This window comes from Aethalodelphis obliquidens, unplaced genomic scaffold, assembly GCF_003676395.1.
Source record: "Aethalodelphis obliquidens isolate GAN/ISIS:26980383/991018 unplaced genomic scaffold, ASM367639v1 scaffold53, whole genome shotgun sequence".
In the NCBI taxonomy this organism is placed as follows: domain Eukaryota; kingdom Metazoa; phylum Chordata; class Mammalia; order Artiodactyla; family Delphinidae; genus Aethalodelphis; species Aethalodelphis obliquidens.
Genome location: NW_020837997.1, coordinates 4,034,759 through 4,101,092, shown reverse-complemented (window position 1 = coordinate 4,101,092; position 66,334 = coordinate 4,034,759). Strand labels below are relative to the sequence as shown.

General features: G+C 39.7%; 2 protein-coding genes, 1 long non-coding RNA gene and 1 pseudogene across 4 annotated transcripts in view; 3 read left to right on the top strand and 1 right to left on the bottom strand.

The window, feature by feature from the left end:
- The first annotated feature begins 5,702 nt into the window (after positions 1-5,702).
- On the top strand, positions 5,703-33,321 carry ZNF14 (zinc finger protein 14). Its single transcript, XM_071066756.1, is given in 5 exon segments — positions 5,703-5,836; positions 29,611-29,737; positions 30,665-30,725; positions 31,105-32,578; positions 32,581-33,321. Coding segments are annotated over 5 exon segments (1,824 nt in total). The 5' UTR covers positions 5,703-5,797; the 3' UTR covers positions 32,704-33,321.
- Positions 28,751-29,305, top strand: LOC113608479 (60S ribosomal protein L23a pseudogene; annotated as a pseudogene). Its single transcript, XR_003428343.1, has one exon. The product of XR_003428343.1 is annotated as a 60S ribosomal protein L23a pseudogene (transcript).
- Positions 33,322-38,224: 4,903 nt separating the features above from the next.
- Positions 38,225-66,334, bottom strand: part of LOC113608475 (uncharacterized) — a 58,292-nt gene continuing 30,182 nt past the window's right edge. The window contains exons 2-3 of the long non-coding RNA XR_003428342.1: positions 42,741-42,873; positions 38,225-40,639 (exon numbers count right to left, since the gene is read on the bottom strand). This is a non-coding gene — a long non-coding RNA (uncharacterized LOC113608475). The remainder of the gene's footprint in view (positions 40,640-42,740; positions 42,874-66,334) is intronic.
- The window catches only part of LOC113608474 (intraflagellar transport protein 20 homolog), a 1,626-nt gene continuing 105 nt past the window's right edge, over positions 64,814-66,334 (top strand). Inside the window, exons 1-2 of the mRNA XM_027084844.1 lie at positions 64,814-65,312; positions 65,349-66,334. The exon at positions 65,349-66,334 is cut by the window's right edge and continues 105 nt beyond it. Coding sequence (XP_026940645.1) covers positions 65,065-65,312; positions 65,349-65,430 — 330 coding nt within the window. The 5' untranslated portion in view covers positions 64,814-65,064 and the 3' untranslated portion in view covers positions 65,431-66,334. The remainder of the gene's footprint in view (positions 65,313-65,348) is intronic.

The following is a 66,334-nucleotide window of genomic DNA, read 5'->3' as shown; positions in this document are numbered from 1 at the left end:
GATCTTCACGGACCGGGGCACGAACCCGTGTCCCCTGCATCGGCAGGTGGACTCTCAACCACTGCGCCACCAGGGAAGCCCCCTGACTTGTATCTTTTCAGATAAACTGATAATAATAAGTAAAGCATTTTTCTTAGTTCTAATAGTCATTCTATCAAATTAACAGATATGAGGGGTTATAGGGAACTTCCGAATTTGTCGTCAGCCATCCAGAAACGTGTGTGGCCTGGGCCTTGCATTTGCAGCTGGCATCTGACACGGGGGTCGTCTTGTGGTGTTGCAGGAAGGGGAACCCCTTCCAGGGCCTGAGAATGGGCTCTTGTCTAACACTCAGAAATGAATTGTCCAAGGAGACGCACATGCTGACAAAGCGAGAGATTTCACTGGGAAGGGGCGCCCGGGTGGAGAGCAGCAGGGTAGGGGAACCCAGAAGAACTGCTCTGCCACATGGCTCAAAGTCTCACGTGTTATAGTAATGGGGTTCGTTTCTGGGTTGTCTCTGGTCAATCATTCTGACTCAGGGTCCTTCCTGGTGGCACGACCATCGCTCAGCCAAGATGGATTCCAGTGAGACGGATTCTGGGAGGTTGGTAAGATACACGGACTGGCATCTCTTCTCTCCTTTTGACCTTTGCCGAATTCTTATGGTTGGTGGTAGCTGTTAGTTCATTCCTTACCAGAACCTCCTGTTGTAAGATAACTCATTGCAAGTGGCTACTATCGTGTCTGGCCAGGGTGGGCAGTTTCGGTCAGAGGTTCCCCCAACAACAGGACTGGGCCCTTCAACTGTGGAATTTGATGTTAACTTTGGTTAGTGGTAGAATTGAGTTGTAAGACACCCAGTTGGAATTGGAGAGCTGGTGAAGTGGTTTCAGAAAACACACCACGTGTTTGCTGTTGGGGTTTAAACAAAACAAAACTCTCAACCTCACAAGTCTTTCTGAGGTCCCTCTCTCCCTCAACTTAGGTCAGGCAGAAAGGCTAGAGGGGACTCAAGTTAGCAAATTTCCCCTGTTGCCAAAAAAACCTTGGCTCTCTGTGCACTGATATTGAACAGAAATATGGAGACAGAGTTTTTGGAGGAAAAGAAAGATAGCTTTTAATTCTTTGCCAGGCAAAGGGGAAAACACAGCAGGCTAGCACCTCAAGAACTGTGCCCTCACTTCCTGAGGAGTCAGAGGAGATCTTATAGGTGGGGCTCGAAGTCCGGGGGTATGATAAGGATCAAATCATGAAGGTCTTGCATTTTTCTTCTTCTTGCATTATTTCAAAACAGTCACAGCTGGAGTCAGGCAGCCCATCCCGGTAACTGGGCCTGTTTGTCTCTGGTTTATTGGCCTGTGACCTTCTTTCTGAAATGCAAAAAGCGACAAGGGGTGACTTGTAACAAGGGAGTGCAGGGAGCTTAAACACCAGGTGAAGGATGTAATTTACATCACACAGAGTTAGGGGGTGATAGGTGCAGGATGTAATTCACATAGTGTCAGGTAGTGATAGGTTAGCTTTGTGAAGGACTAATCTAGTTACAGACACTACAGATTAGTACCAGTTAAAATATAGCTAGGAGTGATTAACTCTTTCAGGCCTGTTGGTTTCTTCTCTAGCCTGATCACTGTTCCCTTAACTTTCCTTGTTCTCAGGAGAGGAAAAACTTCATTTCTATTTTTGCTGCAACAAACTCCCCACTGCTGGTTCATTCCCTCCGTATCAGTGGAGGAAGGGAAACGGGCATCATTCTTGTCTGGCTGAGGACAAAACTTCAGTTTTGCTCCACTTGACAAACACCAGCTGTCTGGCCCAGGGGCCCATCCATCTCCTACTTCACCCTCCCACCATGTCAGTTAGGCACTGGCAAAACAGACTCTTTTGAGGACAGGCATTGTTAAGAGCAGAATATTGTGGGCATATTTCAAATTTTCTATTTTACTGTCTCTCCAATTTTGGAGACAGCAGTCGGCCCTGTGATTAATGGTTTGATAGAGCCGAGTCGTTAATTTGAGGTTTGTTTGCTTTTTTCTGGTGAGGATTATAGGAATGTCCCCTTCTATGCTCTTTACATGACAGATGAGAATCTAGAAGTCTGACTCCATTTTTTTATGCTTGACTGCTGACAACTTTTAAAGCCTCATCCTTCCTTCTCCTGGTGCCCCACATCTGTACAAGATGACAAGAAGCCCTGAGTGCTTACTTCTTTGGTGCTGGTAGGAGATGAAATCCTTGGTAGCCTCTGCCTTTATGTGCAAAATCTCACACTAGTCCACCTTCTAACCTCAATTAAAACAAACAAACAAACAAACAAAAACCTCAGGCAAAAATTTGCAGCAACATGGATGGACCTAGAGATTCTCATACTGCGTGAAGTAAGTCAGACAGAGAAAGACAAATATCATATTATATCGCTTATATGTGGAATCTAAAAAAATGGCACAACTGAACTTATTTATAAAACAGAAATAGAGTCATAGATGTGAAAAGCAAACATGGTTACTGGGGGGAAAGGGGGGTGAGGAAGGTTAAATTGGGAGATTGGGATTGACATATACACACTAACATATATAAAATAGAGGGACTTCCCTGGTGTCCAGTGGTTAAGACTCTCCACTTCCAATGCAGGAGGCACAGGTTTAACCCCTGGGAACTAAGATCCCATGTGCTGCATGGTATGGCCAAAAAATTTTTTTTAATTAAAATAAATAAAATAGATAACTAATAGAGACCTAATGTATAGCACAGGGAACCCTACTCAGTCCTCTGTAATGACCTATATGGGAAAAGAATCTAAAAAAGAGTGGATATATGTTTATGTATAATTGATTCTCTCTGCTGTACTGCAGAAACTAACACAACATTGTAAATCAACTATACTCCAATACAAATTTTTAAAAAAACAAACGAAAAAAACTCAGGCCATGCTCCTTGCCTTGTTCTGTCAAGGCACTTCCCACCTGCTTAATAGGCCTTCCCTGCCCTCCCCAGGCACTTCCATTATGGAAGTAATAAACTCTTTCATACGTTCCTGGCAGTAATGTGTTGTCAGTCAAACCTAGGGTAGGGACCCCCCTAACACAGTAGGTTACCATAACAGTTATAGAAGGGGTAAGGTGTTGTCAACTGAAAAAAATATTCACAACCTGAAAGTTGAGAGTTGTGTTTTCTTCAGTGGACATACTGAGGAGTTCAAGTCTGGAGGCAGCATTTCAAGTAACCCTGAGAAAACTGCTCTGAGGAGGCGAGAGGGGAGCTAGGATATATAGGAGTTTTGCAACAAAGGGCAGGTAGTAGGAACAAAAGATTACTGTTAATAAAAGAAAACTAGTTACAGTAAGTCCCCTACATAAGAATGAGTTCTGGTTCTGAGAGCACGTTCATCAGTCCGATTTGTTTGTAAGTCCAACAAAGTTAGTCTAGGTACCCAGCTAACACCATCGGCTATATGGTACTGTACTGAAATAGGTTTATAATACTTTTCACACAAATAATACATTAAAAAAAAGAAAAAACATTTTTAATCTTACAGTACAGTCCCTTGAAAAGTACAGTAGTACAGTACAACAGCTGGCATACAGGGCTGGCATCGAGTGAACAGGCAAGAAGAGTGACTGACTGGAGGAGAGAGAGGAGGTGGGAGATGGTAGAGCTGAAGGATCTGCAGCAATAGGAGGTGGAGGGCAAGCTGCAGTTTCACTCACGCCTAACGTTGATGGAACGCTCATTTGCATCTTTGAAAGTCCGCAACTTGAAGGGTTGTTTGCAGGGACTTACTGTATCTCAAGTTAAGGAATTTAGCGCTTTTCTATGTTTGGGAAGATGCAAGAGTCTGGGCTCACTGAAATCATTCCTTTGATATGCACCTCAGCTATCTGGGGCCAGTATCCTGTGTTTTCACATCCTGAGCTTCCTCCGGGCTCACCGGCTCACCTTTTCAGCGCTGCAATCGCTGATGACTGTGACATCGTTTGCTTACTGATATGACAGGCAATATTTTATTTCTCAGTATCTTTATCAATACACTTTGCTTAATTGTTCTATTGATAAATACTCCAGATTTTTACGTATCAGTGCACGCCACCCTTTATTTTTAAAAGGTACAAATGATGATGAATTTATGTAATCCATTTTTTCTAAATATTGGGTTGGCCAAAATGTTCATTTGGGTTTTTCCATAAGGTGGAAAAACGCAAACGAACTTTTTGACCAACCCAATAGATACATGGCTTGTTACTGTGGATGAAAAATGCTGCCTGCCATATCGATAAACAAAGGATGTTGCAGCCATCAAGTCATCAGCCATCAAGCCATCCCCAACTGTGCACCCTGAGGGGATTCAGGGTGGAAAAAAGGATACTGGCCCTAGATAGTGAAAGTGCATATCAAAGGAATGTTTTCAGTGAGCCCAGACTCTCGCATCTTCCCACATGTAGAAAAGCGCTAATTCATTAACTTGAGATATCTGGTTTTCTTTAATTAACAATAATCTTTTGATGTTCCACTACCTTGTTTTTATTGCAAAACTCCTATATATCCTGGCTTCTCCCTTACCTTTTTGGAGCCCCTCAGAGCTACCTGAGAGACGGCCTCCCAGGCTTGAGTCCTCAGAAAGTCTGCCACATAAAACATAATTCTCAACTTTTATATTGTGCATTTTTTTCAGTCGATATTACTAATTTTTGCTGCCAAAACCATGAATGAAAACTCAGATTGCCACCTTACAGGGCAAAAAAACATATACAAATTATGTTATTTTCCAAACTGAATTTCTTCTTAAAATTTTTATCATAAAATATATTCAGGGAAAAAATGTACAAAATGTTTTGTGGTAAGATTTAGTAATAATATACACATCCTTGGAATCATCATGAAGATTCTTAAATGGCCTGTGGGCAGTGGTGAGGTGTACTGATGTTCCCATCCCTGACTTATCTCCATCCTGCCCCATTCATGACCACTGTCCTGATTTGTTTATCCACATATCCTTACCATCTAAATATTTTTCACTCAGCAGTGTTCTTTCAGTTTTACCTCCTTTGACCTTTCGACAAACGAATATTGATGGAATTCCATTGAAAAGGTGGTTTCTCTGCCTGTGTTTCACACATGCTAGTGTTTGAGGCTTCAGGGCTGGTCTAGGACTGTGGGGTTCATCCTTCCACCAGAGCCAAGTGCCCCTGAGGCCAGGGGACTTAAAGTATCAGATGAGTGAGGGTGGGGAGGGGGGACAGAATTCTCCTAAAGGAAATGGTTAAAGATGAAAGTGGAACAGAGTCTTTTTTTGGGGGGGGGGGGAAGGGTGGGAGCTGCTCTGTGGGGCTTGTGGGACCTTGGTTTCCAGACCAGGGATCCAACCCGTGCCCCCTGCAGTGGAAGCACGGAGCCCTAACCAGTGGACGGCCAGGGAATTCCTGGAATAGCCTCATTATTACCGAATAGTGAGGACACAGAAGTGTCCATGTTTGTGAAGGGTCACAGTTCTGTGCCAGGCCTTAGTGGCCTTACGGTTTGACGATGTGTCCTTGGAGAGAACATTTCCCACCCACTGCCAGGACAAGGTTGGCTCAAAGACGCGACCTCCACCCTCCTGTCACTCAGGCACGGGGGGGCGGGGCCCTGTGAACTGTCCAATCAGGGGAGTCGCCGATTATTTTACGTGGCGGTGCTGCTACGATGACGCCGGAGGCGTGGACTGCGTGCTAGTGCCACTTGTTCTGACAGTGGCCGTATCAGCTCCTGCTGCCCTTAAAGGCTCCAGGTGGTTATGCCGCATTCTGTGTCGCTGTGACCGGCACTTGCCGCGGCGGTCATGGGGTGGACAACCGAAAACTCCAGAAACCGAAAAACGGTGAGTGTGCGGGATCGGGTGTTGGGAGAGGGAGGCGGTGGGACTGATGGAACCGGGCCTCCCGTGCAGCCAACTCCAGAGTCTGCGGACCCGAGTCAGCCGGTGGCGCGCCACACAGCCTTAGGGGCTAGGTCGACAGCGGGGACCCCCGGGTGTCCTGTCCTGTCCCTGCGAACCCGAGTCTCCCCCACACGGCGCTGTGGCCATAGGGAGGGACTTGGGGCAATCGTGATTCGGTCTCTGGGGTACACGTGTGGGAGCAGCTGTGGTCTGGGGGTGTCTGGTTCCCCCTTTCTCTCCAGGGGAATCATTTTACTCTCACTTTTTAAAATGTTTGAGGAACAGGATCTCAAATCCACGACCCTGTCCCCCCAGCCTAGCTCTTCCTAGGGCTGGCAGTAAATCCCTAAATTTACAGATGTTTCCCCGCATTCCCAAATGCCATCTTCCCCTCTGCAGTTCATAGTATCACTAATAACAGTTTTTCTCCGTGGTGCGTTGCAAACGGATGCAGTATTTTAATTGTTTAATCATTTATCAACGGAACCATGGATGGCTCTTTTTAAAGATTTATTGTTACAGCTGTTTTACTTGAGAGGAAAGCAGAGAACCACTACCTGGAATATGTTATATGGAATGCTTGTGCCTCTCCTCTCAAAATCTTCCTTGGTCATGGACATCCTATGGGAAGACCTTTGGGTGGAGGGTCCTCTTGAGAAACTTTCCTGGGTGATCTTTTTTCAGCACTGCCTCCGTTCCTGAGTTTCTCTCTTTGAAAAGATTTATTCGCTTATTTGAGACTCCGTTTTTCAATAAGTGTAAATCTTATTTATTCAGTAGACCTGGGGAGACAGTATAAAGTTTTTCCAAAGAGGCAAGAAAGGTGAATTTCAGAAAAATATTTCATTATTACATTCTGTGTGTTAAAATTTTTGTTTCCTTTTTTTTTTTTCCCCACCCTGAGCGGATGTAGTAATATTCTGAGGTCCTTTGGGTGATTTCCAATGGCATATCAGGACTTAGACTTGCAAAATCTACAAGTGTTCCAATATGATTGTTTACAAATCAGTTTCTTTTTTTGGAATTAATTCATTGACATCTTCATTTTCCGACAGGAATAGGTGTTTTGGGATTTTCCTGTTGAAAAAATAAAATTGCCTTACAGTCTTCTCTCTTCCTTTACACATAAATACTGGGTTGAGTGATTTTTCTGGATTATTGAATCACTGGGTTTATGTCATTTAAATTATCATTGGTGATCCAAAGTATTGTGACTGGAGCAGAGGCCTGAGGCCAGTGACTCCAAACTAAAGTTCCCATCTGGAGCCGGCAGTGGGGGGGTTTTCTTTGGCCTAGATGTTTTATGTTTGAGTTCTGCATCCATGATATAGGTGCACTCAGAGTGTATTTTGTGTATTAAAAAAGTCTGTGGTCAGGAGTTCTGTCTCCTGGACAAAAAGTTTATGAATTTGGGAGTTTAAGTCGGATCTTAAACTGAATCTACCTGAGAATTTCCTCACTTGTGAGAATGTGAGGAGAGTTCTCTCCGGTGACTGTTCAGGTGTCCCTACCCTCCTTCACCAGGGACTGACCCACCTTAGGGGTTGTATCTCAACCTGGGTATCTAGACCCCAAGCTTGGGAATGTGTTTAACTTTCTGAATGTGGGTTTTCGTTCTTAACTGTGGGCAAGCAGACTTCTTACCTGAGCTGATTTGAATATTTGTGTTTCTTTTCTTTAGATGCTTTTATCTATTGGATATTTCAGTCCTTTAACTCTAGTTTCCCTTAGCAGTTTGCAATTTTATTTCCTTGGTGAGTGTATATGATTTTTGATTTCTTAGGCTTTGAAAAATATAAGTTGATTGAAAAATATGTGTTTAAGGCAAGAAAATCCTGGAACCAAACAGAATTTCTGTGCCTTTTAGGCAACAGAATCTTAAGCTGTGAGATGGGTATGTTTAGGTTCTCAGGCACATTTTTCATTTTTAGATCAGTTTTTGTATGTGCTTGTCCCTAAAGAACTTTGATATTTAAAAGGCTGTACAATTCTTAAGGCAAGTGAATTTCTACTTGTGTTGATGAGTGAAAAAAACTGTTGAATTTCTGTTTTAATTGATATGAGAAAAACTACTCAAACTTAGGAAAGTCTTTGAAAATCCTAGTAGGTTTCTTCATGGATTAAATGCAAACCCCTAATGCATTATAATATGCTACTCATTCCTGACCATATCCTGAATGTGAAATATAGTGGAGGGACAAACTATGATGTCGTTTGTCCTTTTAGTTAGAAAGACATTTGAAGTTTTTCACTTTCTACAGTTTGCAGTTTTATACCCAATAGTGTTTAAAGAATTAAATTTAGAATGATTTCCTATGTAGAAAAATTAAAATTAATTTAAAAATAAATTTAAAGTAGCAACAGTTAATTAAAAAGACTACTAGGTAGGAAAGTATGGTGTATATAAATTTCTCTTAATTTTAAATAATGTTTGTAAAGGATTTAAAAAATAGTAAGGTATGAAACAGTGAGATATCCGGTTTTTTAGAACATTTTAGGCTTACAGAAAAATTGATCAGAAAGTACAGAGTGTTTCCACTTGACCCCTCTGCATCCACACAGTTTGTACTATTTTTTTACATCTCATATTATTATGGTATATTTGTTACAATTGATGGATCAATATCGATGCTATAAAGTCCACTGTTTATATTAGCCTTGACTCTGTGTTATACAATGTAGGGATTTTGGCAAATGTATAATGACATGTGTCCATCATTTCTATAGAATAGTTTAACTTTGCTAAGGATACCCTGTGCTTCACCTGTCCATTCATCCCTCCCTCAAACCCCCAAATCCTTCCCAAGCAAAGATCTTTTTACTGGCTCATAGTTTTAGCTCTTCCAGAATGCTAAACAGTAGGAATCATACAGTATGTAGCCTTGTCAGTGTGTCTTCTTTCACTTAGCGATATGCTTCTAAGTTTCCTGTTTCGTTCAGGCAAATTATGCTCAGAGACTGAGATTGTCTTTGCCAGTAATTTATTTAACACAGGTTCAACTGCGGGAATTATAATTTATAATATTTCACAAGCCAATAACAAATAGGATAATGTCTCTTAATAAGCCAGTAAAGACATAACGTACCCCAAACCAATGATAGTTTAATTACACTGTTGTTCCAGCCAAAGGGAAGATGAAAGAAATAAAGTCCAAATTTAGTTGAGTTGCACCTTTATATGAATTGGTTCGTGATAGGGTCAGTCCTTCCAACTAAAAGCTGGGTATCAGATGCCCGCTTAGATCCCTCCCTGCTGGGCAAAGGCACTAGTGTTGGCAGGCAAGGTAGGCTGCTTGGTCCAGGGACCATTTCATGGCTTGCACCACTGCCTATGAGGAGTAGGCTCGCCAAGGCAGAAACAAATATGTCCCTTCTCTTCCTGAGACTGCTGCTTGGTTTAACTCCACTGCTATCCAAGAGTAACCTGGCCACAGCAGGAGCAAGTGTCTCATGATCTTCTGAGAGCTTTTTAGATTAGCAAAGAGTAGCCTTACCCAGACCGAACACTCAACTTAAGTCCTCACAGATTCTTGGTGTTTAAAGTTTAAATGTCCGTCACATGATTGTCACTCCTCCACATGTTCATAATGATAAGCACAATTTTGATGGCGTCATCCTGACATGGCCTCCCAAAGTAAATAAATTCACTCTTGGACCAAAATATCTTTACTTGAGCCATAAACAAGTAGATCAAAACAACTTCACTTAAGCCATAAATGCATTAATTTGAAATTATAACAAACCAGTACACAGCAGCTTCCTCCTTTCTGTTGATAGCTTGATAGCTCATTTCTTTTTATCACTGAACAATATTTCATCATATGGATATACCACTGGTTGTTTATTCAACTATTGAAGTGTATCTTGCTTAACTCTAAGTCTTGGCAATTATGCATAAAACACCTATAAACACTGATTTGCATATTTCTGTGTGAAGACAAGTTTTCAACTCATTTGGGTAAATATAAATATACAAGGAGTATAATCTAGGAGCTAGATCCTATGATAAGGGTATGTTTAGTTTTGTGAAAAAACCGCCTGTCTTCCAAAGTAGGCATACCATTTTCCATTCGCATCAGCAATGAGTAAGGATTCCTGTAGCTTTACATCTTCATCAGTATTTGGTATTCTGAGTGTTTTGTATTTTACCCGTTGTAATAACCATTTAGTGGTATCTATTTGTTTTATTTGCAATTTCCTAATGATATTTGATGTTGAGCTTCTTTTCATATGCTTATTTAACATCTGTATATCTTCTTTATTGATGTGTGTGCAAATCTTTTGCCCATTTTTCCCCCATGTTTGGGACTTTATTTTTTTTCCCCAGGGATTCTTGCTTATTTTCAATTTTGCCCTTTTTTTTTTTTGGCTTTGCCACACAGCATGTGGGATCTTAGTTCCCCAACCAGGGATCAAACCTGCGCCCCCTGCATTGGAAGCGTGGAGTCTTAACCACTGGACCACCAGGGAAGTGTCCCGAATTTTGCCCATTTTTTAACTGGATTGTTTGTCATCTTACTGTTGCATTTTAAGAGTTCTTTAGACATGTTGGATACCAGTCCTTTGTCAGATAAGTGTTCTGCAAAGATTTTTTCCCCAATCTGTGATTGTCTTTATATTCTCTTACCACTGTCTTTTGTAGCACAGGGGATTTTAATGAAGTGAAGCTTATTGTTTTCTTTCTTGGGTCTTGCTTTTGGTGTTGTATCTTAAAATTCATCAGTTAACACAAGATCACCTTGATTTTCTCCTATGTTATCTTCTAGAAGTTTTTTACTTTTGCATTTTACATTTAGAGCTATGGTCTATTTTAAGTTTTGTGTAAGGTCTCTGTCTAGGTTTACTTGTTTTTTGCATGTGGATATCCACTATTTCCAGTACTGTTTGTTGAAAAGACTTTCTTTTTTCCATTGAATTGCCTTTTTTTAGTCCTTTATCAAAGATCAGTTGGTTATATTTCTCTGGGTCTATAAGAAAGCAGTTGACTTCTGTATTCTCAGTCTTTCTATACTCTCATTAATTCCTGGAGGGATCTCTGGTGTTATGGTTTCTTTCAGATATTTTACATAGAAAATCATGTCATACACAACAAAGACAGTTTTATTTCTTTCTTCCCAATCTGTATACATTTTATTTCCTTTTCTTGCCTTATTGCATTAGCTAGGTCTTCCAGTACAGTGTTGAATAGGAGTGGTGAGAGGAGACTTCCTTACCTAGTTTCTTACCTTACAAAAAAAAAAAGCATCTAGTTTCTCACCATTGTGATGTTGCCTACAAGTTTCATGAAGATGTCCTATCTCAAGAGCCTGAACTCCCCTCTATTCCTAGTGTGTTATCATAAGTGGATGTTAGATTCTATCAAATGCTTTTCCATTTTATTTACACTCCTTTCATTCCTGATATTACTAACTTCTGTCTACCCTTTTTACTCAGTTAACTTGACTAGACCTTTATCAATTTTACTGATTATTTCAAAGCGCACCAGCTTTTGGTTTTGTTGATAGTCTCTATTCCTGCAATTTTTATGTCTTCCTTAATCATTTCTTTTTTTGGTCATTTTACTTATTTTTATTGAGATATAATTGATATATTTCAAGTGTACAACATAACGATTTGATATTTGTATACATTGTGAAGTATTACCACAATAAGTCTAGTTAAACTAGCGTAACATCATCACACAGTTACAGTTTTTTTTCTTGTGATGAAAATTTTTGAAATTTCCTCTCAGCAACTTTCCGATATGCAATAAAGTATTATTAATTATAGTCACAATGCTGCACATTATATCCCCTGACTTATTTTATAACTGAAAGTTTGTAATTTTTGATCTGCCTTCACCTATTTCGCCCCCCCCCCAAAACCCCCCCCCCCCCACACCTTCACGTCCCACCTCTGGCAGCTACCAGTCTATTCTCCATATCTGTGAACTTGGGGTTTTTTGTTTGTTTGTTTTGCTGCATGGCTTGCAGGATCTTAGTTCCCTGAACAGGGATTGAACCCAGGCCCACAGCCGTGAAAGCACCACATCCCAATCACTGGACTGCCAGGGAATACTCAGGGTTTTCGTTCTTTGCTTCAGATTCCATATATAGGTGAGATCATATGGTATTTTTCTCTCTGACTTATTTCACTTAGCATAATACCCTTAAGGTCCATCCATGTCACAAATGGCAAGATTTCCTTTTTATGACTGACTAATATTCCATTATATATATATATATGTGTGTGTGTGTGTGTACACATTTTAAAAATCCATTCATCCATCATTGGGCACTTAGGTTGTTTCCATGCCTTGGCTATCGTAAATAGTGTTGCAGAGAACATGGGGGTGCAAATATTGGGTTGGCCAAAAAATTTGTTTGGATTTTTAAATTTTTTGAGGAACCTCCACACTGGTTTCCATAGTGGCTTCATCAATTTACATCCCCACCAACAATGTGCAAGAGTTGCCTTCTCTGCACTTACTCACCAACACTTGTTAGTTTTTGTCTTTTTGATAATAGTCATTCTAACAGGTGTGAGGTGATATCTCATTGTGGTAGTAATGTTGAGCACATTTCGTGTACCTACTGGCCATCTGTATGTCTCTGGATAAGTATCAGTTCAGATCCTCTGTTCATTTTTTTTAAATCAGATTGTTTTTGTGCTGTTGAGTTGTATGAGTTCTTTATATATTTTGGATAGTAATTCCTTATCACATTTGATTGCAAGTATTTTCTCCCACTCAGTAGTTTGCCTTTTCATTTTGTTGATGGTTTCCATGGCTGTGCAGAAGCTTTTTAGTTTGATGTAGTCCCACTTGTTCACTTTTGCTTTTCTTGCTTTTGTTTTTGGTGTCAAAACCAAAAAAATCATCTCCAAGACTGATATCAAAGAGGTTACTGCCTGTGTTTTCTTCTAGGATTCTTATGGTATCGAGGCTTATGTCAAGTCTTATGCCATTTAAAAAAAATTTTTTATTGGAGTATTGTTGATTTACAATGTTGTGTTAGTTTCAGGTGTACAGCAAAGTAAATCAGTTATACACATATCCACTCTTTTTTAGATTCTTTTCCCATATACGTCATTTCAGAGTATTGAGTAGAGTTCCCTGTGCTATACATACAGTAGGTCCTTACTATCTTTTTTTTGAATTTATTTATTTATTTATTTTTGGCTGTGTTGGGTCTTCGTTGCTGCATGCAGACTTTCTCTAATTGCAAAGAGCGGGGGCTACTCTTCATTGTGGTGCACGGGTTTCTCATTGCAGTGGCTTCTCATTGTGGAGCATGGGCTCTAGACGTGCAGGCTTCAGTAGTTGTGGCACGTGGGCTCAGTAGTTGTGGCACGTGGGCTCTAGAGCACAGGCTCAGTAGTTGTGGCGCATGGGCTTAGTTGCTCCGTGGCATGTGGGATCTTCCCAGACCAGGGATGGAACTTGTGTCCCCTGCATTGTCAGGCAGATTCTTAACCACTGCACCACCATGGAAGTCCTCTATTTTTTATATATTAGTGTGTGTATGTCTATCCCAATCTTCCAATTTAGTTAATTCATTTTGAGTTGATTTTTGTATATGGTGTAAGATAGTGGTCCAGTTTCATTCCTTTGCATGTAGCTGTCCAGTTTTTCCAAACCGTTTATTGAAGAAACTGTCCTTTCCCCATTGTATATTCTGGGTTTCTTTGCCAAAAATAAATTGACCATATACGCATGGAGTTTTTTCCTTAGACTCTTTATTCTGTTTCACTGATCTATATATGTCTGTTTTATGCCAATACCATACTGTTTTGTTTTTAGCTTTGTAATATAGTTTGAAATCAGGAAGCATATGCTACCAGTATTGTTCTTTCTCAAGATTACTTTGGCTATTCAGGGTCTTTGTGGTTCCATACAAATTTTAGTATTGTTTGTTCTATTTTGTGGAAAATGCCATTGAAATTTGGATAGGGATTGCATTGAATTGTTCATTGCCTTGGGTAGAATGGACATATTTCCAATCCATGAGGGCAAAATATCTTTCCATTTATTTGTATCTTCAATTTCTTTCATCAGCACCTTATAAATTTCAGTATACAAGTCTTTCACGTCCTTGGTTAAATTTATTCTCAGGTATTTTATTCTTTTTAATGCAGTTGTAAATAGGATTGTTTTCTCTTTTTTTTGTCACTGAAGTAGAGAATTTTTTGTTTTTTTACAAAAGATAAAATTTAAGTTTAGACTGATGTTTCCACAGGACTACAGGATTTTAGTCTGTCTAGTAAATGTGTATCTCTTTTCTCTCAGACTGAAATTCCTGGTTTTCAAGAGTTTGATCTAATTAGAATATGATCTGATTTGCTAATTACTAATTGGCTTTTTTTTTAAATTGAAGTATACTTGATTTACAATGTTGTGTTAGTTTCAGGTATACAGTAAAAGTGATTCAGTTATATATAATCCTTTTTCAGATTATTTTCCATCATAGGTTATTATAAGATACTGAATATAGCTCCTTGTGCTAAATAATAGGTCCTTATTTATATCTATTTTATATATAGTAGCATGTAACTGTTAATACCAAACTCCTAATTAGTATTATTTTCTTAATTTCTATTTTTGATAATTCACTGTTAGTGTATAGAGATAGATTTTTGTATATTGATATTGTATCCTGCAGCTTTACTGAATTTGTTTATTGGTTCCAACAGATATGATGGAGTCTTTAGAGCTTTCTATGTATAATGTCATGTCATCTGCAAATAGTGACGGTTTTACTTCTTTCTTTCCAATTTGGATGCCTTTTGTTTCTTTTTCTTGCCTAATTGTTTTAGCTTATCCAATACTATGTAGTGGGCGTCTTTGTCTTGTTCCTGATCTTAGAAGAAAAGCTTTCAGCTTTTCTGTATATTAATTTTGTATCCTGCAACTGTACCAAATCTATTAGTGAGCCCTAGTAGTTTTTTGGTGTCACTAGGACTTTCTGTGCATAGTGTTATGTCATCTGCAAAGAGTGACAATTTTACTTCTTTCTTTCCAATTTAGATTCTCTCTCTCTCTCTCTCTCTCTCTCTCTCTGATTGCTATGGCTAGGACTTCCAATACTATGTTGAATAAAAGTGGCAATAGTGGGCATCCTTGCCTTGTTCCTGATCTTAGAGGGAATACTTTCAGCTTTTCACTGATGAGTATGATGTTAACTGTGGGCTTGTAATATATGGTCTTTATTATATTGAGGTACATTCCCTCTATACCCACTTTATTGAGAATTTTTATCATAAATGGATGTTGAATTTTGTCAAATGCTTTTTCTGCATCTATCAAGATGACCGTGTGGTTATTATCCTTCATTTTGTTAATGTGGTGTATCACATTGATTGATACACAGCTGTTGAACCATCCTTGCATCCTTGGAATAAATCCCACATGAACATGGTGTGTGATCCCTTTAATTTGTTGTTGAACTTTGTATAATAATAGTTTCTTCAGGATTCTTATATTTACTTTCTTCCTGGCCTGTAATTTTCTTGTGGAGTCCTTGTCTGGTTTTGGTATGAGCAGAATGTTGGCCTTGTAAAATGAGTTTCGAAGTGTTCTGTCCTATTTTTTGGAAGAGTTTGCAAAGGATTGATATTAGTTTTCTCTAAATGTTTGTTAGAATTCACCAGTAAAGCTAGCTGGCCCTAGACTTTTCTTTGATGGGAGGTTTTAGATTACTGATTGAATCACCTTACTAGTAATTGGCCATTTCAGATTTCCTATTTCTTCATGATTCAGTCTTGGGAGGTTGTATGTTTCTAGGAATTTCTTATAGGTTGTCCAATTTTGTGGGCGTGTAATTGTTCATAGAAGTCTCTTCTGATCCTTTGTATTTCTGTGGTACCTGTTGTAACATTTCTCATTTTATTTATTTGGATCTTCTCTTTTTTGTCTTCATGAGTCTAGCTAAAGGTTTTTCAGTTTATCTTTTATTTCTTTTTTTTTTTTTTTGCGATACGCGAGCCTCTCACTGTTGTGGCCTCTCCCATTGCGGAGCACAGGCTCTGAATGCGCAGGCTCAGCGGCCATGGCTCACGGGCCCAGCCGCTCCGCGGCATGTGGGATCTTCCCGGACCGGGGCACGAACCCGTGTCCCCTGCATCGGCAGGCGGACTCTCAACCACTGCGCCACCAGGGAAGCCCCTATCTTTTATTTCTTTAACATCTTTATTGGAGTATAATTGCTTTACAATGTTATGTTAGTTTCTGCTGTATAACAAAGTGAATCAGCTATACGTATACATATATTCCCATACCCCCTCCCTCTTGCGTCTCCCTCCCACCCTCCCTATCCCACCCCTCTAGATGGACACAAAGCATGGAGCTGATCTCCCTGTGCTATGTGGTTGCTTCCCACTAGCTATCTGCTTTACATTTTGTAGTGTATATATGTCAGTGCCACTCTCTCACTTCATCCCAGCTTACCCTGCCCCCTCCCCGTGTCCTCAAGTCCATTCTCTCTGTCTGCTTTTTTATTCCTGTCCTGCCCCTAGGTTCATCAGAACCTTTTTTTTTTTTTAGATTTCATACATGTGTGTTAGCATACGGTATTTGTTTTTCTCTTTCTGATTTACTTCACTCTGTATGACAAACTCTCGGTTCATCTACCTCATGACAAATAACTCAATTTCATTTCTTTTTATGGCTGAGTAATATTCCATTGTATATATGTGCCACATCTTCTTTATCCATTCATCTGTTGATGGACACTTAGGTTGCTTCCATGTCCTGGCTATTGTAAATAGTGCTGCAGTAAACATTGTGGTACATGACTCTTTTTGAATTATGATTTTCTCAGGGTATATGCCCAGTAGTGGGATTGCTGGGTCATATGACAGCTCTATTTTTAGTTTTTTAAGGATCTTCCATACTGTTCTCCACAGTGGCTGTATTAATTTACATTCCCACCAACAGTGCAAGAGGGTTCCCTTTTCTCCACACCCTCTTCATCATTTATTGTTTGTAGATTTTTTGATGATGGCTAGCCTGAATGGTGTGAGGTGATACCTCATTGTACTTTTTTTTTTTCAAAATTTATTTATTTTTGGTTGTGTTGGGTCTTCGTTTCTGTGCATGGGCTTTCTCTAGTTGCAGAGAGCAGGGGCCACTCTTCATCGCGGTGCACGGCCTCTCACTGTCGTGGCCTCTCTTGTTGTGGAGCACAGGCTCCAGACGCGCAGGCTCAGTAGTTGTGGCTCACGGGCCCAGTTGCTCCACGGCATGTGGGATCTTCCCAGATCAGGGCTCGAACCCGTGTCCCCTGCATTGGCAGGCAGATTCTCAACCACTGCGCCACCAGGGAAGCCCTCGTTGTACTTCTGATGTGCATTTGTCTAACAATTAATGATGTTGAGCATCCTTTCATGTGTTTGTTAGGAATCTGTATATATTCTTTGGAGAAATGTCTATTTAGGTCTTCTGCCCATTTTTGGATTGGGTTGTTTGTTTTATTGATATTGAGCTGCATGAGCTGCTTGTATATTTTGGAAATAAATCCTTTCTCCATTACTTTGTTTGGAAATATTTTCTCCCATTCTGAGGGTTGTGTTTTCATCTTGTTTATGGTTTCCTTTGTTGTGCAAAGGTTTTTAAGTTTCTTTAGGTCCCATTTGTTTCATTTTGTTTTTAATTCCATTTCTCTAGGAGGTGGGTCAAAAAGGATCTTGCTGTGATTTATGTCATAGAGTGTTCTGCCTATGTTTCCCTCTAAGAGTTTTATAGTGTTTGGCCTTACATTTAGGTCTTTAATCCATTTTGAATTTATTCTTGTGTATGGTGTTAGGGAGTGTTCTATTTCATACTTTTACAGGTAGCTGTCCAGTTTTCCTAGCTCCACTTATTGAGAGGGCTGTCTTTTCTCCATTGTATATTCTTGCCTCTTTTATCAAAGATAGGGTGACCATAGGTGCGTGGGTTTATCTCTGGGCTTTCTATCCTGTTCCATTGATCTATATTTCTGTTTTTGTGCCAGTACCATATTGTCTTGATTACTATAGCTTTGTAGTGTAGTCTGAAGTCAGGGAGCCTGATTCCTCAGCTTCATTTTTCTTTCTCAAGTTTGCTTTGTCTATTCGGGGTCTTTTGTGTTTCCATAGTAATTGTAAAATTTTTTGTTCTAGTTCTGTGAAAAATGCCACTGGTAGTTTGATGGAGATTGCATTGAATCTGTAGGTTTCTTTGGGTAGTATAGTCATTTTCAAAATGTTGGTTCTTCAAATCCAAGAACATGGTGTGTGTGTGTGTGTGTGTGTGTGTGTGTGTGTGTGTGTGTATATACACACACACATATATATCCGTTTGTATCATCTTTAATTTATTTCATCAGTGTCTTATAGTTTTCTGCATACAGGTCTTTTGTCTCCTTTGGTAGGTTTATTCCTAGGTATTTTACTCTTTTTGTTGCAGTGGTAAATGGGAGTGTTTCCTTAATTTTTCTTCCACATTTTTCATCGTTAGTATATAGGAATGCCAGAGGTTTCTGTGTATTGATTTTGCATCCTGCTACTTTACCAAATTCACTGATTAGCTCTAATAGTTTTCTGGTAGCATCTTTAGGATTCTCTATGTATAGTTTCATGTCATCTGCAACCAGGGTCAGTTTTACTTCTTCTTTTCTGATTTGGATTCCTTTTATTTCTTTCTTTTCTCTTACTGCTGTGGCTAAAACTTCCAAATCTATGTTGAATAATAGTGGTGGGAGTGGGCAGCCTTGTCTTGTTCCTGATCTTAGAGGAAGTGGATTCAGTTTTTCACCATTGAAAACGATGTTGGCTGTGTGCTTGTCATATATTGCCTTTATTATGTTGAGGTAAGTTCCCTCGATGCCTTCTTTATAGAGATTTTATCATAAATGGATAGATTTTATCATAAACGAATTTTGCTGAAAGCTTTTTCTGCATCTATTGAGATTATCATATGGTTTTTATCCTTCGGTTTGTTAATATGGTGTATCACATTGATTGATTTGCGTATAGTCAATAATCCTTGCATTCCTGGGATAAACCCCACTTGATCATGGTGTGTGATCCTTTTAAAGTGCTTTTGGATTCTGTTTGCTGGTATTTTGTTGAGGATTTTTGCTTCTATGGTCATCAGTGATATTGACTTTTAGTTTTCTTTTTTTGTGACATCTTTGTCTGGTTTTGCTACCAGGGGTCCTCCCCTCTACTATGTTTTGGAAGAGTTGGAGAAGGATAGGTGTTAGCTCTTTGCTAAATATTTGATAGAATTCGCCTGTGACACCATCTGGTCCTGGGCTTTTGTTTGTTGGAAGATTTTTAGTCACAATTTCAATTTCAGTGCTTGTGAGTGGCCTGTTTATATTTTCTATTTCTTCCTGGTTCAGTCTTGGAAGGTTGTGCTTTTCTAGAATTTGTCCATTTCTTCCAGATTGTCCATTTTATTCGCATATAATTGCTTGTAGTAGTCTCTCATGATCCTTTGTATTTCTGCAGTGTCAGTTGTTTCTTCTCCTTTTTCATTTCTAATTCTGTTAATTTGAGTTTTTTCCCTTTTTTTCTTGATGAGTCTGGCTAATGGTTTATCAATTTTGTTTATCTTCTCAAAGAACCAGCTTTTAGTTTTATTGAGCTTTGCTATTGTTTCCTTCATTTCTTTTTCATTTATTTCTGATCTAATCTTTATGATTTCTTTCCTTCTGCTAACTTTGGGGTTTTTTGTTCTTCTTTCTCTAATTGCTTAAGGTGTAAGGTTAGGTTGTTTATTTGAGGTAGGATTGTATTGCTTGTTTCTTGAGGTAGGATTGTATTGCTATAAACTTCCCTCTTAAAATTGTTTTTTCTGCATCCCATAGGTTTTGGGTTGTCGTGTTTTGATTGTCATTTGTTTCTAGGTATTTTTAGATTTCCTCTTTGATTTCTTCAGAGATCTCTTGGTTATTAAGTAGTGTATTGTTTCACCTCCACGTGTTTGTATTTTTTACAGATTTTTTCCTGTAATTGATATCTAGTCTCATAGCATTGTGGTCGGAAAAGACACTTGGTACGATTTCAGTTTTCCTGTATTTACCAAGGCTTGATTTGTGATCCAAGCTATGATCTGTCCTGGAGAATGTTCCATGAGCACTTGAGAAGAAAGTGTATTCTGTTGTTTTTGGATGGAATGTCCTATAAATATCAATTAAGTCCGTCTTGTTTAATGTATCATTTGAAGCTTGTGTTTCCTTATTTTCATTTTGGATGATCTGTCCATTGGTGAAAGTGGGGTGTTAAAGTCCCCTACTATGATTCTGTTACTGTCGATTTCTCCTTTTATGGCTGTTAGTATTTGCCTTATGTATTGAGGTGCTCCTATGTTGGGTGTGTAAATATTTACAATTGTTATATCTTCTTCTTGGAGTGATCCCTTGATCATTATGTAGTGTCCTTTTTTGTCTTTTGTAATAGTCTTTATTTTAAAGTCTTTTTTGTCTGATATGAGAATTGCTACGCCAGCTTTCTTTTGGTTTCCCTTTGCATGGAATATCTTTTTCCATTCCCTCACTTTCCATCTCTATGTGTCCCTAGGTCTGAAGTGGCTCTCTTGTAGACAGCATATAAACGGGTCTTGTTTTCGTATCCATTCAGCCAGTCTGTGTCTTTTGGTTGGAGCATTTAATCCATTTACATTTAACATAGTTATCGATATGTATGTTCCTATTACCATTTTCTTAATTGTTTTGGGTTTGTTATTGTAGGTCTTTTCCTTCTCTTGTGTTTCTTGCCTAGAGAAGTTCCTTTAACATTTGTTGTAAACCTGGTTTGGTGGTGCTGAATTCTCTTAGTTTTTGGTTGTCTGTAAAGGTTTTAATTTCTCTGTCTAATCTGAATGAGATCCTTGCTTGGTTGAGTAATCTTGGTTGTAGTTTTCTCCCTTTCATCACTTTAAATACGTCCTGCCACTTCCTTCTGGCTTGCAGAGTTTCTGCTGAAAGATCAGCTGTTAACCTTATGGGGATTCCCTTGTATGTTATTTGTTGTTTTTCCCTTGCTGCTTTTAATATTTTTTCTTTGTATTTAATTTTTGATCATTTGATTAATATGTGTCTTGGCGTGTTTATCCTTGGATTTCTCTTGCATGGGACTCTCTGCTTCCTGGACTTGATTGACTATTTCCTTTCCCTTGTTAGGGAAGTTTTCAACTATAATGTCTTCAAATATTTTCTCAGTCCCTTTCTTTTTCTCTTCCTCTTCTGGGACCCCTATAATTTGAATGTTGATACATTTAATGTTGTCCTAGAGGTCTCTGAGACTGTCCTGAATTCTTCTCATTCTTTTTTCTTTATTCTGCTCTGCAGCAGTTGTTTACACTATTTTATCTTCCAGGTCACTTACCCTTTCTTCTGCCTCATTTATTCTGCTGTTGATTCTTTCCAGAGAATTCTTGATTACATTTATTGTGGTGTTCATCGTTGTTTGTTTGCTCTTTAGTCCTTCTAGGTCCTTGTTAAACATTTCTTGTATTTTCTTCATTCTATGTCCAAGATTTTTGGATCATCTTTTCTTTCATTACTCTGAATTCTTTTTCAGGTAGGCTGCCTATTTCCTCTTAATTTGTTTGGTCTGGTGTGTTTTTACCTTGCTTCTTCATCTGCTGCATATTTCTCTCTCTTCTCATTTTGTTTAACTTACTGTGTTTGGTGTCTCTTTTTTGCAGGCTACAGGTTCGTAGTTCATGTTGTTTTTGGTGTCTGCCCCCAGTGGGTAAGGTTGGTTCAGGGGCTTGTGTAGGCTTCCTGGTAGAGAAGACTGGTGCCTGTGTTCTGGTGGGTGGGGCTGTATCTTGTCTTTCTGGTGGGCAGGGCTGTGTCCAGTGGTGTGTTATGGGGTGTTTGTGAACTGAGTATGATTTTAGGCAGTCTTTCTGCTAATGGGTCGGGTTGTGTTCCTGTCTTGCTAGTTGTTTGGCTTGGGGTGTCCAGCACTGGAGCTTGCTGGCCGTTGAGTGGAGCTGGGTCTTAGGGTTGAGACAGAGATCTCTGGAAGAGTTCTCACTGATTGATATTACATGGGGCCAGGAGGTCTCTGGTGGTCCAGTGTACTGAACTCGGCTCTCCCACCTCAGAGGCTCAGGCCTGGCACCAGGCCAGAGCACCAAGACCCTGTCAGCCACCCGGCCGGGTACATGGGGAGTTTCTTGCCCTCTGGAAAGTCTGAGGTCTTCTGCCAGCATTTAGTAGGTGTTCTGTAGGAGTTGTTCCACATGTAGATGTATTTTTGGTGTATTGTGTGGAGGAAGGTGATTTCCACGTCTTATTCCTCCACCGTCTCTACTGGATATCTGTCTTATATTTTATTTTTTTATTTTTTTTTGTCTTATATTTTAAAAGCTCTTAGTTTCATTGATTTTTTTTTTACTCTCAGTCTTTTTCATTTATTTCCACTGTGATCTTTGTTATTTCCTTCATTTTATTAACTTTGGCATTTGTTTTTTCTTTTTTTTCTAGTTCCTTGAGGTGTAAAGTTAGGTTTTTTGAGATCTTTTTTGTTTCTTGATTTATCATTGTCACTATGAACTTCCCTCTTGGAAATGCTTTTGCTGCATCCTGTAAGTTTCAGTATGTTGCACAGTAGTCCCCCTTTATCTGCAGTTTTGCTTTTTACAGTTTCAGTTACCTGCAGTCAACTGTGCTCTGAAAATATTAAATGGAAAATTACAGAAATAAACATTTTAAAAATACATTAAACATTTTTTAAAATAAAGTTTTGAATTGTGCATTGTCCTGAGGAGTGTGATAAAACTTTGTCCCATCCTGCTCCATGTTGCCTGGGATATGAATCATCCCTTTGTTCGTTATATGCACACTGTGTGTGCATGTGTATATATAGGAAAAAACATTATATTTGTGGGGTTAAGTACTTTTCATGGTTTCAGGCATCCACTTAGTGTCTTGGAATGTATCCCTCACAGATAATGGGGTTCTACTATATTTCCAATTCATTTGTCTCAAGGTAATTTTTAAAATTTCTCTTTTGATTTCTTTAACCTATTGGTTGTTCAGTATCATGTTTAATCTCCACATGTGAATTTTCCAGTTTTCTTCTCATAATCGATTTCTAGTTGTATTGCATTGTGGTCGGGAAAGATGCTTAATGTGACTTTAATCTTAAATTTATTAAGACTTGTTTTGTGGCCTAACATATGCTGTCTCCTGGAGAATGTTCCATGTGCCCTTGAGAAGATTGTGTATTTTGTTGCTTTTGGACAGAATGACTGGCCTAATATGTCACTGAAGGCAAGTGTTTCTTTATTGATTTTCTGTCTAAATGATGTATCCACTGATGAAATTGGGATATTAAAGTCCCTTTCTGTTATTGTATGGCTTTCTACTTCTCCGTTTAGATCTGTTAAATTTTGTTTTATATATTCAGATGTTTCTATTTTGAGTGCATAAGTGTTTACAAATGTTATATTCTCTTTTTGGATTTACCCCTTTATCATCATCATAATGACCTTTTTTGTCCCTTATAACAGTCTTTGTCTTAAGTCTATTTTGACTGTTACAAATATAGCTACCCCAGCTTTCTTCTGGTTTCCATTTGCATGGAATATTGCTTTTCCATTCTTTCAGTCTTTGTGTGCACTTTTATCTCAGGTGAGGTTTTTGTAGGCAGTATATAGGTGAGTCTTTTTTTTTTTAAATCCATTCAGCCACTCTGTGTTTTGATGGGAGAATTTATTATTTCTTTTACATTTAAAGTAATTATTGATAGGTATGTCCTTATTGCTATTTTGTTCACTGTCTCTGGCTGTTTTGTAATTCCTATTTTCCTGTCTTCTTCGCTTGCTTAGATTCCTGTCTTTTTTGGTATGCTTAGATTCCTTATCTTTATCTTTTGTGTATCTACCACAGGCATACCTCAGAGATATTGCAGGTTCAGTCCACTGCAATAAAGCAGTTATCACAATGAAGCAATTATCACATGAATTTTGGTTTCCTAGTGTATATAAATCTGTTTACCTTATATCAAGGTCTATTAAGTGTATAATAGTATTATGTATAAAAAGTGTACATACCTTACTTTTAAAATACTTTAGAGCTAAAAAATACCAATCATCGTCTGAGCCTTCAGTGAGTCATTGTAGAAACATCAAAGATCATGGATCACAGATCACCATAATAAATAGTATAATAATTTAATAATTTGAAAGGAGAAAGGGGAATCAAGATGACAGGGTAGGAGGATGTGGAACTCACCTACCCCTACAAACACATCAAAAATCTTCTACAGTTCTCACAGAAAATTAACTGGAACCTGGTAGAAGAACTTTTTTTTTTTGGCCCACGCCACACAGCTTGAAGGATCTTAGTTCCCCAACCAGGAATCGAACCCACGCCCCCTACAGTGGAAGCGCAGTCTTAACCACTGGACCACTAGGGAGGCCCCCAGAAGAACTTCTGTACAACCAAAGCTGCAAGAAAGATCTCCATGTAACTGGGTAGGACAGAAAAAAAGACATCAGGTTGGGATCTGTGCCCCTGGGAGGGATCTGAAAGGAAGAGAAGGTCCACACGGGCAGCCCCTCACCTTGGGGAGCAAGCAGGTGGAGCCACAGTCTGTGTGTCCCAGTCCTGGCATACTGCAGACAGGAGACTAGCTCCTTTGGCTGCTTGGAGAACCACTAGGACAGTCAGAAGGGCTGGAGAGGCCAGGACACTACTCTCAAGGATTGTGCACATGCTGGCTTGTCAACAATCAGGGCAGAGAGAGCCTTGCCACTCCCCAGTCTGAATTGGGCAAATACCCTGGCCCTGCACACTCCATGCCACAGCCTGGTGGGAGATCTGGGCCAACTGGGCCCTAGGGAAAGACTTGGTCTGGACACAAAGACCAAGGGTCTTGGGTGTGATTTTGGTGGGGCGGCTGGAAGCAACCATTGTCCTTGCGCACACAGGGCAGCACCCCAGGAATCCCGGGCAGACAGGCCCTGGGAGAGGACTCAGTCTAGCTATGCAGAGACAGCCCGGAGAGCCTGGGGTGTGATCCAGCAGGGCAGCAGCAGACATTGTCATGCATATAGGAACATGCAGCAGCTTATCTCTCGTTACCCATAATTGGCGATTCCCTATGCACAGGGCAAATGAGAACACCCACATCAAAGTGGGTAGAAGCTGAGGCACAATATTACCATAACCAACCCCCACACACACATGGCACCCCACCTTCAGGAAGGCACTCAAAACTCCAAGCTTCTCCTTGAGGAGCAAAGGGTTTAGACCCCACACTTGGCACCCCAGCTTTTAAGAGTCACACATGAAGACAAGCCCCCCAAACATCTAGCCGCACAGCATGTGGGATCTTAGTTCCCTGATCAGGGATGGAACCCATGCCCCCTGCAGTGGAAGGGCAGAATCTTATAACCACTGGACCACCAGGGAAGCTCCAAAACATCTAGCTTTGAAAACCAGTGGGGCTTGTGTCCATGAGACCAACAAGGCTATAGTGAACTAAGAACAGTTCTTAAAGGGTCCTCTTTTCTAATGTTTCACCTGTTTATATCATTTTCAGACATAGTTTATTTTATTGCAATTCACTTTATTGCACTTTACAGGTAATGCATTTTTTGCAAGTTGAAGGTTGGTTGTAACCCTGTGTGAAGCAAATCTATTGGCACCTTTTTTTCAATAGCATTTGCTCACTTTGTGTGTCTGTCACATTTTGGTAATTCTCACAATATTTCAAATTTTTGTTACATTTGTTATGGTGGTGTGTGATCAGTAATCTTTGATGTTACTGCCATCACTTGCTGAAGGCTCTGATGATGGTTAGCATTTTTTAGCAATAAAGTATTTTTAAATTAAGGTATGTACATTGTATTTTTATACATAACGTTAGTGCACACTTAACAGAGTACAGAATAGTATAAACATAACTTTACATGCACTGGCAAACCAAAAAATTCATGTGATTTGCTTTATTGTGGTAGTCTGGAACTGAACCCTCATTGTCTCCAAGGTATGCCTGTACCTTCTAATGAATTTCTTTTACTGTTTCTTGTAAAACCAGGTGTATTGATATCAGAGTTCCTCAATTTTTCTCAGAAAGTATTTCTCCGTCACATTTTTTTCCTGAGATGCAGCAGTCCTAGAGATTTTTTTTTATTATAAAGGCTTATCGGCTTTTTAATTTTTTTTTATTGAAGTATAGTTGATTTATAGTGTGTGTTCATTTCAGGTATATGGCAAAGTTATTCAGTTATTATATATATATTCAGTTATTTAATTTATATATATAATTATTTTCCAGATTCTTTTCCCATATAGGTTAATACAAAATATTCTCCCTCACTTTTGAAGAATAATTTTGCTTGACACAGAGTTGTAGGATGGTGTTTTTTTACACTGTGCACTTTAAATATTTCATTCCATTCTCTTGCATAGTTGGGTTTTTTTGTTGTTGTTTTGTTTTTTGGTATGTGAATGTTTACAGCACCTTTATTAATAATCACCAAAACCTGGAAACAACTCAAATGTCATCTGGTGAATGAATAAATTATAGTACATCTGTACAATGCAATCCTACTCAGCAATAAAAAGTAATGAACTATTAATATATGCAACAACATGGATAAATCTTATTTATATATTTATTGCTAAGTGAAAGAACCCAGATTCCAAAGGATAAATACAGTTTGATTCCAGTTATATGATATTTCTTGCTTGCATAGTTTTTGAAAAGAGGTCTGATTTAATTCTTATCCTTAAGTAAAACTAAGGTTTGTTTTTTCCCTCTGGCTTCTTTCAGAATGTTCCCTTTGATTTTTCTCCAGTTGAAAATGATGTGCTTGGCAGTGAAGTTTTTGGTGTTGTTTTTTTGTTTTTCATGTTTTGTGTTTTTCTTAGTTTCCTGGATCTGCAGTTTGCTGACTATCACTAATGTTAGGAAAATCTCAGTGATGATTGCTTCACTTATTTTTTTGTTCCTTTCTGCTTTTCTATCAGGTATTCTCATTGTGTGTATTTTTTTTTTTTTCACGGTACGCGGGCCTCTCATTGTTGTGGCCTCTCCCGTTGCGGAGCAGAGGCTCCGGACGCGCAGGCTCAGCGGCCATGCCTCACGGGCCCAACCGCTCCACGGCATGTGGGATCCTCCCGGACCGGGGCACGAACCCGTGTCCCCTGCGTCGGCAGGCGGACTCTCAACCACTGCGCCACCAGGGAAGCCCTCATTGTGTGTATTTTACACCTGCTGTCATTGTCCCAAAGTTCTTAGATGTTGTATTCTTTTTTGTCTTTGCATCAGGCCCTGGTGAAATAGTCTCTTCTGAGGATAGGCCTTGTTAAGAATAGCTGTTTCGGGGCTTCCCTGGTGGCACAGTGGTTGAGAGTCCGCCTGCTCATGCAGGGGACACAGGTTCTTGCCCCGGTCCGGGAAGATCCCACATGCCGTGGAGCAGCTGGGCCCGTGAGCCATGGCCACTGAGCCTGTGCGTCCGGAGCCTGTGCTCCGCAATGGGAGAGGCCACAACAGTGAGAGGCCCACGTACAGCAAAAAAAAAAAAAAAAAAAAGAGAGAATAGCTGTTTCAAAATAGCTTCTTTCTGTCTTTCCAATTTTGGAAACTGGTTTGCTCTGTGTCTTCAGTTCTTTGTTTTTTTTCTTGTGAGGTTAGGAATGATAGTTTCTAAGTTCATTATACAATGAACAAGAAAAGAGAAGTCTCTGTCTCCAGTTTTTTATGTTTAACTGCTGACAGCTTTGAAGCCTCATCCCTCCTTCCTCCTCTTGTGACCCACATGTATCCATGATGATAGGAAAGCCTTAGTTTCCTTCCTTTGGCAGTGACAAGAGATTCAATTCGTGCCTGCTCCTGCCCTTGTATGTGAACTCTCTCTTCAGTCCACCCACAACCTCAACTAAAAATTAAGTTCATGTACTTTTCCTTGCACTCTCAAGCCATTTCATGCCTTCTTGAGAGGCCTGCCTTACTCCTCAGAGACCTCAATTATGGAAGTAATAAACCCTTTTGTACACTATTGGCAGTGTATGGTGTCATCAATTTACGTATTCCTATATTTAGGGCTGGGCCGTTATGCTTCTGTGCACCATATGGGAGCTCAGAAATGAGACATGTTGGGAGGATTGCCTCTGGAGTGGTTGGCCAGGAAACTTCCACCTGAAATTAGAGAATGGAGGTTTTACATTCTTCGGAGGAAAGCACTGTGAATCCTTTATGCATTATATAATCATGGGCAGATTCACCATCAGACCTTTATGGAGTGTAGTGAATTCCCGTGCAAAATGCAGCTCTTAACCTGTTCCTCAAGGTTATTTAGCAAGGGCTTTGACCAAAAAGAAATCTTTTGGCACTTTATCATTTCATTATGTGTGCTAAAAACTGGCAAGAAGCAGCTCTGAGGCTCATTGTGTATAGGGTTTTGTTGAGGTCTAAGTAGTTTTGTCTTTTTAGCATGTCATATCATGTGAAGTTGTCTGAGCCTTAATTTCTGAATAACTTCCTAGCTCCATGAATGGGACAGAGAGAGAATGGAGAAACTGAATCTGCAATAAATTTTACACAAGCTAAAAGTACTACTTCTTTACAAGAATATTTTAATCTAGCCAATTGCACCTGGCTATTTCTAATCACCTGGAGTAATTCTCAGGCCGGTATGGCAAACTGATCCTTTTCACAAGTTGGATTTCCACAGGCCTCCTGGACTGTCATGTTTGGTGATGGGAATAGAAGAAAAAGCTTCCAGTTCTTCACTGTGTCTTATTCCTTAAAAACTCCTGTATGTTTGACCTCATACATCAGTGGAGTGTACAGAGTTAAATGGTGTGTAATAACAAGGAGATGAGTTTTTTTCACAAGAGATTGATGTGTTTAAAATGATATTTGGAAGCCGTGGGAACAAGTCTCGGAAACCCTTTTCACGAAGATGGCGCCGAAAGCGAAGAAGGAAGTCCCTGCCCCTCCCAAAGCCGAAGCCAAAGCAAAAGCTTTGAAGGCCAAGAAAGCAGTGTTGAAAGGCGTACACAGCCACAAAAAAAAGAAGATCCGGACGTCACCCACCTTCCGACAGCCCAAAACACTGCGGCTCAGGAGGCAGCCCAAATATCCTCGGAAGAGCGCCCCTAGGAGAAACAAGCTTGACCACTATGCCATCATCAAGTTCCCCCTCACCACCGAGTCAGCCATGAAGAAAATAGAAGACAACAACACACTGGTGTTCATTGTGGATGTCAAGGCCAACAAGCACCAGATTAAACAGGCTGTGAAGAAGCTCTATGACATTGACGTGGCTAAGGTCAACACCCTGATCAGGCCTGATGGAGAGAAGAAGGCATATGTTCGACTGGCTCCTGACTATGACGCTTTGGATGTTGCCAACAAAATTGGGATCATCTAAACTGAGTCCAGCTGACTAATTCTAAATATAAAAGTTTTCACTAGAAAAAAAAAAAAAAATGATATTTGATTCATTTGTGTAGCATTTCTCTCATTTCTCCAGGGTGCTCTAGACCCTGACATCAGAGAGCAATAACATTTAAAGTGATCACAGTGAAAATGAATAAATAATTTGCACGTGTTCATTATGCTGTTAAATTCATGAAGAAGTAAGTAAGGACATAGAGTCAGTTTCTGATGACCAAGACATAAAATAAATGTTTGAAGGTGACAGAATCATATGTAATCTTCCTATAAATTGAGTATAAATCCCCAGTTCTGTCAGATTCACACATCTTACTGGAAACATATTTGGGATGTTTTAGGACTCAGTGACCTTCGAGGATGTGGCTGTGAAGTTCACCCAGGAGGAGTGGGCTTTACTGAATCCTTCGCAGAAGAAACTTTACAGAGATGTGATGCAGGAAACCTTGAGGAACCTGGCCTCAATAGGTAAGCATGATAACATTCCTTCACTTCTTCAGTTAGAGAACAAGTATTTCTTGCCCATCAACACTGTTCCAAGATGTGGAATATGGAAAAGGAATACAGTAGTCCCCCCTTATCTGCAGAGGATACATTCCAAGACCACCAGTGGATGCCTGAAACTGCAGATAGTACTGAATCCTATACATACATACCTATGATAATAAATTTAATTTAGAAATTTGGTGCGCAGTAAGAGATTGATAACGATAACTAAGAACAGAACACGTATAATAGACATGAACTTAACATGCATAAGTGTTAAGTGTCCATAACTTTTGCAGTTTGAGATGAGACAGCAAAACTAAGATCAATTTCTTTTTCCTTCTTCAAAATTTCATGATAGAAGTTTCATCTTTCCTATAGATCTTAGCAACATCAGTGTATGATTTTTTTCTTCCCTTAAATCAAGAACTTTCATTTTTTCACTTAAAGGGAGTACTTTATAACTTTTCTTTGGCATACCCTAATTACCAATATCATTATTCTTGCGCTTTGGGGCCATAATTAATTAAAATAAGGATTACTTGAACACAAGCACTGCAGTACCACCACAGTGATCTGAAAACTGAGATGGCTACTAAGTGACTGATGGGCAGGTAGCATATACAGCATGGATACACTGAACAAAGGGATGATTCACATCCTGGACAGGACAGAGCAGGACGTTGCAAGATTTCATCATACTACTTGGAAGGGTGCACAGTTTAATATTTTCAGACTGCAATTGACCGTAGGTAACTGACACCACAGAAAGCAAAACTGTGGGTAAGGGGGGACTGCTGTACATTGGTAAATAAACTAAGCATGGTCACAGCTCATCGTGGACCTAGAATCTAATATTTTTCTATAATTTCCAATAATTTGCATTATTTTTCTGGGTTTGCATTTTAGGGAAAAAATGGGATAATCATAACATTGAAGATTGGTACAAAACCCAAGGGAGAAGACTAAGGTGAGTCACACACAGTAGATAGCAGTGTGCCACATGAGAATCCTGGTATGTCATAAACTTTTTAAAATAAACGAAAAAACAACCCCAGCTTCAAAGTTATCCTTAAATTTTTTTCACCGAAAACATTTACTTAGACATGACATAGATGTCCGGTGTTTTTGGAAACAATATTAAGAAACCCAATATATTAATATTACTGTTTTCATAATAGCTATGTCAAGTCCTCTTACAGAGCTTTCAGTATAAATCACCCTCAAAAAATTCAGAAAGGGCAAAAAACCTTCACTTTTGCTATAAAATATAAAAATATAATTCTAATACCCTACTAATAAATGTGAAATTGGTAAAGAAATCATTAATAATTTCTCATTTTTTACAGAAGTCATATGGTAGAAAAACTCTGTGAAAGCAAAGAAGGTAATCAAGATAGAGAAACTGTCAGCCAGATTCCAAATCTTAATCTGAACCAGGAAACTCTTTCTGGAGTAAAACCACGTGAATGTAATGTGTGTGGGAAAGTCTTCATGCGTCATTCATTCCTTAATAGACACATCAGATCTCACAGTGGACACAAACCCTATGAGTATCATGAAGATGAGGAGAAGCCATATAAATGCAAGGAATGTGGGAAAGCCTTCAGTTACCGCAAATCTGTTCACAGACATGAAAGGACTCACACTGGAGAGAAACCCTATGAATGTAAGGAATGTGGTAAAGCCTTCACATGGCTCACAACCTTTCGAAGACACATGATAACACACACTGGAGAAGGACCCTATAAATGTAAGGAATGTGGAAAAGCCTTTAGTTGTTCCACTTCATTTCGAGCACATGAAAGAACTCACACTGGAGAGAAACCCTTCGTATGTAAACAGTGTGGTAAATCCCTCAGGTCTCCTCTAGGTTTGCGAATACATGAAAGAAGTCACACTGGAGAAAAACCCTATGAATGTAAGCAGTGTGGTAAAGCCCTCAGTTGTCCCAGTTCCTTTCGAAGACATGAAAGGATTCACACTGCAGAGAAACAATATGAATGTAAACAATGTGAGAAAACCTTCAGTTCTCCTCTAGGTTTGCGAATACATGAAAGAATTCACACTGGAGAGAAACCCTATGAATGTAAGGAATGTGGTAAAGCCTTCATATCTCTTTCAAGCATTCGTACACACATGATAACACACACTGGAGATGGACCTTATAAATGTAAGGAATGTGGGAAAGCCTTCATTTGTCCCAGTTCGTTTCGATCACATGAAAGGACTCACACTGGAGAAAAACCATATGAATGTAAACAGTGTGGTAAAACTTTCAGTTGGCCCAGTTCCTTTCGAATACATGAAAGAACTCACACTGGAGAGAAACCCTATGAATGTGCAGAATGTGGGAAAACCTTCATTTATCGCACAACCTTTCAAGGACATGTGAGAAAGCACACTGGAGAGAAACCCTATAAATGTAAAGAATGTGGGAAAGCCTTCATTTCTCCCTCAAGTGTCCGAACACACATGATAATGCACACTGGAGATGGACCTTATAAGTGTAAGGAATGTGGGAAAGCATTCAATTTTCCCAGTTCATTTCGAATACATCAAAGAACTCACACAGGAGAGAAACCCTACGAATGTAAGCAATGTGGCAGAGCCTTCAGTTGTTACACATCCTTTCGAACACATGAAAAAACTCACACTGGAGAGAAACCTTATGAATGTACAGAATGTGGGAAAGCCTTCATTTATCGCACTACCTTTCGCGGGCACATGAGAATACACACTGGTGAGAAACCCTACAAATGTAGAGAATGTGGGAAAGCCTTCAGTCGACCCAATTCCTTTCGAAGGCATGAAAGATCTCATACTTAATAGAAACCTCTCTTGAATGTAAGCAATGTGGGGAAAACATCAGTTGGCCTTCATTCTTACATGTGAAAACTCCCACTGGAAAGAAACCCTGTATGTGTAAGAAATCTGAGAAAGCCTGACACAAATTAATCCATGTATAATGTTCCAGAAAAAAATAACATGAAAGAATAATTTTTAGAGTTATATTGTCTTTATCAGTGCCTCATTCTTAAAGGGGATCTCTCGACTGGATATTTACTACTTACACGTTCAAAAATGAACACTGAAGTGAGAGAATTCTGTAAGTACTCTGTAAGCAATACTACATAATGATTAACAGGTATTGTTTTGTCCTTAAATCAATTAACATTTTTCTCTTTTCATTTTGAAGCCTGTTTGTTCCATGGTTGAATTGACATGTATTTCTAATATGCAGGTTGGTTTAATTTTTATGTTTTGATTGTTTTGTGTGGGGCTATTGATAAATGACATTTTGGTATTTGTTGGGATTTTCGTACTGGCCTCCTGTAGTGCCAGGTATTGGATATTCCTTACCCATATATAGTCCATCCTTCTTATGAGAAAATCTACTCTTGTTTTGGCTAGAAGAGCTTTATTTCATTTTCCTTGCTAGTAAAAGATGGCATAAATTTGTAAATATCATAGTGTATATAGTCTCATGTGAATTTCTATGTTTTGCCCTTTGCCCTTTGTCATTCCTTCCGGCTAGGATTTGAATAATAAAGAGTTTGCATTAACACATTATTGACCAGGGGATTTTTGCAGAAACTAACACCTGTGGCCGGCAATTTGTTACATAAATGAATATTGAAACACCCAGTTTGAGTAAATATCAACAACTTTTTTTGCACTTAATGTATTTATTTGAAACTTCGTACGTCTTACTAAAGCATTCTAATATTTCTTTAGAGTGTGATAGGTGTATAGCAAGCACCTCTGTGCAGGGGAACAGAATGCGTCTATTACAAACATACTGTGTTTCACTGCACTTTCCCCTAGAAGAGCAGGCTTTCTGGTGGCATTTTTTTGGTCCTATGGATATTATTTCCTCTAGAATATGTTCTTTTATTTTACTTGATAGTCAACAAGGTGGATCTTTGCGGGGTACTCTTTCAGTCTGTATGTGTCCCTAGATCTGAAGTGGGTCTCTTGTAGACAGCATATATATGGGTCGTTTTTGTATCTATTCAGCCAATCTATGCCTTTCAGTTGGAGTATTTAATCCATTTACATTTAAGGTTAATTATCAGTATGTATGTCCTTATTGCCATTTTGTTAAATGTTTTGGATTTGTTTTTGTAGGTCTTTTTTCTTCCTTCCCTCTTTTATTCTCTTCTCTTGTGATTTGATGACTATCATTAGTGTTGTGTTTGGATTCTATTTTCTTTCTTGTTTGTATATCTATTATAGATTTTGAGGTTTTGATATAGTAGTCTATATATATATATACACACACACACATATATATAGTGCTGTATATATGTATGTAGCATGTATATATATGTGTATATGTATACATATATATGTTTTAAGTTGCTGATCTCAATTTCAAATGCATTTCAAATATCCTGCATTTGTACTCTCCTCCTCTCATGATTACTGGTTTAGATTTCATATTTGTGTGTGGATGACTTCCTACTTTTATTCTATGTTTGCCTTTACTGGAGAGCTTTCCCATTTCATAATTTCCTTGTTTCTAGTTATGGCCTTTTCCTTTCCTCTTAGAGAAGTTCCTTTAGCATTTGTTGTAAAACTGATTTGGTGTTACTGAATTCTTTAGCTTTTGCTTGTCTCTAAAACTTTTGATTTCTCTGTCAAATCTGAATGAGAGCCTTGCTGGGTAGAGTATTCTTGGTTGTAGGTTCTTCCCTTTCATCACTTTAAATATATCATGCCACTCCTTTCTGTCCTGCAGAGTTTCTGCTGAAAAATCAGCTGATAATTTTATGGGAATACTCTTGTATGTCATTTGTTGCTTTTCTCTTGTTGCTTTTAATATTTTCACTTTATTTTTACTTTTTGTCAATTTGATTGCTATGTGTCTCAGCATGTTCCTCCCTGGGTTAATCCTGTATGGGACTCTCTGTGCTTCCTGAACTTGGGTGACTGTTTCCTTTCCTGTGTTAGGGAAGTTTTCAGCTATTATCTCTTCAAGTATTTTCTCAGACCCTATCTGTCTCTCTTCTCCTTCTGGGACCACTATAATGTGAATGTTGGTGTTTGACATTGTCTCAGAAGTCTCTTAAACTGTCCTCATTTCTTTGCATTCTTTTTTCTTTATTCTGTTCCATGGCAGTGATTTCCACCACTCTGTCTTCCAGCTCACTTATCTGTCCTTCTGCCTCATTAATTCTGCTGTCGATTCCTTCTAGTGTATTTTTCGTTTCAGTTCTTATATTCTTCAACTCTGATTGTTCTTTATGTTTTCTCTTTGTTGAAAACTTCTTGTAACTTGTCACTCTGTGCATCCATTCTTCTCCCAAGTTCTTGGATCATCTTTACGATCATTACTCTGACACTTTCTCAGGTAGATTGCTTATCTACATGTCACTTCGTTTTTCTTCAGGGTTTTATCTTGTTCCTTTGTTTGGAACACATTCCTGTGCTCTCTCATTTTGTCTAAATTTCTACTTGTATGTTTATGTATGTGGAAGGTTAGTTATGCTTCTCAACCTTGGAGAAGTGGTCCTCTGTAGGGGATGTCATATATATCCAGCAGTACACTACCTTCTCATCACCCAAGGTCCAGGGACCATCTGGTCCCAAGATTGGTTCTGAACTGTTTGTGAACTCAGTTCCACAGGCTGCAGGACTATAGTTTTCTTTCTTCTGGTATCTGTCCCCCAATGAGTGAGGCTGGTCTAGAGGCTTGTGCAGGCTTCCTGGTGGAAGTGGCTGGTGCCTGTCCACTGATAGTTGGAGCTGGTTCTTGGCCATCTGGTGGACAGGGCCATGTCAAGCAGCATGTCTAGAGGTGGCTGTGGGCTTAGGAAGTCTTTAGGCAGCCTGTCTGCTGATTGGTGGGGTTGTGTTTGCAGCTTTTTTTGTTTGGCCTAAGGCATCCCAACACTGGAGCCTACAGACTGTTGGAGGGGCCAGGTCTTGGTGCCAAGTACCAAAGATGTCTGCCTCCAGCCAGAATTCACATAGATGAATGCTCCCTGCTATGTCTACCACCAGCTTTTATGACCCCAGAGAGAGCCACAGCTGGCCCCTATCTCCCCAGGAGACCCTCCAATACCAACTAGGTCTGGTCCAGGCTCCTATGAAGTCACTGCTTTTGCCCTGGGTCCTTGTGCATGCAAGACCTTGTGTGTGCCCTTCAAGAGTGGAGTCCTGTGGAGCTTCAGCCATCAAGACCCACTGGCCTTCAAAAGCTAAATGCTCTGGGTGCTCCTCCTCCCATTGCCAGACACTCAGGCCAGGAGCCTGACATGGAGCTCAGAACCCTCACTCCTATGGGAGAACTTCTGCAATATGATTATTCTCCAGTTTGTTGGTTGCACATTTGTGGGGTTTGGGACTTGATTATATTGCAAGTGTGCCCCTCCTACCATCTCACTGTGGTTTCTTCTTTGTCTTTGGATGTAGAATATCTTTTTGGTAGGCTCTGGTCTTTTTTATTGATGGTTGTTCCACCATTAGTTGTGATTTTGGTGTTCTTGTGAGAGGAGGTGAGCTCAAGGTTCCTCTACTCCACCATCTTGTCTTGACCACCATTTAAATCTTCAATCTTCCACCCCAAGTGTTTCCATCTTCTTTTTCTTGTCCTGTCAGGAATACCTAGCCTCTTAATAGTTCTATAAACATATAGAATATTTGTAACATGTTGATAATTAAACCAGAATTGGGATGTACATGCCAAAACTGCCCAGTTGTTTGTGTGGTCACTTCTAAAGAACTTGTTCTGCTTCATCCTCGATCTGACTAGCAGCCAAGCTGCCAAAGGGCAAGAGCAATGACCCTACCAGGACACTCAAACCCTGGCTGAGAAAATAGGTGTCTACCATATTTTTCTTGTTGATGTTTTAATCACTTTAACCCTGCTAGTCTTCTCACCTCCATCACCAATGAAGTCAATTTCTCATGGCTCACCAAAGATTCTTATCTAAAAGGCAATAATGGCAAATATTGTTCTCCCTATGCTACAGCAACTTCCATTGATACTGCTGAGGCAGCACTTTTACCTATGACTACTTTTCCCAAAGAGGCTGAATTATGTACTCTGATATGGTTTTGTACTTCAGCCAAGGACAAAACTGCCAATGTCTATATTGATAGTACATAAGCTTTTGGAGTGGCTCATGATTTTGGAAAGTTTTAGAAGCAATGTGGCTCCTTACTTCCAGGGAAAATAAAATTTTAAATTGCCCCTATGTTCAGGAATTATTGGATGCAGCACTTCAAACTGACACTTCAGCTATTATTAATATTTCAGGTCATCCTAAACTTGACTCTCTGAAAGCTAGGGAAATCACCTTGCTGACATTTCCACAAGGAATGCTGCCCTTTAAGGACCCAACAGCAGCCAAAACTCTCATGGTCCAAAGGGATATTTCTCTAAATTATAACACAGAAAATCTCACTAGAGAAGCCCATCAGTGATCCTCAGAAAAGGAAAAGCAAGATGGAAATTCAACAACTGTTGGTTTGATAAAAGAGAAAACTAGGTTTGGACCTAACACTCTAAAATTCTCATTCCTCACCCGTGTGCCTGCATTAAACCATAGGTTTATTGACAAGATAACAATGTTCATGAATCAATATTTGTGGGGAATTATTTAAAATCCTGCAAAAATGCCTAACTCAGTTGATCCACTTGTCCAAAGCTCAACCCAGGGAAGCTTGTTCATACTGTTTCCTGATTTTTTAAACTGATTAATTAACCATTTGAGGTCTGGCACATGAATTTCATACAACTTCCCCAGTCTTGTGGATATAAATATGTTTTAGTCATGGCCTGTTCAACACTGAACTGAAGCCTTCCCTTGCAGACAGGTTACTCCCTCTTTTGTGGCTTAAAACCATTAGGAAAAGATTGTCCCCACCTGGGAAACTCTTCTCTAACTGCATAAAGGTCAAAGAATCCTTTTTAGTGGTCAAGTACCTCAACACATCTGTGCTGTTTGGTCAGTTTTACAAAACTGTCACTGCACTTACCACCCTCATTCCTCTGGTTTAGGTGAAGGCATGAAGTCCCAATTGGAAAAAATTGTAGAGGCCCTCCAAATAACTTGGCCAAAAGCATTGCTATAAATTCTCCTCTTGGAACTCATAAATGCTCATTGTTTGAGATAGCCACAGGATACCCAATGCACTTGACTCTTGCCTCTTTTGACCCACAACTGCTAAATGGAGAGGTACTCCAATATTGTGAAGTCCTAATTTCTTCTACTAAAAGTAAGCATGTTTTGGTAAAGCGATCTTTTCACAGTGCACTCATGGGAGACAAAGGTCTTAAGCCTCACACTTGCAACCTGGATATTTGGGGATTTTAGAAATGAAATCTCCAGAACAGGGGTGCGCAACCCCTGGGCCACAGACCAGTACCGGTCCGCAGCCTGTTAGGAACCAGGCCAAACAGCAGGAGGTGAGCGGCGGGTGGGCGAGCAAGCGAAGCTTCATCTGCCGCTCCCCATCACTCGCATTACCGCCTGAACCATCCCCCTGCCCCCGATCCGTCTGTGGAAAAATTGTCTTCCATGAAACGGTCCCTGGTGCCAAAAAAGTTGGGGACAGCTGCTCCAGAAGGACTATCTTCAAACTCGCTTGTAAGGCCTCTATCAGGTACTGATAACCAACCTTTGTGTCACCAAATTTCAGGAAATAGACTCTTGGATTCACAAACACACCTAAAGAAAGCACGAAACTTTGACTCAAACTGACAGCCATCTGTTGACCTGAAAGTAAAGATTTCCCAGAACTGAAGCAGCTGACATCTGATGAGATAGCTTTCCCAAGATATATAGAACAGGTCTGTTGGAAATTCCTCTTTGATGATGACACAATGCTAAAGATGATCACCAATCTCTGTAATCTTGTTAACTTAGGGACTTCACATAATAAGTACTTCAGCGTTCTCCTTCTTACAATTCCCTGTGATTCAGATGTGAACGTCAATAGGTTTCAAATCTGTGCAATTTCCATTTGATGTAGGACAGTACATCCAGGAATGTCCTTCTTCGCATCGAGGGATAAAAAGTCACTGGAACCAGAAAACCTGACTCTCAATCTGTGATGCTTTCAGAGAACAATCTTGATCAAAAGGGAGAAATTGTCAAGAAATAATAAAAGGAAATCTCACTTAAGATAGTCTGGATGTCAGACAGGGAAGCTTTTCACACCTATAACAATAACAGAGCCCCAAACGAAAAAGACTTCCTCTTCCTTCCTTCAAGAGCTCAGCCAATAAGAAACTGTCACAACTTACCCAATGAAAAGCTACTGTACTTCAAACTCTTTAATTTTTCCAGTGGACTCTGTTTACTAGAGCTATCTCAAATTCATTTGCCCCTATTTAAAACAGCTCTCTCCATTTTTTGTGGGGGACATGCACATGTCTCACCTTGGTTGCAAATCTGGAAATGCAGTTACTTCTTGATCTTGAATAACCTCATGTTTGCTAAAGAAACAACTAGTCATCTATTTGTTTTATGTCAACAGAATATAAAGCAAACTAGTATTTGTGAGGGAAACAAGAATAAATTACCTTATTGGTTTCATGAAACCAATTGAAACTATATACAAAAATTTTATCGTTGTGGCTGTGTCAGTTTGGTCCAACACTCACTGCTTATTTTAATATCACAGTCACTATTGTATCATACTCATTGCCAGGGCGAATTAATTTATCACATCGACTACCATATCCCAGTTTTGGTTTCATTTTTATTATCACTTGGTTTTTTCTCTCATTGTTCCTACACTAGTCAAGAGTGTACCAATTAAGAGTGGATATCTAAGTGAAATAGAAACTATAGGCTTCCTAGATAAATATTTAATTAATGGGATCAAGTGAAGCACCTAAAAGACCTTAATGTACTTTTAGGCTACTTCCATCAAGTTTTTGCATTCTTTGTGACTTTGGATTTACATTTAAATCATTTAAATTATTTTATACATCAGGAAATTTGAGTTCTCATTGTTTGGAATTGTTAGAAAAACCTATGAATTAGTAGGGACTATTATGTAAAAATTGACTAATTTTTGTCCATCTGTTTTGGCAATATAGAGAGAATACTTGATTTTATTTCAGTTGCTATGAAATAAGAAGATGGTGAAAATAATGTCAGCTCAGGGGAAGACATTATCTTAGTTGACTTCTCAGAGTATCCCCAGGTTGAGTTCATCCTTTCTTTGTTTCTGGGTTCTACGTGATGACACTCACAGGCAACGCAGCCATCATCTTAATTTCCCTCCTGGATAGCAGGCTCCACACCCCAATGTACTTCTTCTTCCCAAACCTCTCAATTTTGGACATGCATTTTACTAACTGCGTTGTTCCTCAAATAATGGTAAGCTTGTGGAGAAGTTAAGAATATCAGCTACATAAGCTGCATTGTTCAGTATTCTGTGGCTTTGGCTTTTGGCTCCATGGAGTGTGTGCTTTTTACTGTATTGGTTGTTGACCATTATGTTGTCATCTGCTGGTCCCTCCACTCTGCTACAATCATGCACCAACAGATCTGTCACCTTCTTGCAGCCATGTCCTTGTTTACAGGGCTTGCCAACTCTCTCCGTCAGGCTTCACTGTCCATTGTTTGGCCTCTATGTGACCACTGCTGTGTGGATTATTTTCTTTTTGATGTCCTGGTCATTATCAAGCTCCTTGTGGACACTGATCCTACTGAATTGAAGATGTTATGTTAATCACTCACTGATCACTCATTGAATATCCTTACTATTCTAGCCTGCATCATCATTACTTCCTATGCCTGAACAACCATGTATGTTGTGGGAATGCCCTCTGCTGGCAAATAAACACTGGAACTTGTGCATCCCACCTGAGGGTCATCTTACTGTTCCCTAGAACCATCGTGTTCATGTATATTCAGCCTAAAAGAGAGGAGAAAGGAGAAAAATAATACTTGCAGTAATAATGGCTGAAAATGTTCTAATTTGGTAAAAGATACGAATCTCCATACCTAAAGGGTCAATAGACTCTAATTAGGATAAACTAGGAAGTCAAAGCCAGGACATATTATCATCAAACAGTCAAAATACAAAGACAAAAGCAGAATCTTGAAGCAGCAAGTGAAAAACTAATTGTCACGTATAATAGTTCATCAATAAGATTAGCAGCTTATTTCTCATTAGCAATGACAAAGGACAGGATGCACTGAAAAGCCTGATTTAAATGCCATATTTAAAGTACTAAGAGAAAAAAAATATGTCAAACCGGGCTCTACATCTAGTAAAACTATCTTTAAATATGAATGATAAAGATGTTCCAAAGATAAGCAAAAGTTGAGGGAGATAATCATTAGCAGATCTGACTGACAAGAAATGCTAAAGGGAACCCTGCAAGCTGAAAAAAATGTCACTTGAGAACTACTCAGTGTCATGAAGAATAAATGCTGGTAAAGGAAACTATGTAGATAAATATAAAAGCCAGTATGATTGTATTTAGGTTCGTAAGTTCTCTTTTTTTCCTATATTATTTAAAAGTCAAATGAGTAAAACTTTAACATAAATCTATGTTAATAGACACAAGTATATAGAGTTGGGACAGTAAAAATATAAAGGATATATGTTTAATACATAGGGTTTTTTTAACATCTTTATTGGAGTATAATTGCTTTACAATGTTGTGTTAGTTTATGCTGTATAACAAAATGAATCAGCTATACGTATACATATATCCCCATATCCCCTCCCTCTTGCGTCTCCCTCCCACCCTCCTTTTCCCACCCCTCTAGGCGGTCACAATCACAAAGCACCAAGCTGATCCTGTGCTATGTGGCTGCTTCCCACTAGCTATCTATTTTACCTTTGGTAGTATTACATAGTTTCTTATACTATAGAAACTATGTTGATATTAATTCAAACTAGATTATTCTAAGTTTAAGGTGTTAGTTTTTTTTTTTTTTTAAGGTGTTAGTTTTGACCCTCAGGGTAGCCATTAAGAAAATAACTAAAATAAGTGAGAAGAGAATTAAATGGTACACTACCAAAATAAAAACAATTAATTTCCAATTAAAAGGCAGAGAGAGACAATAATTTTTTTAAAAAAAAAAACGTAATTTAACTACATATCATCTACAAGAAACACACTTTAGATCCAAGACACAAGTAGGATAAAAATGAGAGGATGGAAATAGCTTCTATATAAATAGTAAACAAAAGAATGCTGAGGTGGCAATCCTAATCTCAGACAACGTAGAAACTCAGGTGAATTTCTTAAATAAGACAAACTAGGAGATTGTATATTGACAAAAGGACCAATCCATCAACAATAGTTTGTGGTATTTGGTAGCTTATTCAGGGGAACAGTTAAAATACCCACTGTACAGGGCTTCCCTGGTGGCACAGTGGCTAAGAATCAGCCTGCCAATGCGGGGGACACGAGTTCGAGCCCTGGTCCGGGAAGATCCCACATGCCGCGGAGCAACTAAGCCCGCACACCACAACTACTGAGCCTGCGCTCTAGAGCCCATGAGCCACAACTACTAAAGTCCACACACCTGGAGCCCGTGCTCCACGACAAGAGAAGCCACCGCAATGAGAAGCCCACGCACCGCAACGAAGAGTAGCCCCCGCTCGCCGCAACTATAGAAAGCCTGCGTGCAGCAATGAAGACCCAACGCAGCCAAAAATAATATAATTAATTAATCAATCAATTATTTTTTTAAATACCCACTGTACAGAGTGTACAAAGAGTGGCTTGTGCAGGATCCAAATCATTTGGTGATTTGGCAGACATCTGTACCAAAAAGCGTAGTCTAGAGTCATTTACAATCTCCCAGAGAGGTTTGAAGTTGCCACTTGTGGAATCTACAGAGTTTGTTACAACATTTTCCTAGTATGGAACCAAGAGAAGTTCCAAGGTCATGTTTGTTTTCAACACAAAGAGAACATTTTTCATTAATTGTCTTTATCTGGTCAAGGGCCAGTCCTTGAACTTCTATACAGGTGGTCTGGGTCCCAAATAACTCACCAGAAGAAAATAATGTAGTGATTATTTTTCAGTCTTGGATACCATAGCTTGTCATTCATCCATATTTTCTACTTTAGTCCACCAGGTGTTCAATCAGCAGGAATGAAGACCAGTTCTGGTTCTTTTGCTCTATCTAGATTTGATATAACCAACAGTCAGATTGATTAGTTAACCTGACCAGTGTTTAGTAAACAGGCATAAGGGAGCGTTTGGTTTGTGCTCAGCATGCTGAAAAAGTAAGGGTTAATAAGAGCAACACACAGTATGAAAGAGTCTATAGTGGACCCGGAGATGGAAACAACCTAAGTGCCCATCATCAGATGAATGGATAAAGAAGATGTGGCACATATATACAATGGAATATTACTCAGCCATAAAAAGAAACGAAATTGAGCTATTTGTAATGAGGTGGATAGAACTAGAGTCTGTCATACAGAGTGAAGTAAGTCAGAAAGAGAAAGACAAATACCGTATGCTAACACATATATATGGAATTTAAGGGAAAAAAATGTCATGAAGAACCTAGGGGTAAGACAGGAATAAAGACACAGACCTACTGGAGAACGGACTTGAGGATATGGGGAGGGGGAAGGGTGAGCTGTGACAAAGCGAGAGCGAGGCATGGACATATATACACTAACAAACGTAAGGTAGATAGCTAGTGGGAAGCAGCCGCATAGCACAGGGAGATCAGCTCAGTGCTTGTGACCGCCTGGAGGGGTGGAATAGGGAGGGTGGGAGGGAGGGAGATGCAAGAGGGAAGAGATATGGGAACATATGTATATGTATAACTGATTCACTTTGTTATAAAGCAGAAACTAACACATCATTGTAAAGCAATTATACCCCAATTAAGATGTTAAAAAAAAAATAGTCTATAGTGGAGACCTAGAGAGTGAAGTAGGACAGTGAGAGACAAGTACTCTCCAGGCAGTTTTCTAATACATGATTAATAAATATGGGTAATGTGTTCATTATTCAGAAAAAGGTTGTTTGTTTGTTTGTTTTTTAATATGTACACCATGTTAGTCTACTGATGGAAAAGTTAATTTTTCTTCCATATAACATATACAGTCACTTCATATATCAATAGTAGCAATGCAAATTCATTTGCCTGTGTGGCCCAGACATTTATTGGGACATCTATTAAAGGTCCATCCAATTCAGAAGGATTTAAATCAGGCTGACTTTCCAGTAAGGAAAGCAGGAGGTGTTGGAACAGGGAAGAACAACTCTGACTCCATATTAGATCTATTCCTCTTTACTTTAAACTTTGTGCCTTGTTGCCTGTGCTTAGTCATGCTGGCTCTGCACCTTTTGAATGTTGCCTATAGCCTTAAGTATACAGGATAGTCTATTCTCAGGGCTCTAACCTTTAAGAGTCCATTCATACAGAGATAAAAAGTTGCAGAACAGAGAATAGCATTTGTCTTGTTGGGGGGGTTACAGGAACATCATGACCTGACTTACATGGACAGCTGCAAGAACAAAAGAGTTCAACACCAAGAAGTTTGCCACAACCAAACACACCCCTACCTCACCTTGCTTTTTTTTTTTTTTCCACCTTGCTTTTAAAAGTGCTTTGTTGAAACCTTCCAGAGAGTTTCGGTTTGTTTGGCCTCACTGTGCATTGGGCACATGAACTTGCATTCAGTAACAGTGTGAGGCTTTATCTGAGGGCAGGGAAATAAAAGCCCCTTCCCTTACATTTTATAGCGGCATTAAATTTACGTTAAAATCTCCACCAAGAAGTTTACTGGTGAACAGGTGGAAACTAGAATGGCCCAGTGCATGTTATAGGGGGGGGGGAGCTAAAGATATTGGGGTGGACTGAAATATTGGCAATGAAATAGTCTACCCAGAGTTTCCAACTGCTTGAACAAAATCACAGGTAGAGGCAACTCCACTGAGCAGATGGTAGAGGACTTTGCACAAGTGTCAATTAAGAATCCAGTGCCTGATTCTGTGTTTTAGGTTTAATGATAAGCTATGGGGTGCAACAGAGGAACAGCTGACCCTGTCATCTGGGGGGGAACTGTCCCTCAGAAGGAGAAAAATGAACCTACTGGCAGTCCTGGAGCACAAAGGGATTGCTTCTTAAACCTTTCTCTTAAATGCAGGACAATTTCTCTTACAACCTCCTGATTTCTTACAATATCTGCAGTTGTCTGGAGGCAAATAGGAAGAGGGCTTCAAATTATTCTCAGCTTTATGTTTTTGTTTCTCTAAATATTCAAGTTGTAAAGCAAGAATTGTGGCTATTAAACTTTTTTTCTACATTCCTAGAAGCTACTTTCAAAGAATTGAGTTGTATCCTCAATTACCACACTTGCAGTTATTTTGAATTTGCTGTCCAGTATCAGGGTGAAAAATTCTCACTGGAGCAGATATTAGTGTTTCCTGTGCTCTGGGCTTCTGTTTTCAATGCAGTTTTCTGCTAAAAATTTTGTATAAAACATTCAACAAAAGCTTCTGGATTCTTTCCTTTCTGTTTTTTGAATACATAATTCAACCTTAGACCAACTAAATTTATGGGCAAAGGCCTTTAATATTTTTCCTATCGAACCTTGAATATTAGCTTCTATTTAGGTCATTTCTACTTCGGTTGACTGGGAGAGGTGCTGGCCTCTCTGTTCCTCTCTGAAGGGGTTTTGTTTACCCAGAGTGTCATCTGGCCTACCTAATAGATACAGTATAATTGTGGGCTGGAAGAAAACCCTCTAGCAGTCAGTTAAGGTCCCTATGATTGGGGTTGTGAATAACAACTAATCTTTCTAATTCTGCCCTGAATTGATTGGGTCTTCTGAGACTGGAGGTAAAACATTTTATAATTTAAAGATCTGATGTTTTACAAGGGATCTGAAATTTTGGGGATGGGGTACAGTATACTTCTACAAAGGACATTGCATAGGAATGCCTGAAGCTGGCAGAGGCTGGTTAGCAAGACCTGGAAATTAGGAGTTATAAGGGACTGCAAAGTGAGCTTTATTGTGCTTCTCAAGTACTCAGCTGAATTCACTTCTGACTGTCAGCATTTACAAAATAATCTGTATTCCCCAGGACTAGAGGTCAACCCAATGTGCTCTCCGAAAAATCTTTTTAAAAAGAGAAATCAAAACAACCAGGTGAGTGCTTTATGGGAAGCTTGCAGGAGTTTTAAGATTTAGGAGAACTGGGTGAGGTGATAGAGCTGGGTTTTGAGGGATAGGTCATACCAGGATCCCAGAGGTCCAAATGATCTTATGGAGGCTAGGTGCAGGGAGCTGGGATTGAAGAGGAGTATAAAAGGGAAGAGAAGGGGAATTTACTTCAGATTTTTTTTTTAATTTGTTCTAAATCTGGCTTCTGTTAATTCATTTTATTAAAGGATTCCCTAAGAATAGCATCATACCATTTTGTGTTCTCTTTTCAATTAGATCTTCCTGTAAATACCAGTACGAGAGTTGTTTATGATGAGGGGGATGTAGTGAAAGACTAGCATTGACATATATACACTACCAAATGTAAAATAGATAGCTAGTGGGAAGTAGCTGCAAAGCTCAGGAGATCAGCTCTGTGCTTTGTGACAACCTAGAGGGGTGGGATACGGAGGGTGGGAGGGAGGCTCAAGAAGGAGGGGATATGGGGACATATGTATACATACAGCTGATTGACTTTGTTGTACAGCAGAAACTAACACAACATTGTAAAGCAATTATACTCCAATAAAACTGTGTAAAAAGAAAAGATTTTCAAACATAGAAGTTTTCCAGTTAAAACGATTCATTATCCTGTCACTGACGAATGGGATTTCCACTAGTATGTTTATTTCAATAATGACTCGATCCAGTAAGACTTCTTATGGAAAGACACAGAGGTAACTTTTTAGACTTAGAATAAATCTTTACCATGTATAAAACAGGCATCCCTAATGTGGGTGCAGATGATGTCTCCCCCATGATCCAAAGGTATACTCCCAATATAGTCTAAGACAGTAAAGACTTCTGTTGCACATGTGGTAAGGATGGTGTAATCAAATGTTGTCTCTGTTCTGTCATGACAATGTGAGATGCCTCCAGTCATAAATCTACTCATCTTTGGCACCAGGCAGTGCTACTGGAATGAGACTTTCTCAGCACAAAGCAATGAATGTTGAGACAAGAAATGCCTCTATAGACTAGGACCCCTTCTAACAAATACCTGTGAAATCTGGCATTGCCACATGAAGAGAGAGATGCTTGTGATTTCCTGTCTCATGCCCCAGTCTATTTGGCCACCAAATAGATCCACCCCAATAAGTGCACATTTCAGAATGCGGTGACCAGATAGAATATTCTCACTGGTCATAAAGTCAAGCTCTCACAATATAGACCAAGATGGAAGGAATAAACTCTTCTGCTTTTTACATGAGGGACACACAGCAACATTTGTCTAAACAAACACTAGTGGGTGACAACCATGAACTCACCAGTTTGTGAGGCTGGCTTGAACAGCAATTTTATAAAGAACCTATGCCTGCTATTCTGCCCTATGGTTCTTCCTCCTTAGGACAAATGACACAACACAGAGAGACAAAGAAAAGCAGAGACATTTTCTGGGAGGAAATGACCAATAAAAATGAAGATCACTCATTTACCATATTTTTATTTGAGTTGCTATGACAAAGGAGAAAGTTCCACACATATTTTCTCCTGCTAATCTAAGTTTATAGAGAAAAATGACTTTTATCAGTTTCACTTCCACTGGCATTTCCAGGCAGAGATCCAGAAGGCTAACCTGTTAACAACTTTTACCTTCTGCCAGCTTAAGTTTGTGGTCACAGTACCTCTCAATTCTGAAGCCCTAAGGGGAAGAGAGTGGGTCCAGCTAGTATCCTGGCAACTAAAACAACTGTTGGGAAGGAGGAAAAGTTGCCCTCACCCCTTCTTAGTTCTTTCAGATGGTTTAACAATTAAATTGACACCAGACAGATTAACAAAGAAATAAACAAATTTAATTTATATGAACAGAGTTCTCATAGAAATGAGACTTTTGAAGAGACTAAAGCAGCCACTCATATATCATTTTTAGAGAAAGAAACAATTATTTGTGAAGATTTAACAAAACAGAGGGGTTTGTCCTTCGGGCAGCAAACTTATGAAGAAGTAACAAACTGTTTACATAGCTTCCTTAGCCTAGAATTCCCAAATCTGGTGATAAGGATGCTTTCTATTATCCTGTTATACTGACAGTACCTTCACATGGGAGATTTGATTTATTTCCTCTTCCAGGAGAGGGGGAGCAGAGAGTGCTTGTAAATATAATTTTGTTTCATCAGCGGTTTCTCAAGGAAATTTAGTTTACTACATTCAATATACCATTGTAGCCTATCTTGGGGCAGCCTGTCCTGAGGACCGAGAGGGACATCCAAATGATCCTAAGTATGAATTTTTGACAATCATTGTAAAAAAGGTAAGAGTGCCCTATCCACATGCAACTGTCTCAAACATGTTTTATTTGAGAAGCTTTGCCTTTTATCTCACTATTTCCCTGAACTAGATGGTTTAAGAAATAATCAAAGGAAAAATTATTAATGCACTTTTAGAATTTTACCTAACTAAAGTTATGGGGTGAGAAATTCTTTTTTGTTTGTTTCTTTTTTTTGGACAGACTTTTTTTTCACATCTTTATTGGAGTATAAATGCTTTATAATGTTGTGTTAGTTTCTGTTGTACAACAAAGTGAATCAGCTATATGTATACATGTATCCCCATATCCCCTCCTTCTTGAGCCTCCCTCCCATCCTCTATATCCCATCCCTCTAGGTCATCACAAAGCATCGAGTTGATCTCCTTGTGCTATGCAGCAGCTTCCCACTAGCCATCCATTTTACATTTGGTAGCGTATATATGTCAATGCCACTCTCTCACTTCATCCCAGCTTCCCCTTCGCCCCCTGTGCCCTCAAGTCTGTTCTCTACTCTGTGTCTTTGCTCCTGTCCTGCCACTAGGTTCATCAGTACCACTTTTTAAAATTCCATATATATGTGTTAGCATACAGTATTTGTTTTTCTCTTTCTGACTTACTTCACTCTATGTGACATTCTAAATTCATCCACCTTACTACAAATAACTCAATTTTGTTCCTTTTTATGGCTGAGTAATATTGCATTGTGTATATGTGCCACTTCTTCTTTATCCATTCATCTATTGATGGACATTTAGGTTGCTTCCATGTCCTGGCTATTGTAAATAGTGCTGCAATAAACATTGTGGTACATGAATCTTTTTCAATTATGGTTTTCTCAGGGTATATGCCCAGTAGTGAGGTTGCTGGGTCATATGGTAGTTCTGTTTATAGTTTTTTAAGGAACCTCCATACTGTTCTCCACAGTGGCTGTATCCATTTACATTCCCACCGACAGTGCAGGAGGGTTCCCTTTTCTCCACACCCTCTCCAGCATTTACTGTTTGTAGATTTTTTGAAAATGGCCATTTTGACCAGTGTGAGGTGATACCTCATTGTGATTTTGATTTGCATTTCTCTAATGATTAGTGATGTTGAGCATCTTTTTTTTTTTTTTTTTTTGCGGTACGCGAGCCTCGCACTGTTGTGGCCTCTCCCGTTGTGGAGCACAGGCTCCGGACGCGCAGGCTCAGCGGACATGGCTCACGGGCCCAGCCGCTCTGCAGCATGTGGGATCTTCCCGGACCGGGGCACGAACCCTTGTCCCCTGCATCGGCAGGTGGACTCTCAACCACTGCGCCACCAGGGAAGCCCAAGATGTTGAGCATCTTTTTATGAATTTGTTGGCCATCTGTATGTCTTCTTTGGAGAAATGTCTGTTTAGGTCTTCTGCCCATTTTTGGATTGGGTTCTTTGTTTTATTGATATTGAGCTACATGAGCTGCTTGTATATTTTGGAGATTAATCCTTTATCAGTTGCTTCATTTGTAAATATTTTCTCCCATTCTGAGGGTTGTCTTTTCATCTTGTTTATGGTTTCCTTTGCTGTGCAAAAGCTTTTAAGTTTCATTAGGTCCCATTTATTTTTGTTTTTATTTCCATTTCTCTAGGAGGTGGGTCAAAAAGGATCTTGCTGTGATTTATGTCATAGAGTGTTCTGCCTATGTTTTCCTTTAAGAGTTATGTTTTTTTTTTTTTTTTTTATGGCTGCGTTGGGTCTTCGTTGCTGCGCGTGGGCCCTCTCTAGTTGCGGCAAGCGGGGGCCACTCTGCATTGCGGTGCGCAGGCCCCTCATTGTGGTGGCCTCTCTTGTAGTAGAGCACGGGCTCTAGGCGCGCGGGCTTCAGCAGCTGTGGCACACAGGCTTAGCTGCTCCGCGGCATGTGGGATCCTCCCAGACCAGGGCTCAAACCTGTGTCCCCTGCATTGGCAGACGGACTCTTAACCACTGTGCCACCAGGGAAGCCCATCCTCTAAGAGTTTTATAGTGTCTGACCTTACATTTAGGTCTTTAATCCATTTTGAGTTCATTTTTTGTTGTTGTTTTGTTTGGTTTTGGTTTTGGGTTTTTTTGCGGTACGCAGGCCTCTCACTGCTGTGACCTCTCCCATTGCGGAGCACAGGCTCTGGACGCGCAGGCTCAGCAGCTATGTCTCATGGGTCCAGCCGCTCCACGGCATGTGGGATCCTCCCGGACCGGGGCATGAACCCGTGTCCCCTGCATTGGCAGGCGGACCCCCAACCACTGTGCCACCAGGGAAGCCTGAGTTCATTTTTGTGTATGGTATTAGGGTGTGTTGTAATTTCATTCTTTTACATATATCTGTCCATTTTTCCCAGCACAACTTATTGAAGAGGCTGTCTTTTTGCATTGTATATTCTTGCCTCCTTTGGCAAAAATAAGGTGACCATATGTGTTTGGGTTTCTCTTTGGGCTTTCTATCCTGTTCCATTGATCTAGATTTCTGTTTTTGTGCCAGTACCATGCTGTCTTGATTACTGTAGCTTTGTAGTATGGTCTGAAGTCATCCTGATTCCTCCAGCTCCGTTTTTCTTTCTTAAGATTGCTTTGGCTGTTCAGGGTATTTTGTGTTTCCATAAAAATTGTAAAATTTCTTGTACTAGTTCTGGGGACAATGCCATTGGTAATTTGATAGGGATTGCATTAAACCTGTGGATTGCTTTGGGTAGTATAGTCATTTTCACAATATTGATTCTTCCAATCAAGGAGCATGGTGTATCTCTCCATCTATTTCTGTTATCTTTGCCTTTTTTTTTTTTTTTTTTTTTTGGCTGCGTTGGGTCTTCGTTGCTGTGTGCAGGCTTTCTTTAGTTGCAACGACTGGGGACTACTCTTCCTTGTGCTGTGCAGGCTTGTCATTGCATTGGCTTCTCTTGTTGCAGAGCATGGGCTCTAGGTGTGTGGGTTTCAGTAGTTGTGGCACATAGGCTCAGTAGTTGTGGCTCAAGGACTCTAGAGTGCAGGCTCAGTAGTTGTGGCACACGGGCTTTATTGCTCCGCAGCATGTGGGATCTTCCTGGACCAGGGCTCTAACCCATGTCCCCTGCATTGGCAGTTGGGTTGTTAACCGCTGAGCCACCAGTGAAGCCCTGTTTCTGTCATCTTTGATTTCCTTCATCAGTGTTTTACTGTTTTCTGAGTACCGGTCTTTTGCCTCCTTGGGTAGGTTTATTCTTAGGTGTTTGTTTTTCTTTTCTTTTTTGAATTTTATTTTATTTATTTATTTTTTACAACAGCGTCTTCTTAGTTATCCATTTTATACATATTAGTGTATATATGCCAATCCTAATCTCCCAATACATCACACTACCACCAGCACCAACCCTCAGCTTTTCCCCCTTGGTGTCCATACGTTTGTTCTGTACATCTGTGTCTCAATTTCTGCCCTGCAAACTGGCTCATCTGTACCATTTTTCTAGGTTTCACATATATGTGTTAATGTACAATATTTATTTTTCTCTTTCTGACTTACTTCATCTGTATTACAGTCTCTACATTCATCCACATCTCTACAAATGACCCAATATCGTTCCTTTTTATGGCTGAGTAATATTCCATTGTATATATGTACCACATCTTCTTTATCCATCCCTCTGTCAATGGGCATTTAGGTTGCTTCCATGACCTGGCTATTGTAAACAGTGCTGCAATGAACATTGGGGTGCATGTGTCTTTCTGATTTATGGTTTTATCTGGGTATATGCTCAGTAGTGGGATTGCTGGGTCATATGGTAGTTCTATTTTTAGTTTTTTAAGGAAACTCCATGCTGTTCTCCATAGTGGCTGTATCCATTAACATTCCCACTAACAGTGCAAGAGGGTTCCCTTTTCTCCACACCCTCTCCAGCATTTATTGTTTGGAGATTTTTTGATGATGGCCATTCTGATGGGTGTGAGGTGATACCTCATTGTAGTTTTGATTTACATTTCTCTAATGATTATGATGTTGAGCATTCTTTAATGTGTTTGTTGGCAATCTGTATATCTTCTTTGGAGAAATGTCTATTTAGGTCTTCTGCCCATTTTTGGACTGGGTTTTTTATTTTTTTGATATTGAGCTGCAAGAGCTGCTTGTAAATTTTGGAGATTAATCCTTTGTCAGTTGCTTCATTTGCAAATATTTTACTCCCATTCTGAGGGCTGTCTTTTCATCTTGTTTATAGTTTCCTTTGCTGTGCAAAAGCTTTTAAGTTTCATTAGGTCCCATTTGTTTATATTTGTTTTTATTTCCATTTCTCTAGGAGGTGGGTCAAAGAGGATCTTGCTGTGATTTATGTCATGGAGTGTTCTACCTATGTTTTCCTCTAAGAGTTTTATAGTGTCAGGCCTTACATTTAGGTCCTTAATCCATTTTGAGATTATGTTTGTATATGGTGTAGGGAGTGTTCTAATTGCATTCTTTTACATGTAGCTGTCCAGTTTTCCAGCACCATTTATTGAAGAGGCTGTCTTTTCTCCATTGTATATTCTTGCCTCCTTTATCAAAAAGAAGGTGACCATATATGCGTGGGTTTATCTCTGGGCTTTCTATCCTGTTCCATTGATCTATATTTATGGTTTTGTGCCAGGACCATACTGTCTTGATTACTGTAGCTTTGTAGTAAGGGGCCCTGAAGTCAGGGGGCCTGATTCCTCCAGCTCCGTTTTTCACTATCAAGATTGCTTTTGCTATTTGGGGTCTTTTGTGTTTCCATACAAATTGTGAAATTTTTTGTTCTAGGTCTGTGAAAAATGCCAGTGGTAGTTTGATAGGGATTGCATTGAATCTGTAGATTGCTTTGGGTAGTAGAGTCATTTTCACAATGTTGATTCTTCCAATCCAAGAACATGGTATATCTCTCCATATATTTGTATCATCTTTAATTTCTTTCATCAGTGTCTTATAATTTTCTGCCTACAGGTCTTTTGTCTCTTTAGGTAGGTTTATTCCTAGATACTTTATTCTTTTTGTTGCAATGGTAAATGGGAGTGTTTTCTTAATTTCTCTTTCAGATTTTTCATCATTAGTGTATAGGAATGCAAGAGATTCCTTTGCATTAATTTTGTATCCTGCTACTTTACCAAATTCATTGATTAGCTCTAGTGGTTTTCTGGTAGCATCTTTAGGATTCTCTATGTGTAGTATCATGTCATCTGCAAACAGTGACAGCTTTAATTCCTCTTTTCTGATTTGGGTTCTTTTTATTTGTTTTTCTTCTCTGATTGCTGTGGCTAAAACTGCCAAAACAATGTTGAATAATAGTGTTGAGAGTGGGCAACCTTTTCTTTTTCCTGATTGTAGTGGAAATGCTTTCAGTTTTTCACCATTGAGGATGATGTTGGCTGTGGGTTTGTCATATATGGCCTTTCTTACGTTGAGGTAAGTTCCCTGTATGCCTACTTGTTGGAGGGTTTTTATCATAAATGGGTGTTGAATTTGTTGAAAGCTTTTTCTGCATCTATTGAGATGATCATATGGTTTTTATTCTTCAATTTGTTAATATGGTGTATCACATTGATTGATTTGCATGTATTGAAGAATCCTTGCATTCCTGGGATAAACCCCACTTGATCATGGTGTATGATCCTTTTAATGTGCTGTTGGATTCTGTTTGCTAGTATTTTGTTAAGGATTTTTGCATCTATGTTCATCAATGATATTGGCCTGTAGTTTTCTTTCTTTGTGACATCTTTGTCTGGTTTTGGTATCAGGCGTGATGGTGGCCTTGTAGAATGAGTTTGGAAGTGTTCCTCCCTCTGATATATTTTGGAAGAGGTTGAGAAGGATAGCTGTTAGCTCTTCTCTAAATGTTTGATAGACTTTGCCTGTGAAGCCATCTGGTCCTGAGCTTTTGTTTGTTGGAAGATGTTTAATCACAGTTTCAAGTTCAGTGCTTGTGATTGGTCTGTTTATATTTTCTATTTCTTCCTGGTTCAGTCTTGGAAGGTTGTGCTTTTCTAAGAATTTGTCCATTTCTTCCAGGTTGTCCATTTTACTGGCATATGGTTCCTTGTAGTAATCTCTCATGTTCCTTTGTACTTCTGCAGTGTCAGTTGTTACTTCTTCATTTCTAATTCTATTGATTTGAGTCTTCTCCCTTTTTTCCTTGATGAGTCTGGCTAATGGTTTATCAATTTTGTTTATCTTCTCAAAGAACCAGATTTAGTTTTATTGATATTTGCTATTGTTTCCTTCATTTCTTTTTCATTCATTTCTGATCTGTTCTTTATTATTTTTTTCCTTCTGCTAACTTTGGAGGTTTTTTTGTTCTTCCATCTCTAATTGCTTTAGGTGTAAGGCTAGGTTGTTTATTTGAGATCTTTCTTGTTTCTTGAGGTAGCATTGTATTGCTATAACCTTCCCTCTTAGAACTGCTCTTGCTGCATCCCATAAGTTTTGGGTCCTCGTGTTTTCATTGTCATTTGTTTCTAGGTGTTTTTTGATTTCCTCTTTGATTTCGTCAGTGAACTCTTGGTTATTTAGTAGTGTATCATTTCGTCTGCATGTGTTTGTATTTTTTACAGTTTTGTTCCTGTAATTGATATCCAGTATCAAAGCATTGTGGTCGGAAAAGATACTTAATACGATTTCAATTTTGTTAAAAATACCAAGGCCTGATTTGTGACCCAAGATATGATCTATCCTGGAGAAGGTTGCATTATCACTTGAGAAGAAAGTGTATTCTGTTGTATTTGGATGGAATGTCCTATAAATATCAATTAAGTCCATCTCGTTTACTGTGTCATTCAAATCGTCTGTGTCCTTATTTATTTTCATTTTGGATGATCTGTCCGTTGCTGAAAGTGGGGTGTTAAAGTCCCCTATTATGATTGTGTTACTGTAAATTTCCCCTTTTATGGCTGTTAGCATTTGTCTTGTGTATTGAGGTGCTCCTATGTTGGGTGCATAAATATTTACAATTGTTATATCTTCTTCTTGGATTGATCCCTTGATCATTATGTAGTGTCCTTCTTTGTCTCTCATTATAGTCTTTATTTTAAAGACTATTTTTTCTGATATGAGAATTGCTACTCCAGCTCTCTTTTGATTTCCATTTGCATGGAATATCTTTTTCCATCCCCTCACTTTCAGTCTCTATGTGTCCCTAGGTCTGAAGTGGGTCTCTTGTAGACAGCATATATATGGTCTTGTTTTTGTATCCATTCAGCCAGTCTATGTCTTTTGGTTGAAGCATTTAATTCATTTACATTTAAGGTAATTATCAATATGTATGTTCCTATTACCATTTTCTTAATTGTTTTGGGTTTGTTATTGTAGGTCTTTTCATTCTCTTGTGTTTCCTGCCTAGAGAGATTCCTTTAGTTTATTTGTTGTAAAGCTGGTTTGGTGGTGCTGAATTCTCTTAGCTTTTGCTTGTCTGTAAACGTTTTAATTTCTCTGTCGGATCTGAATGAGATCCTTGCTGAGTAGAGTAATCTAGGTGGTAGATTTTTCCCTTTCATCACTTTAAATATGTCCTGCCAGTCCCTTCTGGCTTGCAGAGTTTCTGCTGAAAGATCAGCTCTTAACCTTATGGAGATTCCCTTGTATGTTATTTGTAGTTTTTCCCTTGCTGCTTTTAATATTTTTTCTTTGTATTTAATTTTTGACAGTTTGATTAATATGTGTCTTGGCATGTTTCTCCTTGGATTTATCCTGTATGGGACCCTCTGTGCTTCCTGGACTTGATTGACTATTTCATTTCCCATATTAGGGAAGTTTTCAACTATAATCTCTTCAAATATTTTCTCAGTCCCTTTCTTTTTCTCTTCTGCTTCTGGGACCCCTATAATTTGAATGTTGGTGCGTTTAATGTTGCTTTCTATCCTCTCACTTTCTGTCTGTATATGTACCTAAATCTGAAGTGGGTCTCTTGTAGACAGCAAATATATGGGTTTTATTTTTGTATCCATTCAGCCATTCTTATCTTTTGATTGGGCATTTAATCCATTTAAATTTAAGGTAACTGCTGATATGTGTGTTCTTATTGCCATTTTGTTGTTTTCAGTTATTGGTGGGGTTTTTTTTTCTAGTCTTTTTTCTTCCCTTTCTCTTTTGTTCTCTTCTCTTGTGGTTTGATGACTATCTTTAGTATTGTGTTTGGATTCCTTTTTCTTTTTTGTGTGTGTATCCATTTTAGATTTTTGGTTTCTTGTTACCATGAGGTTTTGATACAGCAGTCTATATATGCAGGATTGTATTAAGTTGCTGGTCTCTTAATTTCAAATGCATTTCCAATATCCTGCATTTGTACCCTCCTCTTCTCACAATTGCTGGTTTGGTATCATACTTGTGTGTGGATGATTTCCTACCCTTACTGCATGGTTGCCTTTACTGGTGAGCTTCCCCATTCGTAATTTTCTTGTTTCTAGTTGTGGCCTTTCCTTTTCCAGCTAAACAAGTTTCTTTAGCAAATGTTGTAAAGCTGGCATGATGGTGCTGAATTCTCTTAACTTTTGCTTGTCTGTAAAGCTTTTGATTTCTCCATAGAATCTGAACTAGAGTCTTGCTGGGTAGAGTATTCTTGGTTGCAGCTTTTTGCCTTTCATCACTTTAAATATATCATGCCACTCCCCTTTGTCCTGCAGAGTTTCTGTTGAAAAATCAGCTGAAAATATTATGGAGATTCCCTTGTATGTTATTTGTTGCCTTTCCCTTGTTGCTTTTTTTTTTTTTTTTTTTTCCGGTACGCGGGCCTCTCACTGTTGTGGCCTCTCCCGTTGTGGAGCACAAGCTCCGTACGCACAGGCTCAGCGGCCATGGCTCACGGGCCCAGCCGCTCCGCGGCATGTGGGATCTTCCCGGACAAACCCGTGTCCCCTGCATCGGCAGGCGGACTCTCAACCACTGCGCCACCAGGGAAGCCCTCCCTTGTTGCTTTTAACATACTTCTTTGTCTTTAATTTTTGTCAGTTTGAATAATGTGTCTCTCAGCATGTTCCTTCTTGGGTTCATCTTATATGGGACTCCCTGTGCTTCCTGGACTTGAGTGAGTTTTTCCTTTCTCATATTAGGGAAGTTTTCATTATAATCTCTTCAAATATATATATATTTTTTGCGGTACGCGGGCCTCTCACTGCTGTGGCCTCTCCCGTTGCGGAGCACAGGCTCTGGACGCGCAGGCCCAGCGGCCATGGCCCACGGGCCGAGCCGCTCCGCGGCATGTGGGATCCTCCCGGACCAGGGCACGAACCCGTGTCCCCTGCATTGGCAGGTGGACTCTCAACCACTGTGCCACCAGGGAAGCCCTCTCTTCAAATATTTTGTCAGACACTTTCTCTCTCTCTTCTCCTTCTGGGACCCTTATTTTGCAAATGTTGGTGTGTTTAATGTTGTCCCAGAGGTTTCTGAGACTCTCCTCATTTCTTTTAATTCTTTTTCCTTTATTCTGTTCCATGGCAGTGATATCCACCATTATGTCTTCCAGCTCATTTATCCGTTCTTCTGCCTCATTTATTCTGCTATTGTTTCCTTCTAGTGTATATTTCATTTTAGTTATTGTATTGTTCAACCCTGTTTGTTTGTTCCTTATATCTTTTTGTTAAACATTTCTTGTATCTTCTCAGTCTGTGCCTCCATTCTCTTTCTGAGATCTTCAATCATCTTTACTATCATTACTCTGAATTCTTTTTTGGATAGATTTCCTATGTCCACTTCACTTAGTTGTTCTTCTGGGGTTTTTTCTTGTTCCTTCGTTTGGAACATGTTCCCCTGCCATATTATTTTGCCTAATTTTGTGTGTTTGTGGTCTCTGTTCCACAGGTTGCAAGATCGTATTTTTTCTTGCTTCTGGTGTCTGCCCCCTAGTGGGTGGGTGAGGCTGTTCTAAGAGGCCTGTGGAGGCTTCTGGTGGGTGGAGCTGGGTTTTTTCCCTCTGGTGAGCAGCACCATGTCAGTGGGTGTCTTTAGAGGTGGCTATGGGCTCAGAAAGACTTTAGGCAGCCTGTCTGCTGATGGGGGGGGGGGGGGGCTGTGTTCCTGCCCTGTTGCTTTTTTAGCCTGAGGCATCCCAGCACTGGAGCCTACACTTTGTTGGGTGTGACCAGGTCTTGGTGTCAAAATGGTGACATCCAGGAGAGCTCAAGCTGATGAATATTCTCCAGTACCTCTGCCACCACTGTCCTTGTCCCCACAGTGAGCCACAGCCTCCCCCCACCTCCCCAGGAGATCCTCCAACACCAGCAGGTAGGTCTGATCCAGGCTACTATGAAGTCACTGCTTTTTCCCTGGGTCCCAGTGTGCATGAGACCTTGTGTGCACCCTCCAAGAGTGGAGTTTCCATTTCTCCCAGTCCTGTGGAGTTCCTGATCTTCAAAGCCAAATGCTCTGGGAGCTCCTCTTCCCAATGCCAGACCCCCAGACTGGGGATCCTGATGTGGGGCTCAGAACTTTGCTCCTGTGGGGAACTTCTGCAAGTTTCCAGTTTGTGGGTCACCTACCCAGTGGGAATGGGATTTGATTGTATTGCAAATGCTCCCTTCCTAACTGTCTCATTGTGGCTACTTCTTCGTATTTGGATGTATATTATCTTTTTTGGTAGGTTTCAGCCTTTTTGTAGATGGTTTTTCGGCAGTTAGTTGAGATTTTGGTGTTTTCATGAGAGGAGGTGAGCTGAAGTCCTTCTACTCCACCATAATGTCTCTGGTCTTCCTCCAATTTGATGGAATTTTTTTTTTTTTTTTTTTTTTTTGCAGTACGTGGGCCTCTCACTGCTGTGGCCTCTCCTGTTGCGGAGCACAGGCTCCGGACACGCAGGCTCAACGGCCATGGCTCACAGGCCTAGCCACTCCACGGCATGTGGGATCTTCCCAGACCGGGGCATGAACCCATGTCCCCTGAATCAGCAGGTGGACTCTCAACCACTGCACCACCAGGGAAGCCCCAATTTGATGGATTTTTGATAACTGTCCCAGGGTTAAGAGAAGTCAAAAGAGAAGATCCAGAGGATGGGTGACATGACTGAGAGACTGGACCCCTGCAATGTGAAGCCTCACACAGGCCTGGTCCACGACCCAGAGAAGGTGAAGAAGGAGATCTGGCAGGAGCTAGAGGAGTTGTAGACCTGAAAACTGCCCAGCACCCACAAGATAAGGAACCACAGGCACAATTTAGCACACTGCTTGGGGCTATGGGCCACCTCAGAGCACTAATATGGCAGCAATTCCACTCCCAGTAATTCCACACCAAGACATATCATAATTAAAATTGCAAAAGTTAAAGAGAGAGAATTCTAAAGGCAACAAGAGAAAAACAAAGAGACATTTACAAGGGAATTCCCATAAAGCTTTCAACTAATTTCTCTGCCAAAACTTTGCAAGCCAGAAGGGAGTGGATGACATATTCAAAGTTCTGAAAGGGAAAAACCTGCAACAAAGATACTCTACCCAGCAAGATTATCATTTAGAATATAAGGAGAGATAAAGAAGTTCTCAGGCAAGCAAAAACTAAACGAGTTCAACAACACTAAACCCACTCCAAAAGAAATGTTGAAGGGTCTTCTCTAAGCGTAAAGAAATTAAGAATCTATAGGGGAGAGAAAATCCCATTAGGAAAGCAAATATATATTAAAAACTGAGGATCAACAACTCAAATAAGCTAGTACAAAGTTTAAAAGACAAAAAATTATAAAAGTAACTATAACTACAATACACAGTTAAGGGACAAACATAAAGATGTAAAATATGACTTCAGAAACAGAAAATGTGAGGTGGGGGAGTAAAAACGTGAGGAGGGAGAGTAAAAAAAGTTTCAAACATGTCTGAACTTAAAGGAATACCAGTTTAAAAACAAGTAGATAGGGCTTCCCTGGTGGCACAGTGGTTGAGAGTCCACCTGCCAATGCAGGGGACATGGGTTTGTGCCCCGGTCTGGGAAGATCTCACATGCCGCGGAGTGGCTGGGCCCGTGAGCCATGGCCGCTGAGCCTGCGCGTCTGGAGCCTGTGCTCTGCAATGGGAGAGGCCACAACAGTGAGAGGCCGCATACTGCCAAAAAAAAAAAAAAAAAGTAGATATAATTATAGGTTAATATATGTGAGCCCCAGGATAATCAAAAACCTATAATTGATGCATGAAAACTAAAAATGAAGGAACACAGCATACTTCTAAACAAAGAAACAAATCACAAGGGAAGAAACAAAAAGAAAAAGAAATAAGCAGAAAGGAACTACAAAAACAAGTGGAAAACAAGTAATAAAATTGCAGTAAGAAAAAAATGGCAGTAAGTACATATCTATCAATAAGTAGTTAAATGTCAATAGACTAAATGTTCCAATCAAAAGAAATAGGGTGGGACAGAGTCAGGATGGCAGCATGGGAAGACACGCAGTTCATGTCTCCCCACAACGAGGGCACCTGCCAGACACTGTTGGGGGACCTCGATGTCCAAGGAGATGGGAGGAACCCACAAGCGACCAAGTAGGATATGGGGTGACTGAGCGTGGAGAAGTGGAGCCTGGACAGGACCGATGCCCCTGAGGGGTGGCTGGGAGGGGGAAGGGGTTCCCACGCCTGGAGGGACCCTCATGGGCTTGGATCAGGGGGGAGCTCACCTACCGTTTCCCCTGCCCAACTGGCCCGGGAAGACTGGGGCTCCCAGGCCAGGTCCCCTGCCCTCCAAGGACCCCTCAGGGCAGCATTGGTCCTGGGGGCATAGGAGGGAGGCCAGGGGAGAACAGGAGAGGAAGGCAGGAGGGGCCCTCCAGGACCAGAGGAGCATGAGAGGTGCAGAGGGCATTTGCTCTGTCCACTCAGGCCCAGGAAGCCTGCTGGACACCCAGGCCAGGTCCCACACCCACCGAGACTAGAGGCATGCCTGGGACCCTTCTGTTGCTTGACCCTAAGCCCCACCCCCCACTCCACACAAGGACCTTTAGCAGCCCTGTGGGTCCTAAGCATAGGCTGTGCCCACTGCCTAAACCCTACCCCAGCCTAATCCCCACACTCACAGCCAAGGCCTTTTCCCCTCTTTTTTTTCCCCCCTCTTTTTTACTATTGTGGTTATGTTTAACATTCTGGTTGTTGTTTCATCTATATTTTTATTTATATATTCTTTCTAACATATCTGTTACTTTCCTAGTCTAATTTTATTTTTTAATCTTTGTTATTCTGCTCCTTTATTTCTTTTTTTTTCTTCTTTGTCACCCTGTGCAGCTGGCGGGATCTGGTTCATGAGCAAGGGGTCAGGCCAAAGCTCCTGCAGTGGGAGCTCTGAGTACAAACCCCTGGACTAACAGAGAACATCAGACTCCAGGGAATATTCATCAGAGTGAAGTCCCCCAGAGGTCCTAATCTCAGCAACAAGACCCAGCTCTACCCAACAGCCTACAAACTCCAGTGCTAGAAGCTTCAGGCCAAACAATGAGTAAGACAGGAAAAAAATCCCACCCTACAAAAAGAAAAAAATGAGATGGCAAAAAAATATGTCACAGATAAAGGAACAAGGTAAAAATCTACAAGACCAAATAAGGAAATACATAATCTGGCTGAAAAAGAATTCAGAGAAATGATAGAGAAAGTAGAAAAAAAAGAAAACACCAAAGTTAATAGAAAGAAATCATAAGGATCAGATCAGAAATAAATGAAAAAGAAATGAAGGAAACAATAGTAAAGATCAATAAAACTAAAAGTTGGTTCTTTAAGAAGATAAACAAAATTGATAAACCACTAGCCAGACTCATCAAGAAAAAAAGGGAGAAGACTCAAATCAATAGAATTAAAAATAAAAATGGAGAAGTAACAACTGACACTGCAGAAATACAAATAATCATGAGAGATTACTACAAGCAACTCCATGCCAATAAAATGGACAAACTGGAAGAAATGGACAAATTCTGAGAAAAGCATAACATTCTGAGACTGAAGCAGGAAGAAATAGAAAATATAAATAGACCAATCACAAACACTGAAATTGAAACTGTGACTAAAAATCTTCCAACAAACAAAAGCCCAGGACCACATGTCTTCACAGGGGAATTCTATCAAACATTTAGAGAAGAGTTAATGCCTATCCTTCTCAAACACTTCCAAAATGTAGCAGAGGGAGGAACACTCCCAAACTCATTCTACGAGGCCACCATCACCCTGATACCAACACCAGACAAAGATATCACAAAAAAAGAAAACTACAGACCAATATCACTGATGAACATAGACGCAAAAATCCTCAACAAAATACTAGCAAACAGAATCCAACAGCACATTAAAAGGATCGTACACCATGATCAAGTAGGGTTTATCCCAGGAATGCAAGGATTCTTCAATATAAAAAAATCATTCAATGTGATACACCATATTAACAAATTGAAGAATAAAAACCATATGATAATCTCAATAGATGCAGAAAAAGATTTTGACAAAATTAAACACATATTTATGATGAAAACTCTCCAGAAAGTAGGCATAGAGGGAACCTACCTCAACATAAGAAAGGCCATGTATGACAAACCCACAGCCAACATCGTTCTCAATGGTGAAAATCTGAAACCATTTCCTCTAAGATCAGGAACAACACAAGGATGCCCACTCTCAGCACTATTATTCAAAATAGTTTTGGAAGTTTTAGCCACAGCAATCAGAGAAGAAAATCAAATAAAAGGAATCCAAATTGGAAAAGAAGAAGTAAAACTCTCACTGTTTGCAGATGACATGATACTATAAAGAGAGAATCCTAAAGATGCTATCAGAAAACCATTAGAGGTAATCAATGAATTTGGTAAAGTAGCAGGATAAAAAATTAATGCAAAGGAATCTCTTGCATTCCTATACACTAATGATGAAAAATCTGAAAGAGAAATTAAGGAAACACCCCATTTACCACTGCAACAAAAAGAATAAAATACCTAGGAATAAACCTATCTAAGGAGACAAAAGACTTGTATGCAGAACACTATAAGACACTGATGAAAGAAATTAAAGATGATACAAATAGATGGAAAGATATACCATGTTCTTGGATTGGAAGAATCAACATTGTGAAAATGACTATACTACCTAAAGCAATCTACAGATTCCATGCAATCCCTATCAAACCACCAATGACATTTTTCACAGAACTAGAACAAAAAAATTCACAATTTGTATGGAAACACAAAAGAACCCGAATAGCCAAAGCAATCTTGAGAAAGAAAAATGGAGCTGGAAGAATCAGGCGCCCTGATTTCAGACTATACTACAAAGCTACAATAATCAAGACAGTATGGTCCTGGCACAAAACCGTAAATATAGATCAATGGAACAGGAGAAACCCATGCACATATGGTCACCTTATTTTTGATAAAGGAGGCAAAAATATACAATGGAGAAAAGACAGCCTCTTCAAAGTGGTGCTGGAAAACTGGACAGCTACATGTAAAAGAATGAATTTAGAATACACCCTAACATCATACACAAAAATAAACTCAAAATGGATTAAAGACCTAAATGTAAGGCCAGACACTATAAAACTCTTAGAGGAAAACATAGGCAGAACACTCCATGACATAAATCACAGCAAGATCCTTTTTGACCCACCTCCTAGAGAAATGGAAATAAAAACAAATATAAACAAATGGGACCTAATGAAACTTAAAAGCTTTTGCACAGCAAAGGAAACCATAAACAAGATGAAAAAGCAACCCTCAGAATGGGAGAAAAATATTTGCAAATGAAGCAACTGACAAAGGATTACTCTCCAAATTTACAAGCAGCTCATGCAGCTCAATATCAAAAAAATAACCCAATCCAAAAATGGGCAGAAGACCTAAATAGACATTTCTCCAAAGAAGATATACAGATTGCCAACAAACACATGAAAGAATGTTCAACATCATTAATTATTAGAGAAATGTAAATCAAAACTATAATGAGGTATCACCTCATACCAGTCAGAATGGCCATCATAAAAGAATCTCCAAACAATAAATGCTGGAGAGGGTGTGGAGAAAATGGAATCCTCTTGCACTGTTGGTGGGAATGTAAATTGGTACAGCCAATTGGAGAAGAGTATGGAGGTTCCTTAAAAAACTATAAATAGAACTACCATATGACCCAGCAATCCCACTACTGGGTATATACCCTGAGAAAACCATAATTCAAAAAGAGTCATGTACCACAATGTTCATTGCACACTACTTACGATAGCCAGGACGTGGAAGCAACCTAAGTGTCCACTGACAGATGAATGGATAAAGAAGATGTGGCACATATATACAATGGAATATTACACAGCCATAAAATGAAATAAAATTGAGTTATTTGAGTGAGGTGGATGGACCTAGCGTCTGTCATACAGAGTGGAGGAAATCAGAAAGAGAAAACAAATACCGTATTCTAACACATATATATGGAATCTAAAAAAAAAAAAAAATGGTACTGATGAACCTAGTTGCAGGGCAGGAGTAAAGATGTAGACATAGAATGGTTTTGAGGACACTGGGAGGGGGAAGGGTAAGCTGGGACGAAGTGAGAGAGTAGCATTAACACATATACACTACCAAATGTAAAATAGATAGCTAGTGGGAAGCAGCCACATAGCACAGGGAGATCAGCTCAGTGCTTTGTGATGACCTATAGGGGGGGATAAGGAGGATGGGAGGGAGGCTCAAGAGGGAGGGGATATGGGGACATATGTATGCATATGTCCCCATATCCCTGATTTACTTTGGTGTACAACAGAAACTAACACAGTATTGTGAAGCAATTATACTCCAATAAAGATGTATTTTAAAAAAATTCTTGTTTCCCAGGCTCTGCGGTGTAAGAGCTAAAGATGTCGGAAAGTGATGTTAGGGGTAAACAGGTCATGTAGCCTTGGCAGCGGCTGAGGCTGGTGGGCAGGGCTCTGGCTGCCGCCGACAGGAGAGGAGCTGCCTACCGCCGTCAGCCTGGGTTGCAGGCACAGCTGCTGCGGGGTGGACAGCCATGGCCAAGGACATCCTGGGTGAAGCATGGCCGCACTTTGATGAGCTGAACAAGCTGCGGGTGTTGGACCCAGAGGTTACCCAGCAGATCATAAAGCTCAAGGAAGAGTGCAAGGACTTTGTGGACAAAATTGGCCAATTTCATAAAATAGTTGGTGGTTTAATTGAGCTTGTTGACCAACTTGCAAAAGCAGCAGAAAATGAGAGGATGGAGGCCATTGGTGCTCAGAACTTGCTCAAATCTACAGCAAAACAGAGAGAGAGAAAAAAAAAAAAAAAAAAAAAAAAACAGAGAGAAGCCCAACAAGCAGCAACTCCAGGCACTAATAACAGAAAAGAAAATGCAGCTTGGAAGGTATCAGGTTGAGTATGAAGCTTTGTGTAAAGTAGAACCAGAACAAAATGAACTTATTGACCAATTTTTTTTTCAGAAATGAACTGAAAATTTCATTTTCTAGCAGAAGGGCAAAAAAAGAGAAGAAAAACTACAACCCCCAAACCAAAAAAACCTCTGTACCATTCCACTGACTTGACTAATGACCCAAGTGTGTCGTGTGAGATGGTGTGTGAGGAATGCAGCAACTCTGAAGGCAATAAAACAAATCTGGGGGAGCTTGTTTCAGATGTCAGTGCCTATCTGCAGGCAAACACCCAGTGGCCATTGTGGTCCAGATTCTCACCTCTTGCATTCTCAGTCTGAGCTGAGCAGCCTGTAAACTTTTTTTTTTTTTTTTTTTTGTAAATTCACAAAGCCTTGGAAGGAAAAGCAATAAATTATTATTTTTTTTAAAAGAAGACATTTCTTATGGCACTGGTTGCATGAATGAATCAGGATAATCTTATTTCTGTAAGATGTGTTCACCACTCTGTGCTGTGTATTACACACTCCCTATGGAAACGTGTAAAATATGTCAAGACTGCTAGTGGCATGAATGAATCCGTATCATGTTTTTGTGTGGAACAGTGTGTTTCCCACTCTGTACTGCATGTTATACACTCTCCCAAGTCCTAGCCCAAGCCCAAGGCTGAATTTTAAATCCAACAACAAACACCAACATGAATACAAACATGAACACGTACACAAACCAGACCCAACTCCAACACTGAATCATGACCTTATTCCTGCCCTAATCCTCATCCTAACCATAACATTTACCCCAAATTATAACCCTAAATCTGACTTTATCCTTATCCAACCCCAACCTTGACCCTCATTCTATAGGTCTTAAATTTCTATCTTGACCCTAACCCTCAAAAGTTGACCTTGATTT